The sequence below is a fragment of the Perna viridis genome, chromosome 14 (genome assembly GCF_037379345.1).
Source record: "Perna viridis isolate PV_CMFRI_1.1 ecotype Kerala chromosome 14, ASM3737934v1, whole genome shotgun sequence".
Taxonomy (NCBI): Eukaryota; Metazoa; Mollusca; class Bivalvia; order Mytilida; family Mytilidae; genus Perna; species Perna viridis.
The window spans coordinates 6,606,233-6,668,224 of NC_142458.1; the positions used below are offsets into that span (position 1 = coordinate 6,606,233).

At 33.0% G+C, this 61,992-nt stretch overlaps 2 protein-coding genes and 2 pseudogenes across 6 annotated transcripts; 1 reads left to right on the top strand and 3 right to left on the bottom strand.

Annotated features, from left to right (window-relative positions):
• Positions 1 to 15,717: 15,717 nt before the first annotated feature.
• Positions 15,718 to 41,392, bottom strand: LOC148597947 (uncharacterized). Of its 5 annotated transcripts, none has more exons than XM_088560476.1 (6): positions 41,372 to 41,392; positions 25,482 to 25,600; positions 24,875 to 24,942; positions 21,930 to 23,441; positions 21,345 to 21,502; positions 15,718 to 17,191 (listed from the first exon to the last, which is right to left on the bottom strand). In XM_088560476.1, exons 2-6 carry the CDS (start codon positions 25,511 to 25,513, stop codon positions 15,899 to 15,901), a joined length of 3,063 nt encoding a protein of 1,020 aa, XP_088416602.1. In that variant the 5' UTR covers positions 25,514 to 25,600; positions 41,372 to 41,392; the 3' UTR covers positions 15,718 to 15,898. The 5 variants fall into 5 exon arrangements, with proteins under 5 accessions (XP_088416602.1, XP_088416600.1, XP_088416603.1 ...); XM_088560474.1 differs by lacking the exon at positions 41,372 to 41,392 and adding an exon at positions 28,130 to 28,287; XM_088560477.1 differs by lacking the exon at positions 41,372 to 41,392 and adding an exon at positions 28,130 to 28,284 and having other exon boundaries at positions 25,482 to 25,567.
• LOC148597948 (perlucin-like) lies at positions 39,320 to 57,588 on the top strand. The gene is made up of 4 exons (XM_088560479.1): positions 39,320 to 39,602; positions 54,768 to 54,853; positions 56,253 to 56,346; positions 57,163 to 57,588. Exons 1-4 carry the CDS (start codon positions 39,320 to 39,322, stop codon positions 57,381 to 57,383), a joined length of 684 nt encoding a protein of 227 aa, XP_088416605.1. The 3' UTR covers positions 57,384 to 57,588.
• On the bottom strand, positions 49,127 to 52,103 carry LOC148597949 (uncharacterized; annotated as a pseudogene).
• On the bottom strand, positions 53,160 to 53,964 carry LOC148597950 (uncharacterized; annotated as a pseudogene).
• Positions 57,589 to 61,992: the final 4,404 nt, after the last annotated feature.

The window sequence follows — 61,992 nt, forward strand, 5'->3', positions numbered from 1 at the left end:
CGGTCGGGTCCATAGATTCCTAACTGATGGGTGATCTTTCGAAGGAAAAAATCGATATTATACAAGACTGGAAAAAATTTATGACTCTTATACATTCTATAGATTTTTGCATGCACACGTTGTTTCTAATGTTTTTATTTACTAGTATTCGACAGCTACCTACTGCATTACATTTCTCCACGGGTAGTGCCGTAGACCTATAGTTATTGGTCTATGATTGTGCAGTACTAAAAAAAATAATATTCAACCAAACTGTAAAAAGGAAATCTGGATGACTTATAATTACAATTTAACGTCTGAAATTAACTTAAAATAATGGTGCAGTTCAACTATAATTTTAGAATAGGACTTGACAAACTCTATTTGCAATTGAATATTCACACAATAAAGATATTTATTTTTGGCTTAATATAACAAAAGCATCTGTATATAAAAAAAGATATCTCCTGATAGCAAGTAATAATGATTTTTACTAGAACCTAACATCTAGCTAGAGCTTGTTTATCTTTTCTCAGACATAGTTGGTTTAATATTTGATTTTGCAAGTTCTTTATGCGTCACTCACCTTTTACGAGTCATTACTAAGAATCCTTTCATGCATCCTCTAATCTCTCTTGAGCAACATAGAGCACCTTCAAAACAAAATTATACTTATTATGCATTATTTCAAAATTAGATAACTTTCAGATTCTGTATATAGACAGTAAAATGGAGTTATAAATATGTAACTGAAACAGGGGCTGCACTGGCTTCCAAAATTCTGTCACCAATTTTTTTAATCAATGTTCAGAAATAAGAGCAAAAAGTGGTACCAAAAAAATATTCCAATTTTTTAAAATATGACAGTACTAAGTCTACTGATGAAAGTCCATGGGAAGAAAAAATGAAATCAGTAAAACTTATATGCCATATATATACAATTTCCAAATCGTAACACAATTTCTCTTCAAACACAATAAATCTTGCACCCCAATTCCCACTAATGAAAACTTGCATCCAATCTTCACTGTGTGATGGACAGGTTGAAAAACTAAACTAGTATTTTTATATTTAAAATGCGATCATAAAGTTATCCGGGCGGAGTTAATGTTCATTTAAAAGATTTTTTCAATACTAGATCCAATACAAGGTAAATCTATTTAAGTGTAGATTACATCTTTTTTGGCATTTTTTGGATGTATATATTCTTAACTTCTATTTTATTTTCATATTTTTATGAAATATTTGATTTCACTACCTTTTACAGGTAAACTGACACAATTAGTGCCAGTCTTTTTAAGCGCAATTCAACCACGGGGAAATATGCTGGTACAATTAAACTAGTTTTTATCCAATTGCCGCAAAAGTTGAATCGAAATACGCGCAATCTACACTTTCATTGAACTTCAACGTGTAGACACTTGGTAACCAATATGAACTGTACAAAATAGTATGTTCATTGTACACCAGGTATAGATTGTACATATAGATTCCATCGTATAATGTTTCGAAAAGTAGAATGGGTGAATCTTATTACACGTATGTACAATACAGTTTAATGCATATCATATAAATTGTAGCTATAACCAGAAGTATGACAAACTTTAGAGCTTCAGTTTCCCTACATGTATGTAGGCGATTTTGAAATTATACAATTAAGGATTTTTTCTGTAATGTTGGAATATACTAGTATACCCTTTGTCTTCATCTCATCTGTAAAAGCTTCTTGTATATAACAGGAACGCACTTTTGTACACTATATACACACGGATCATCAGAACTGTAAGGGAACGAACATCTTCTACTGCAATATTGGACAGGTAAATCCTGTCACCTGTTGAGTCACCTGTTCTGTCTGAGCCATAAAACATTTTTTTTTAAAATTACCTCAGGGCGATTCTATTCGTCACCTGGCCTGTGTAGTGTCGTACGTAAACTTAACCGAGATTTTGAAAGTGGGTTCTAAAAGGGGTGGGGGTATAGAAAAAAGGGTTGTGTCATAGTATAATTTTTCCTCATTTTCACTAAAATTTTACATATAATTATCCACATTACTCAAAATATATCATTTTTAATACTTCTTTTTTGAATATAACAACCAAAGGATTTTGATAGGCTAGTATAAAAGTCCTTGTATAAAATTATATTTACTGAAAGGATCTGCTTACTAGTGAATGAGTTTTTTTTTCTTTTAATCTATATAAGGTTTTTATAATTTTACTAGCGAATTAAAACCGTACATGTAACAGGGAGTTATAATTAATTACAGGTCTATGCGTGTAACTGTCACCAATGTTTTTACAGTCCATGCTTTAATTTACATTACAAAACCGAATTACTGCAGCGCGTGAAAGAGGTTCGCTTGCATGGAAGTTATTTTCTGATTTGCCACCATCCTATGGACGAACGGAAATGCCAACATCTTACGTTAGATCTGGGTATTAAAATGTACACGTACTATGTTTAATCAAAACAAAGTCCCGAGAAAGTGCAGTTTCATTCGTTAGCCCAAGGATTTATATCATATATAGCATTTACCTAAATTTAACTCCTTCGCTAGCTATGAAATAACTTTTTGTACAACTATTTACTACGTTACTGGAATGTTCATCTTATGCGTTCCTGCACCGATAAAACAACAAGTGTTATACGAAAGGATAATTACAGAGAAAACCTCTGATATGTATTGTCAATTAGTGGCGAAACGGGGTGGCGAAATCACGCATGACACAAGACGCTTTTGTATACGGTTCATTCCGCGCTATGACCTCGTCCCAGCAGCGAGATAAGTGTTGATGCTGCAGTCGTTCAGAAACTAACGAATTCAATACAGCAATGAATGCATACGTCAAGTTCCGACTACAGTAAGTTAGGATTTGTACTGCTCCAGAAAATCTGCATGATTTGCTCTGCCTACTCTGCTCCTGAAACAGTCTCCTCCTTCCACAGTCACAGGTTGGGAACTACAGCTGAATTCTCGTGCGGTGTTTACCCATTATAAAATTAGAATTTTTTTTTAGTATTTTTTTGAAGGGGGAAATTTATTGTATCTGAAGAATCTTTTTTTGAATTAGGTTCACTGTAATTGTAATATTTAATGATTAAATTTTATATATAGGGAATTTATATTGTAGGGACTTGTAACTCCTTACCAAATTGATAATATGGGGTAGGCATTGCCTAAATCAGCGAGCACCGTGGGAATTTATATTGTAGGGACTTGTAACTCCTTACCAAATTGATAATATGGGGTAGGCATTGCCTAAATCAGCGAGCACCGTGAGCTTTACTATGTATGTACCGTCTCTGCAAGACTCTTAAAATAATAATGGACATTACAACGCAGGGGGGGGGACCCGGATGAAAATTTTTGCTTTCCAAGTGCAATATTTTTATTTCTATTTAACAAGCAAGCAAAATCAATATTTCTATTTGAAGATATGTCTTTAATTAATGAAGAGTTTTTTTCAGCTATACTTGTTTAGTGAAAAAATGAACACCCAGCCCTTTTTACAAGTTTTCAGTCAGTAGAATAGACTTACAATTTGTTTACTTATAGTACAAAACAGGCACTACCTGACAATCCTGCAAAAAGTTTTAACTGGATTTGTTACTTAGTATGTGTTCCTAATTCATATTAGTTTTTAAAAGTTCTTAAATCGAACTTGAAATAAGATATGCTGTGTCCAAAGATTGAAATATGTTGATTGGCATTTGTTTGTTTTTTTGGAGGGGGAGGGTTCAATACCAACAGAAATTTTTCAACAGAACCATATTTAACTCAATCTTTACACATGTGGCTGGCATTTTAATACTTGTACAACTAAATTTGTCAAGCTGTATTTTTTTCAGATAATTAAACTGATTGTTTTTTAATGTGAAAACCTTGTTAGCACAGCTCCTCCAAGGTATTTTAAAAAAAATATGTGAAGAAATACATCAGTAGAGATTCAATGCAGTACTTCTAGCTTTGTATATTGTAGGGACAACCTGATAATACCAGATGACTATTAATACATTGACCAACCTGACGGATTGGGTATTGGATCCTGTAGTGAGAGCAACATGTGATGACTTGTATTTACAAGTATTCCTATATATGCATGGTAAAGCATTACTTGTATATGATTTTGATGTGTTTTTTTTTAGGTAATCAGTTTACTTCAAATTGTTATTAATGTTGTGCACTCTGTTAGTTAATTGAGCACAAGAAGCATATTACTTGTAGTTAGGTTCTCAACTTAGCACATTAAGTTCTGTCTTTATACATGAATGAGTGCCATATAAATCAGAATACATTAATAAGTTATAAATATTTGTAAGAAACCTTTAAGAGTTGAAGACCTACAGATTATGCTTTGCATGGCTTTGAAAAGTGAGGGGGTGGTTGTTGCCTGCTGAAACTGACCAATCACCCTCATAGTAATTAGTCAGCCAGTAACACAAATCATGTTTACATTAGGTTGTTACTTTATTATCTTTCAAGGTAGGTTTTTGATAATTGGCATGTTGTTAAGCATTTTTAAGATGTATAGCCTTCTAAATGCTCTGGGGTTAATTACTATTGCCCTTGACATCACATTTTTGTGCTTTGTTTGCATTTTTTTTAATTAAAAATCTACCCAATACTATGACATTTTTAGTTCTTAACTATTTTTTATGTATCATTATTGGTTGGGATTCTATGGTCAGAATAGCTACTGGTATACAGCAAGAAATTCCTGCAAAATTTTAGGAGGATTTTCACATTATATTTAAGAGCAACACTATCATGATCAGATCATCACTACACAGTACAGAACATGAGCTTTTACTATTATTACCATCAAATGAGAAATTGAGAATCTTCTTTTGGTGAGTACAGTTGTAAAGAAATCATCATTGCTACCTAAATATGATATATGTACATACATGTACTTGTGACTGCTAATATTATTCCCACTGAAGCTAAAGTGTTGGCATTCAAGAAATAGTTTAGATGTATCAGCCTCATTCACAGAAGGGTAAAAATTGGGGGAAACTGTAGGGGTTTAGACATAAGCAATAAACATGTAAATTTTGAAATAGGAATTTAGTTACACGTTTATTCATCAGAAGAAATCAATTCATTTTATTCAAAACCCCACCATTGCAAAAAAGGTTTTAATTTTTTTAAATAATCATTAATAAATGTCTGCCGATTCAGGAAAAACTTAGAACATACATTATTATACCTTACTGTGATTTGATTTGCTGTAATGTGTATCAAGCATTCATTTTCTGTTAAAGTAATTTTATATCTGTTTACATTCATGACAATATTAGGTGTTTTTATTATGTCTATGTTAGCCAGATTGGAATAGCTTATATGAACTGTGGTTCTTGCCCATGATATGAGGTTCAAAATGATAAGTTAGACTTTGATTCAGACATTTAATTCCTGTCAAATTGCATGGGCATCTATTTCATATCCTTAGAAATTATGAAAGAAGGTTTAGGCGATAATTTGCTCATTTTTGCCAAAATTTTGCACAAAATCAACCCAATTTTTACACAAAGGGGTGTATTAAATAAAGTTGATTTTGCATTTTAACACTTTTTGTTTAAGAATGGACATAAAATGCCAAAAAATACAGATACTTTTGTGTTGAATGTGGATATGGTTATGAAATGTTATGAAAGACTAACCTTTTTGTAGTTTATCAACAATATCAGTACTTTTGCAATGCAAAAAAAAAAGAACTATATTTTGTTATAAAGCATGTTCAAGAAATAACACTTATCAAGATAATTTAGCTTCAATTCTTTTTTAAGTTGAATAATTTAATACATAAAAACATGCATATTCCTTATAAAATTTAATAAAGTAATAAATATACTTACTAAAAGTGAGAACGCATTGGTTATTACTTGCTTATAAATAAAAGAGATGTAAAATTATTTAAATTCTATAGCTTCATTCAATCTACACACACATTTGTACTTTCTGGTATCTTATCATAATACCTCTTCATACACATGTACCCATTTTTACATGTTTCTAACTGTATTGATTTACAAACAAAAAATCCTATGGGACAAACATAATTCCATGGGAGAAAAAAATCCCATGGGACACAAAAAAATCCCATGATTTTTTAAATTGAAACTATAAGTTTATTTTATCAAAAATTGTAAAATAAAATGCATTTCATTAAATCCCATGCGAATCTGCATCCAATGGTTACTCACATGACATGGTAGGTTGAAGAAAAAGCGGCGCAAGATTTGCAATTCAGTGTTTTGCAAATTTAAATCGTCTTGTGTTCTCTTATATAATGATAATATCACTTGCTAGATTTTAAAATACTGCTGTCATTGCTTAATTGTCTCGGGCCAGTAGAAAGAAAGGTTGATGCTGTATTTTTGGATGTGTATTGTTTTTTTTGTTTTTGTTTTTGTTTTTGTTTTTACAGTAAGACAACCATATGGAATTCCAATTTCCTGTATGTCATATTTTTAAGCAGATTCGAACAGATTCGGCTGTACACTAGTACTGTACGTGGGATTTTTTGCATATATATCTATTACGAATACATTGTGCACATTAAAAGTGTGTCAATGGCGGTCGGGTCCATAGATTCCTAACTGATGGGTGATCTTTCGAAGGAAAAAATCGATATTATACAAGACTGGAAAAAATTTATGACTCTTATACATTCTATAGATTTTTGCATGCACACGTTGTTTCTAATGTTTTTATTTACTAGTATTCGACAGCTACCTACTGCATTACATTTCTCCACGGGTAGTGCCGTAGACCTATAGTTATTGGTCTATGATTGTGCAGTACTAAAAAAAATAATATTCAACCAAACTGTAAAAAGGAAATCTGGATGACTTATAATTACAATTTAACGTCTGAAATTAACTTTACAAAGTATATTCTCAAACAAATATTTCAGTTTTACTTAAAAAATAATTTTGTAAACACGTACTTCAGTAACCGCAATACCTTTTCATCTTACAGGACTGTATCAAGGACTGTGTCAAGGACTGTATATAATACATTGTATAGCTTTACTACTTGAGGTCACCACTCTGTGGTCAGTACGTACATTGTACATGCATATATTCTCAAGCGAATACTTTGTAATGATTTTAAATCCTAGCTTTTCACAACGACAAATTTCATTTTAAGAATAAAAGGGGAAATTAGATGAGTGACACAACATACATGTATGATGGTATCCATCAAAATTGTGGTGTTTACGGAAATATTTTGGTCGGTAACTATTAATATCTAAGTGTTTTGTTAGTATCCATTGCTTTCTACAAAAACAGGAGCAAACATTATAGGAGTTATTAATCAATTACAAGTTATTTCAAGTTTTATAATTATAAAATAAAAAAAAACAAAACAAAACAACAACAACAACAACAAAAAAAAGTAAAATAAAATAAATAAAATAAAATAAATAAATAAAAAAAATAACAAATTCGATTTAACAGAAGCTCATAATCGTCCCCACTGTGGTAGCAGTTTACAGCGTCCATCAGTTTCTTACCCTGCAGTGCAACCACATGTGCTGTGTACAGCTATGTTAGTGTCTCAGCAAACTTCTTCGGCGAGCTGTGGAGGAAAAGCATTGTTACGCACGACTCAAACAGCATTCTTCACTATGTATACCTATATATTATGTTTATTGACAGACTCGACAGGTGAGCTGTAAACGTTCAAATACAAACACACCGCGAGCACACACTACGTGCCGATTGATTGACGCTCCATGGCACTACCTGTTAATTATATAAATGAAATAAACATCCTGATCCTAATCACGTATGGCTTGTTGAAAAATCGGAGTCTTCAACCTCGAGGTTTTCTTTGGGGAGTAACTTCCGATGTGATAGGGATGAGACGCTGTCCTGTTCTACCCAACTGTCAACGATCTTGGAAAAAATGTTAAAAGGCAATTCAAATTATGCGTTGTATGTGTGATATGCACAAACACACCACAAGTTTGGGGAGCTACAACTTCTTTACAAAAACAATGCATGTTTTTGTTAGTATTTTCCGTTGCTCAACAAAACTTTATTTTATGGCAGTAAAAGTTTCTCATTCAGCAAAGGAACAACTCATACATGCATCTCGTGGATTTTATCATTTTTTTAAATCGCTATAAAGTATATAATATAATAACATATACACGTATGTTATTTTATTTCTATTTTCAGATGGACGGAATATGTAATGATTTTGATAGTTAGCCACTTTAGTTAAAGTGTGTAAACTACACGTTTAGATTTAATTGATGCTAGTATAAACTGTCGGTGCTCGGAAACGATTAACCCTTTCTAAATCCTCTCATAGTAATATCTTATAAAATTTTCAAAGAACACGTTAAGTTGATTTCGAACAATTCGTTTTCAGATAATCTGGTGTCATTTAAAGATGTGCAATTAAATATAAACTTTAAGAATACACAAGCGATGAACATAAAATGAATGATACGATTGAAATGGAATTTTATGAAATGAAAACAAAAAAACGGGGTGGCATACAAGGATAATAGGGTTAATAAATTTTGATTGCCACTGGATGGTGGTGGTGGGTAGGGTCGGGTAATTTAGCATCTTGTGGCCGAGCACAAAGATTCTTAGTAGTTTCCAAATATGAACAATTTACTCACAGGCTTCATAGTAAAACGAAAGTAGAATGCATCGTTATATGTGCCATCAAGCCGAGGCGAATGGCAAACGTTAAAATTTCGAGTACTTAAATTCGAGGTGAAGCTCAATTTTGTGTTAGTTGTTAACATAATAATTCGAATGTTTGTTTAGATAATAAAATTATTTCCCTAGATGTATTTATATAACAATGACACAAAAAAGGAATATCTTAATCATTAATTAATGACTTCGCCCCTGGGCCTGATTACCTACTTACGGTCGGCTATGCAATACACACGACTGTCAAACGAATTCACAAGGGGTCTGTGGATACGGTTTTGTAAAATAAATGTAAACACCCTGCACTGACAGTGTGATATACATGTAATTAACGGCCCAATGCACTTCGCATTGTTTCGTATATTCTGCGTACGTGCATAAATCTATGTTATATCTCGAAAATTTAAACAGTCGTTATGCCTTTGTTTTCCGTGGTTCGTTTAACATACTTCAAGTAATCAAAAAACAATTTTTTGTACTAAAACGGGTCAGATTAATGCTGTGGTCATATATGTTTGTCCATGGCCAGACTGAAATCGACACTACGCGTTTATATCAACTTTAAATAAATTAATAACTATTCTAGCTGTACATGTATCTAACCTTGGATTGTAATTAATATTTGACACAGAATATAATATAATATTTTTTCACCAATTTCTGAATGGTTTCAATAACAGTTATCAAAGCCAATCCCTTAATTACTTTTTGATGAGTTTAATACTATGGTACAAATTATTAGAGGAGTTCTATCCACTTAAATATTATGACATTAACTGTCTGGATTGCAGGAAAACAACTGGTGTACCCCTTCCCCAATTGCCGAAAAAATCTATTCAAGCCTATTTGTTTGTTGTACATGTATGCTATTTTATTCCATTTTTAGTACTTTATTCTCTTATTCATACTTCTAATAATATATACATGAGACAAAGGTCATTAAGGCCTTAATTGATCATAGTTTCATTTCGCGTTAACGTTTTTCAAATTATATTATTTTTGTACTTCTAGTTTGTATAAACCCAATATCTGGAGGTAATATATATATGAAAAATAGAAATATGATATACAAACAAAAAAAAACTTTTAAATTTAGGTGGAGGGGCGTACACATTTTTTTCCGACTTGTAAGTATTAGTATTATTTGCGTGTACACATTTGAATGATAGTTTATTGTATACCTATATACATAGGGGTGTGGCTTAGCACTCAAACCTCGATTGTACAGCCAAAAAGAGCATACACACAGCGTGCGGTTCAAACAAAAAATATTGGACCGATACCAACCGTTCCTGCTGCTGCGTTCCTGCTTATTCCAATACAAAGACTTGATGCTACTTCAACCGCTAATCATTTGCATACCTGCATGTACCTTTATCTCAATTGCATGAAGATTTATCGGTGTCTTCGGGAATATGCATCAACTCCTAAAAAATGGAACTGAATTGATTGCATATTGAACTTACCCTGTATTGCATGGAACTTAAAATACTATGCATACTTTCAAAGCAGTTATCTGATTCACATAATACCTCGCTACTTCGCCTGGCGGGATATACAAAACCCAAGATAAGAAAAAAAAATTCATAAAACACTTGAGATATGAACACAAATAATAATCGAGAATGGCCCTTGTTATGGTTTTATGGATGATATAAACAGCGCACAATCCGATTACATCTACATGTCCGTAAATACAGTACATGTTTACAGACAAATTGGTTCAGTTTTCACGTAGTATATATACATTTAAAATATTGTATAGGTTTCAAAATGTAATACCCAATAAGCGGGTCTAGGTTAATAATGATATGGGGATGCACTTATTTTTATCCCCATTTAAATAAATATTCAAACTTAAGATTATTAAAACCATGTCACATATGTTACATAATTTTGTTATTACATGTATACACATGTAGGTACTGTTAATGTTTATTTAAGTGTGTTTATCCCCTTTATAATTGAGAATTTAATCTATTTTAAGCAAAATGATGGGCATTTGGCAAGAATCGTCTTTTAAAATAAAACAAGCTGTTAATACCATATGTTTTTATAGACTTGACGTTTATACATTTTTTGGTCTGTAATGAGCGCCCCGTATGGAGATCTTGATTAGTAGACATTGGCAGAGCCAGCTTCCGTGAAACCTTACCGAAGAACTCCGGCAAATATGTCCTACTACATGTAACAGCCAAGCGGCTGTGTTGATTTTCTGGCTCACTCTCATACAAATGTACCCTTTGTGAGTTTGAGAGTATTAGACACGCTAAAGTAAGTCAACGTACTGAAGAGTGAAACAAATCTGAATCGGACACTCCCCTTTTTAATGTAAAATGACCCTCCCCCTGATTTTACAATGCTTTAAATAAATGAGGTCTTACACATATGACTGGTTTATTAGGTATACAGTATATTATAACAACTCTTAGAGAAAAGTAGATCAATATTCTTACTAATAAGTGTGTGATACTTTTATTCTTTTAGTGGTTTCCATGTACCATGGTTTTTTGTTCTGCATGCTCGTCAAGGGAACGCTCTTCTAACACTTTAGAATGTATTTTATAGTGCGTGAAACATGTGCGTGTTTAGGATAAACAAAGCCGATGTAATTAAACGCGATTAATAGAATTAATTTGGAAATTGAGAGTTTAATAAACATCTTGCATTTATCGCGAAAGTGACTCGATTGGTGTGGTAGCACGTGCGACTTCTTTTATTTTTGCACAGTATCAGCTAGCAACTGCATTATCTGCAAACGCATTTCGCAGTTTGCACTCTTTTATTTGATGACTTTATAAAAAAAAACTGTATCAAAAACAAGCATACGACATTATAGAATACGGGCATGGTTAATGGGTGTTTACTGGAGCTTTTAATTCTACGTAACTTTTCTTTTGGAATTAGGAAGAATATAACTTTTATGGATATATACAATGTGCATGTACTTCAGTCAGTTTAGATTGCAATGAAACAGAATTCGGAAGTAGTTCATCCATCTTGTCAGTTTTTTCCTACAATTACCCGATAAATTGATTACATGTATTCAATAAGATCTGTTACGTTATATTTTTTTTTAATCAAACGAAGGTATACTGAATTCACAAAATATGAATGAAAATTTATTATAACAACAAAATGTTTATTTAATATATATTTTTTAAATAAATGTAAATAATTTTAAGAATCAAAATGAAAAAAATAATTTTGATAAACATATTTTTTAAAATAAACACAATAACATTATCTGTTGTCATACCTGCTTGCATGGATAGAAATCAATTCAATTGTAAACGACCGTTTGTGCAACTTGTAACCTTATTTAACAAGTGGACGCCTCGTCTGTCCGTCTGTCATTTCGGCAGGCCGAATATCGTCGGCTCCCAATATGGTTTGAATGATTTTTAATTTGAATTGATTGATTGATTGTTGGGGTTTAACGTCCAAGCAGCAATATTTCAGCTATATTCAGACGATGAACATGAAATGGAAGATAAAATGAACATGAAATGATGATGAAATAAAAAATAGATGGGACACAAGGGCAGCAGGGTCGACAAATTTAGATTGCCACTAAAAAAGGGAGGGATGGGTAGGGTCGGGCAATTTAGCCTCCTGTGGCGGAGCGCAAAGGTTCCTACTCTTATCGAATACCACAGCAGGGTTCTTTAAAGTGCGATGAACGTGGCATCTTTCCCAACACGGTGCACACAATGGTTTGCGGTCAGGTTTTCCGTACTATAGCCTGACAACCCCAGCATGTAACACGTCAGGGGTACCCCATTCCACCACCTGGGCACACATCCCAGTTGCTGTATAGGCAGAGCGCGTAGCCCCCGGCTAGGTTTCTGAGCACTATTTTGTCGCCTTTTACGACAAGCTTAGCGCTGCTGTATGCCTATTCTTTTGACACCCGGACCTGCACGGGGCTTTTAAATTTGGTGTTAGGCTTTACATACAAAGGGCATACATTGTTAATGATTTTGGATTCTCTCCGGTATCCTGTTCTGTGAGCCTTTTTCACTTTTCACCTTATTAAATTTTCACTTCAAGGGCTCACAATTGATGGATTGGTTTTAAATTTGGAGGGTGTCTTTATATAGATGGCGCATACATACGAATTTTGGGGTGATGTGTGATATTAACTTCCTGTACAAGTGGCGATATACCTAGTGCGACAACGCATGTAATCTTCATGTTCGAAATGTAATTTAGATCCGACCATCAAATGATATATTTATTTATAAATATTTATTATTTCGTTTACATGCAAACACGTCACATTTTGTTGCGACCACTGACTTTAAATAGAGCATTTTTTTTTGTTTTTTGTTTTTCGTTTTTTTATTATTGCGACTGAAGTCCTGAATTAATACATTATTCCTTATAGCCAGATTATTATGGTTTTGTTGAGCATTTTCGTAAAGATGGTTAAATATTTGTTTACAATCGTACAATTTTTTACTCATTACTTTTTTATTTATTTTCAATAATCAATTAATATATTTTTATTGTACGCCAATTTATTACTCACGGCAGCCTGTTCACGTTCAAATTTTACAAATTACCGCGTCCTTAAAGCATTTACTCCGGGCACTAGCATTTTCTCTTTACGAAGGGCGCCACCTACACTCGTGAAAAATTTAGGTTTCAAAAGAAATTAATGACCCATTTTAAACAAAATTAGTGAAAGTTTAATTGGAACATCACCGACTTTAACCGAGAACAACGTCGAATTTAATTAGGAACAAATTCGAATTTAAATGGGAACAACCTCGAATTTAAATACGCTGTGTATTCTAATTTTATCGTACACACCGAATTTTATCGGGAATATCCGAATTTTAAATTGATAGCCAAATTTAATTATTTTATATTTAACTTTAACGGCACAAGTCCGAATTTAACTCGGAACATCGAATTTAATAAGTAAATCCGAAAAATTAGGAATTTCTCTTTTAAATTCGGTAAAACGTGGGGAAATTAGGCATTTTTAATGATCAGTAATAGCATTTTAATAAACAAAAATCAGACATATATCGACCCCAAAAAGTTTTTTGTTGGGTGGGTTTTTTGTTTTTATCATGAATCACCTCGAAATAGTCACTGTCTGATTATATAAAATGATTGTATACACGAAATTATTTTCAAGAACACAAAAAGCTATAACTACCTATATCTTAGTATAAGTATATGTAGCATACAAGATCACACTAAGCATATAGCAATTTAAACCTACATACATGTAGGTAAATGAGGTACCAGTCCAGTCAATGTAACTTCAAATCAGGTCTTACAGCATTGAAAATAAATATCACTTTCTTTCTTTCCCTCGTCAATTTCTGAAGCCAACCTTCTTTATTTCAAGAATGGATTTACAAAGAATTTGCGATACTTATGAATGCTACATGTATGCGTTAGTGACCCTTGAAAAAAATAATAAAATGACTTTCCACTTTGCTGACTTTGCATTTCGCAGTTTACAAGTGCCATACATTGTGACAGGATTACTCTACAGGCCATGCAAACATGAAATTACGATCATGCTTCAATGGATGAGTAAACTGAAGAACGAAATTAAAATATGAATGCGACAGAAAAGCATTCATGATCAGATTAACAGATAAAAACTAAAACAAAAATGGAGGTCAATAGATCAACATGATGTCTGATTCTAATGTAAACAAATACTTACCTTTTTATTCCCTAATTCTCAGACCAATTGTCCAAGTCGAACTCATTGTAGCTACTAAATAATAGTTAAACATTCAAAAGGGCATGGTAAGACCACTTACATAATGCCGACATTGAACAGAATTTTATGATCAAAATGGCAGAGAATTGTTTTATCTTGGCGGAGATCGATTTGATTGGTCTACGGTATTTCTAGAAGAAAATCGGAAAAAAATATACAAATTAGATGTTGCTAGACGATGAAGACGGCCATGATAGAAACAAGTTTACAATGGAAATCCACTTAAGGAATTTTAAGAAGACGGAGTTGCAAATTCAACGGACCGAAAATGATATCAACCGCAAAAAAGCAATGGTCGAGGCATATGCTTTATATTTCAGTCATTCATTTGGCGAAAAATGAAACATACTTTTTATCACAATTCCTTTTCCCAAGGTGGGCGGATGACTCAGAGTATATCCACTGGCATTTATGATGGTTTGTTCCCATATCACAATTAGCTTTCATTTGCTGAATTATGTCATAATTAGGCAAAATTGAAAAATTATAAAATTAAGCTCAGGAAAACAAATTGCGATGTGGTAAAAAATTATGGCACTTGGAACACAAATTGATAATTTAATTCCCTTAGAATTGTCAGAAGATGCAGAAAAGCGAGTTCAAATTTGCAATAGAAAAGTGAGTTATCTCCTTTTGCTGATAAAATTCCAATGCATTTTATACAATTTAAGCCACAAAGTAAAGACACTAATGTATTATTTTCCACCATGTTTCATCCACTGCCGAATTCTTACAAAGAATATCACTAAAGTGGTTATTATAGAAGTTAAGGAGGTAGACCTAGGGTAAGGGACATAAATCATGAAATCAGTGATATGTTAGTATTATATTCAATTTCACCAAAGCCTCTCAAGCTTTCGTTTGAAACAAAATAAAATGAATCCAAGTTAATTAGATGCTTACATAAGATTGATTTAAAATGCTGAATACAAACGTTCCAATGATTTTTAACAGTTGTGTTCCTTACCCAAGTTCTACCTCCTTAAGTGAACAACAAAGGATGAAAGTATAGTCAACAACGATTTGTTTTCTTTTATATATATTCTTCTAATTTAAATGATTTCTACGTGTTAATAAAGGGTTATTTTATACTCTTAATATTTACTGTCTTTTTTATAGTTTAGTAAGCTCGAAAGTAGCTTTTTCTAACAGTTAAATTGTCTTTTCCCTATCTTATTTATGATGACATCAATATAAATAAAATCATTTTGTTTGATCTCGTGGAAAAATGCGAGATAATTTTCTTTCACGATTTTTGTATTTGAAAGTGGTACGATTAATTACAACGTGCATCTCTCGCATGTATTTTATGCATGTCTAAGCATATATCGGCTGTAATTTCTACAAAGCATTAACATATTTATAAACTGGACAGTCATTGAAGTCCGAAGTCTAGTTAGAAAATTGACAGATACAATCAAAATTCATTATTTCAAAGTTCACCCACGAAAGATGCAAATCTTTAAATGTATTTTAATCAATTTCACCAACGATTTCGAAATCATCCCAAGGATTAAAACTATCATTTGCTGTTTCAGCCGTTAGCATAGATTGTTTTCTCATTCCTTGGAAAAGTTTTACACGCTGTTCCCAGCCATATTTTCTCTCATTCTTTTCGCTTTCGATCAACATGTCAATATAATCGAGATCGCTTAAAGAATTAGGGCGGAGAGCAATTTCATTCAATTGCTTTAATTTTTCTTGTACCTCTTTTACTATAGCCATAACCCTGTTATGATGTGATCTAAATTCTGCTTTAACACTTGCAAGAACCGATTCCTGCTTTTTCTCGTTGTGTTGTGCAGTTTCGTATTTAGCTTTTAGATTTTTGTAGGTCTTTGTGACTTTCACTGGATCTGTTTGAAAACGGAAGCTGTTGTTTTTATGCTTACCCCAATGGCACTTTTTCGGACAAACGGTACAATTACCTTGCAACATAGCTGCGCAATTTACTTTACTTTCATTATCTGGAATTGCACATGGAAAGTGACAAGTTCTGTTGCATTCTATGCAGTTGGTGACATATGTACCAGGATCTAAGTCAATTTGTCTCACGTGGACTTCATCAGCTTCATATGTAAAATGACTGTTCGCCTCAATTTCATTTTTATGCCGTTTCAAGATATCTTGTTCCTGTCTTAACGTATTAAGCTTGTTCATTCCTTCTATAATCTGTGGCTGAAGCCCTTGGATCGTTGCTTCTAACGACTTTCTAATCTTTAAAACGTCATTTGTAAGCTGAAGACTTTTCGGTTCAACCAATACCAGTTGTCTAAAAAACGCTTTAAAACTATCATATCCCATTTTCCAAAAGAGTTTCCCGAAGTGATCTCCTTCACTTTTTCTTAATGACGAATATATTGTAGAATTGTTGAACTTAAAAGGCTGTTTATATGGAACCCCTACCTCTGTAAGGGCAGCTAGCACAGGGGGTACAGTATCATCAGCAAATGATATAAGAGCAAAAATATTATCTTTAATATCTTGTCCAAATATTGACAAAATGGAATCAAAAATGTATTTCTGAGATGGCGATATACATTGTGGTGCTTGTGTGACGAGGCAAACGGCATCAAGACATGCGATTCCTTGTTCCCCAGTGGAGGTAAAAAACTGTCGAATGTGATCAACGATATCTTTATCTCTAGCTATTCCACGCGCATCCCCCAATCCAGGAGTGTCTATAATATTTAAATCATAGTCAATTGCACTACCTTTCATACTATTTATGGTATAGCAGGTTATAAATTCTATTTGTTGATAGTCCTGGGATTGAATTAAAAGCACATATTAAAACTGATACTGAATATTCTTAAAAAAAAAGAGGAAATGACTTCTTGAAATTTAAATGATTATAAATTGATTGCATTGTGCATGTATTACTTTATCTTTACATAAGACTTTGTTATCTTTAAAAAGCATAAGGGGTTGAATAAGTACTGACAACATGTCTTTTTTTCACGCATTTTTGAATATTTAACGCCATAGCCAGTATTCATGAATTGAAGTACAAAAATTATATCTTTGTTGTATTTTTCTAAGTAATGATAATTAATAACTAATTGTTAATCATGAAATTGAAATTAAAACCTACACTGGCAACATTGTTTCACATTATTTCCACACCAGTTGTACATAATTTAACCTGCATTGATCTAATAAACTTTTTGACAGGATTCTTGTAAAATTCGAATTAAATATAGCCTTTACATGAAATCCGTGCTAACTTTATACTGGAGGTATACATTAATGTTAAAGGAGATTGATATGAATTTCATGTGAACCTCGATTCCCTTGAATTTGACATGAACAATATTTGCCGGTGTATTGTATTGTTTGTTTGGTTTTCAATTCATATCGAATCACTCAATATTGATTGCAGATATCCATCGATGTTGATGAAAAATGGATAAAAATGTCAAATGTAGAAAAGTTCACTGAAATAATGACAAAAAGACAATACTTGACCTTCAGTTTATATACAAAAGTGTAGAAATTAAATACACATACTTGAATGAAAAAAGTAATTTAAAAATAAGTTTACCGATTATAGTCTTTATAGGAAAAACACACAATATACTATATTTTCAATAGGTAAAGGAAGTCATTAATATATATATGTTTAACATTTAACATCACCAAAAGATGGTACAATTTACATTAAATATTTTGGATAACCGATATCCTTCTTTGGCATAAAGCTAATAAAGTTCAAGATCAAAACATAGATTCAGAAGCTGAATCACGTACTCTGTGGGTGATTGTACCTTTATCAAAAGTACACGTAAGCAAATGATAAAGAATCTGAATGAAAATAACAAAGGAGGTGTTTTTATCAAAAATAAGAATTAACTGTAGAAAACAAAATAAAGAAAAGTCAAATATAGTAGTACTACGTATTGATGTATAGCATGCAGAGCTGTACAAGCCTTAGACCAAAACCTAAAAATGAATCAACAATCACTCTTACGGGGTGAATGATCGTTAAAAACGATATGAAACATAACAATAAATTAAATAAACGTCTAAATATGTTTAACATCACCAAAAGATGGTAAAATTTACATTGAATATTTCGGATAACCGATATCCTTCTTCAGCATAAAACTAATAAGTTTAAGATCAAAACATAGATTCAGAAGATGAATCACGTACGCTGTTGGGGATTGTACCTTTATCAAAGGTACACATAAGCAAATGATAAGGAATCTGAATGAAAATAACAAAGAGGGTGTTTTTATCAAAATTAAGAAATGAATTAACTGTGGAAAACAATGAAGAAAAGTCAAAACACAGTAGTACGGCGTATTAATTTAAAGAATGCAGAGCAGAACCAGCATTAAACCAAGACCTAAAAATGAATTATTTTTTATCGTTTATTTCATCTGGAGAATTGTTTGTATTTTTTTTTCATCCAAAAGCTTTCCCGAGGCTCTCTTTTACATTTTGATCAGTTTTCATTATGTTCCATAACCGTAAGAACAATGTTATAGAGATCCTTCTTGGTGTGTCTGGCAGATCTTAGATGGCGACTTAAAGGGAGGTGTGGTTTGCATTTGTAGTTATTGTGATGACCATTCATAAGCAAATGTGCCGAATTCGAAGTGCCCAGCTGTATGGTATGCTTTTAGTACAATGTTTTGCATGACCACTATTGGGAGATAAGTATTGATGACTATCAGTTGGTTTACTGTAAAGATCCATTGACATTTCCCCGTCTGGAAATTTCATGATTATTTGATTGAAGGATGAGCATTGTTGGCATGTGTGATAAAATTGTCTAAATTTTGTTTCGACTCAATCCATTTCATGTCAACATCATCGATGAATCGAAACCAGGAGAGGGATTTCGATAAAGATGAAAGATTTTGTAAAAAGCTACCCGGTGAACCTACTAAATCTTTTAGTGAAGAAATCACTTCAGAATTGAACAAAATGTGCAAGAACGTTAGAATACCTTAAACCAGAGGATCGATCCAAGACCCGGACGTTTTTACCTTCTGCATAAAATTCACAAAAAAGATATCCTTGGACGTCCCATATTTTTTGCTAATAGTCATCCGACCGAAAAAACTTCTGAATTTGTTGATTACCATCTCCGATCCCTTGTTCAATAGCTCCCGTCATATTTAAAAGACACCACGGAATATCTGAGGAATCTATGAATCCTTTACCTCCCCAAAACCTTCTAGTGTCCCTTGATGTCACTTCACTCTACACTAATGTCCACACGATGACGGTATAGGAGCTTGTAGAGAAGGTTGGGAATCAAGAGATATTTTGGACCACCCTACTGACTGCCTAGTAAATTTACTTACTTTTGTTTTGAAGTGCAACAACTTCACTTTCAATGATGAACACTGCCTACAATCCAATTGTACAGCTATGGGAACAAAAATGGCACGTTCGTATGCTAACATCTTCATGGGTAAATTAGAAAATCAAATAATTTCAACATCTTTATCGAAACTCCTCTTCTGGTTTCGATTCATCGATGATGTTGACATGAAATGTACTGAGTCTAAACACAATTTACACAATTTTATCACACATGCCAACAATGCTCATCCATCAATCAAATCCACCCATGAAATTTCTGAAACTAAAATCACATTTTTGGATACTACTTATTCTGTAAGAGACGGGGAAATATCAATGGTTCTTCAAAGCAAACCAACTGTTAGTCATCAATACTTATCTCCCAATAGTTGTCATCCAAAACATTGCACTAAAAGCATACCATACAGCCGGGCACTTCGAATTCGGCGCATTTGCTCATCTAACGAAACTACCAGCAAACGTTTAGATGAACTTCGTGGTCATTTGTTATCGCGTGGCTACAAATCAACAGATATAGATCTGGGATTTGCACGTGCTAACAACATCAGCCGTAATTATATCCTTGAGTGCAAACCCAACAAACAGAATAAAAGGGTTCCTTTTGTGCTTACGTAATTACCATCCAGCCTTTAGGAAACTCTCCCAGCTACTCTATTCGAATTGGGAAGATATTCAAAAACATCCTAAGCTCTCCAAGCTCTTCCCTGGGGCCCGGTCCTGGCATTCCGTAGACCTACGAGTTTAAGAGATGCCCTAGTAAGAGCAGAGATTTCATCTCAGCCCAAATAAAATACAACGGGCCAGTGTCGATAATATGGAGATAAAAGATGTAAGGCCTGTACTCAGATATTGCACACCAAAATTTTTAAAAGCTACTGCACTGGAAAGGAATTTGCCATTTTTTGCGACGTGACTTACAAAACCGAAAATACCATATACTTTCTCCAGTGCCGATCTTGTATGCAGTACGTTGAAGAAACAGAACAACCTTTCAACAGGCGAATGAATGGTCATCGCAGTGACTACAAATGCAAACCAGACCTCACTTTAAAGTCGCAAACTAAGATCTGCCGGACTCACCCAGGAGGATCTCCACAACATTGTTGTTAAGATCATAGAATATAATAAAACTGGTCAAAATGTAAAAGAGTATCTCGGGAAAGCTTTTGGATGAAAAAAAGTACAAAAAACTTCTACAGATGAAATAAACGAGAAAAAATAATTCATTTTTAGGTCTTGGTCTAAGGCTGGTACAGCACTACATACTATACATCAATACGCCGTACTGCTATATTTTGACTTTTCTTAATTGTTTTCCACAGTTAATTCATTTCTTAATTTTGATAGAAATGCCCCCTTTGTTATTTTCATTCAGATTCCTTATCATTTGTTTATGTGTACCTTTGATAAAGGTACAATCACCATCAGCGTACGGGATTCAGATTCTGAATCTATTTTTGATCTTGAACTTTATTAGTTTTTTGCTAAAGAAGGATATCGGTTATCCGAAGTATTCACTGTACATTTTACCATCTTTTTGTGATGTTAAACATTTTTAGACGTGTATTTATTATATTACTTGATTTTCGGTAAGATCAACTATTGAAAATCTGAAGTCATCTTCCCAGGAAACACCAGTAATGTAGTTCATCATTGCATCTATCATTGTACTTTTTCCAGATCCGGCAGCTCCAATAAGCAATATTGTCTTTACTTTTACATTCGATAATCCGGAACCTGTTAAAGACTGGCAGTAACGTCAAAACTGTGTACATGTTTGTGCCCAAGTGTAAAAAATAAACATATCGATCTCCCAACCAATAAACCGGAAGAAAATATAAAAACAATACAGGGCAATTTCAAGAATAAACAGAAAAATTACAATAGCTACTGCCGGTATGTTTTAAGGTGAAGATGAAAATATTTGATTGTTTCCATAATTTTGAGACAATATCAATCTAAATCCATAGATCATGACACATTTAAGTAAAATTTGTCAAATAAACTAATGAGAAGCTAATGATTTATACATGCTTTGTAACAAGTTGTTTTTATTAAATGCATAATATATATATTCATATTAAGTAAATGATAAAAAATATTACTTGCAACGGAATTATAGTTCGAGTATTATTCAAATTAACTTTTACGATAAGCACATTACCAAAAGTACACTTCCTTGTTTTTTCCGTTGTGTTAACCGAAGCCAGTTTAACAGGTAACTTGTAGAGAGCAGGGAATCCATCTTTTAACTTTGTTGAGTCATCTTTAACCGAAATTGCAAGTGACAGGCTGGTTGATAACTTAACACTGTTGCTAAATGGGCCGTCCTCCCCATCTTCATTTACGCCTCTTACTTTAAACTCGTACTCAGTGGCGCATTTCAAGTCAGGTATAATTAAATTTGTTTGATCTGTTTCAGTTGTAACTGATAGCCATTTTACACCTCTTTTGTTGCATTCTTTATACTTAATTTCGTAGACGTCAATGTGTCTGCACCCCGTTTCAGGTTTACACCAGGCCAAGGAGATACTGCTAGATGTAGTTTCTTGTCCAAAAAGTTCTTTCGGTTTTGATGGTAGATTTGAATTATCTGAATCTATATCGTTTTCGTCAGTCAAAGAGATACTTCTAGATGTAGTTTCATGTCCAGAAAAGGTTTTTTGTTCCGAGGGTAGATTTGAATTATCTGAACTTCTATACTTTTCTTCAGTAAAAGAGATACTGCTAATTGAAGTTTTATGACCAAAAAGGGGCTTTGTTTCTGATGGTAGATTTGACTCATCTGAAATTTTATCTATATCTTCAGTCAAGGAGATACTGCTAGATGTAGTTTCAGGTCCAGAAAAGGTTTTTGATTCCGAGGGTAGATTTGAATTATCTGAACTTTTATACTTTTCTGCAGTAAAAAAGATACTGCTGGATGAAGTTTTATGACCAAAAGGGGGCTTTGTTTCTGATGGTAGATTTGACTCATCTGAAATTTTATCTATATCTTCAGTCAAAGAGATACTGCTAGATGTAGTTTCATGTCCAGAAAAGGTTTTTGATTCCGAGGGTAGATTTGAATTATCTGAACTTTTATACTTTTCTGCAGTAAAAGAGATACTGCTGGATGAAGTTTTATGACCAAAAAGGGGCTTTGTTTCTGATGGTAGATTTGACTCATCTGAAATTTTATCTATATCTTCAGTCAAAGAGATACTGCTAGATGTAGTTTCATGTCCAGAAAAGGTTTTTGATTCCGAGGATAGATTTGAATTATCTGAACTTTTATACTTTTCTGCAGTAAAAGAGATACTGCTGGATGAAGTTTTATGACCAAAAAGGGGCTTTGTTTCTGATGGTAGATTTGACTCATCTGAAATTTTATCTATATCTTCAGTCAAGGAGATACCGCTGGAAGTAGTTTCATATCCAAAACGCGTTTTTGGTTCTGAGGGTAGATTTGAATTATCTGAACCTCTATCGATATTTTCAGTCAAAGATATAGTGCTAGAGAAAATTTCAAGTCCAAGAAGGCTTTTTGATTCTGAGGGTAGACTTGAATCATCAGATCCGTTATCTATGTCTTCAGTTAAAGAGATACTATTAGGTGTAATTGCTTTTCCAAGTGTCTTTGGTTCTGATAGTTGACTTGATTCAACCAATCCGTTATCTATTTCTTCCGAAAAATCTAATCAATTAAAAAAATCCTGGAATATATTTCATTAATAACATTACAACTTTGAACACCTGTGGTACTGTGGTATTAAATTTAAGATCGTGCATATATTAAAATGTTTACATTAAATTGGTTCATTACCTGTTAGCTCAGTTAAATATGTATGTATATACTATGTTATTTTCTGCTAGTGTAAAAATGAATGTTAACCCGGGCATTTTTATTTAAATTAGGGACAACTGTTGAATATAAAATGTTCTGCAATCCACCTTTATTCAGCACATTTGAGGAGACCAGGTTTCCTTGATTGTAGTTTTGTTAGCTTTTAACTGGTCAGTTATACTAAAATGTTAACTTATACCACGTATTCTTTTTTTATTGTCAGCCCTACCTAACTCACTATGACACATTTTTTTGGAAAAAAACCCCAAAAAACTGTATCTTTGAGATTGAAAAAAAATATTGCTGTATTTACATTCTGTATAATTTTGACCATTGAATCATAGGAAACAATATATGTATGAATTTCGTAGCATATTGTTATGTGAAACAATTATTTTTGACAGTGACGAACACAATGAGAGTTTATTAATGATTTCGATATTTACATGTATACTGGTTTACATTTAAGCCAATTAATGTATTTTGTTGCAAAAAAAGTATGTTACCGGTAAATTTGCTTGCTACATGTTTTTATGCTTTATTAAGAATGAATACTGTGTATTGTCAGTTTTTTCTTTTATTCTAGTATTTGTCTACAGATCGTGAATTCTTGAATATCCTGTTCTACATTCTATTAACAGTTGCGTTGCGCGCACAATATATCAAGTATTTTTCATTATTATCAATTTTTTAAAGATCTAAAGCTACACTTATTCCCTCCATAAAAATAAAGGATATTTAGATTTAGTAGATGCATTCGCTTTATGAAATAATAGACCTGTCATATATATTCAGTTATTTCCAGTTTATGTCTTTATTATTGAAAAGAATACATTGTTTTTGAAACCTGACTAGCGCATCAAGATATTTACTGTAGCTCGAATGTTTTACCTTTTTCAAAGATGTTATTGTCTTATTGTTTGTCATAGAAATGTTGCAACATGTACAAATTTATACAATGTATTTGGAAATACAACATGTACAAATTTATACAATGCATTAAATGTTTTATGTCAAATAGACATGAATGACAGTTTTTCGGTTGAAAGTTACTTTGAAATTGTGCCTTACAATAATAGAAGAACATTGAAACAACTTAATGTAAACTTATGTAACAATGACTGATTTGGTTGGTAGGTTGGTAGGTCATTCCGAGTTACAACTTTTACGTTACATAGTAGAACTTTACGACTTAATTATAAAATAAGTATGAGTTTTAAAAATCTGTAGTCAAAAAACAAAGTACAAAATTTAAGCAGTCGCGTTTAATTAGCGCAAATTACCAGATAAACAGTCATGGAAACTTTCATCGTCATCCGATTGACAGAAGTCAGATTCTCTCACTTCGTCCCTGCAAGGTCATTATATATCTATTACATGAAAGTTACACATATATCTTGTGTTTGTTTTGTTTACATGGATAGCATTTATCATCAATTTTTTTTGGTTTAATTATTTAAACTTAATATAAATTTCCGGCTTTCTCCTAACAAACGTCACAACACGAACATCATTCTGCCGATAACAAAATTTAAAAATTCATGTGAAAAAGATTAACAAATATTGAGAAAGTCTATTTCTGAATAAGGATAATAAATTAGTAATCGTGAACAACCAAAATATTAAAACTCGTGCCAATCATGCTTGAAGATTTAACTTATTTGTCAATTTGTCATCAAGATATACTGCGTATGTAATTTTAATGAGTCATTTAAATTCAATTGGTTGATACATGTATGTCAATTAAACAATTTTTTTAATCTTAAGCACACCTCTTAAGTATCAATTTAACTAATTATGACAAGTTTGACAATAGATCCATGTTATGTTTAACTAAGACATGTGTTATCTCATTGGACAAATGTAATATATACTAGTATTTGAATTTACCTGCTATTCTCAAGTTCCTGAGGGATATCCATCCTGTGTTAATAGTCCTTTGTTGAACCCATACCCATGTATGATTTCAAGTAGAACTACAATAACAAATGTTTTGTTCCAATCTAAAACTAAAAATTACATAACATATTTACAATTTCGGTACACCTCTGTTTAAAGTTATTAGTGGAGTTATAGTTGCTCACTTACTTTTGTTTCTTTGTACATGTTAGTTTGATTATTTCATGTTATTTGCTGTGTGTGTCTATTTTTCATATCTAATTGTTATCCTTGGAATATATTTTTATGATATACGTTTGAATTATGGTTCGTTTGATTGCTGTTTAAACTATCTTTTTCACTATTCAATGGGTATATGAACTGTATGAAACACTCGAACGCCTTAACACTTAGAATGGATTGATGAAAAGTTCAAAGGAAATCATTTACGAGTAGATTGGGTTATAATTATTAATTGATTGGTTACATGTAATTAAACACCTAAAGTCAGATATTTAAAGCATTTTAGGGCAAGATCAGTTGATCAAAACCTAGCTTTTGTTAGTCAAAATTCCTTTGTAAAAGTATGTCAAAGGTATGTATGGCATGAAAAAGGATAGAGACCATTATTATTATCGATTTACGGAACAATTGAGATTGGTTATGGAGAAATTCAGATGAGGGATTTCAAACACAAGGTTGCCTATAAAAACACATTTTAGGATGGGTTAACAAGGTCGGTCAGATAGATCTACAGACATACCAATGTTTGTAAGAGTTTTGTTCCTTAATATTGGTATCTTCAATAAAACGTCGTTTATTGTCAATTAAAAGGAAAAACGTACTACGTTAAAATATTCTTGTAAATATATTAGAAATATTTCGAAAACATAGAGAAGACCGTTGGAAAGCTTCCCACGCTGAAAGGTTATTACATTTGTATAGTTATAGAGATGCATGAAGAAATTGGCAACTCCTAAGTTTTTAAAAATACGTGTTGATCATACTTTACACTCAATTTCTGACATTAGAAAGGGTGAACGTTTCTTACTTGACGGTTGATCTGTTGATCTTGATAGATGTAAATTGATGTATCTTTGTAAATTGCGAATATAAAGTCTTACAAAATGAAACTATATTTATAAAAGTCACCAATGGATAATTGTCCGGATGTTGGAATTAAAGCGAACTCGTGAAGTCCCGAAACTAAATAAATATTGAAAAAATATAACCTAACCTTAACGTGAATATCATCATCCAACAAATATTCATGTAGTTTTCAAGCACTTAGTTCTCAATAGCAAAATGTCTGTTCAATTGTTGAAGTTAATACAACGTTGGAAGCCAATGGATGACATAGTATTACCATTTTAAATTATGTTAATCAAGATAAGATGTGACACGCTACATGAGGTAATAAAATTATCTTCAGCGCTTTTCAAGTTGATCATATATACGAGTTAATATCGTCATTTAGAGATAGAAGTTTTTTTTATATAATTAAACACATCGTGTGTTATTCAAACAATACTCAGCATGTTTAAATTATGATTCATACATGCAGTACATTGCCAAAATATCATTTCATCTAACTATTATTAACATACATGTACAATATTACATTATAATTGAAAATGATAATTTTATAATTAAAAATAATAACAATTCAATAATTAAAAAAAACAATAACAATTAGCTGCTGTACTTCAATTAAAAGTTCCTCTTTGAAATTGTACAATTTTCAGACACACATACGGTTATGAAAGATATCAGCACGGGAACACATAGGTAACATTTTATAGCGAGCACTGCGAAGCAGTGTGAGCTCTACGGTTATTACATGTACTATCTAAATTTCCCTTAAGATTCCCCAATATACTAATAAAAAAATCATGTCACGGAGTAACAAAAAGTGACTGTCTTTACGGAGAAAATTCATCGCTTCCTTATAAAAATAAAAATATATAGGTTAGATTACGTTTCAGTAAAAATAAATTTATCTTTTCTGATTGTTTTCTAGTCTTTCTCTGTTTTTTTTACTTAAAAAGAAGTGAATATGTTTTTATTTTATTGCCAACGAACACGCCACATTTACGTCGCTTCATTTTGGCCCTACTATCGGGAATAAATTCGCTACATACGTTCATGTCGTCCGTAGATATAGAGATTGTTTACTCCCTCAGTACCCTGTAAACCCTTTGGCTACTTTGGAACTTATATGTTAAAATTACTTCATATAATGATATAGTAATCAAGGGAACCAAGATTATAGCGGTAATCAAAAGAATGTAATCCAGGGAAAAAGACCAGACATGGAAAACAGACACACACAACAAAGATCATAAAGTAACTAGAATCATACATACAAAGTAACAAAAGCAAATAAGCAATCGGACTCCACTGAAAACTGGGAGCATGGACCAGGTGAACCGGTAGGATATGAACGTAAGTAAATTTCAATACTGTTATTTTTTAGACGAAGTCTCGATCATCCATATTTACGATGTACCCTAATTAACACATTATTACATAAATACATTTAAAAAAAAAACTTTAAAATTGCATACGCGGCCATTTTGATTGTTTGTACTTTGACTAAGTGAGGTAATCGTTAGATTATCTTAGTAATTAAACTTTAAAAAATAATTCTATGGTCCTACCTTATAGAAATCGTGGGCCAGTATCAGCTATTTTTGCAGAGGAATCGTATTTATATACAACCATTTTTTGATCTGCGAAAAATCGCCCTTTTAAAAAAGATTTCTGCGAACGCTAGGCTAATTTTGGTGAAGTTAAATATAGTACCCTGCCCAAGTATAACTTTGATCTTTTACAGGTACGGATTGCTGTTAGTGATAATGAATTACGTACTTGTTATCAATACAGGCTTATACTCAAGATCATGTTCATGCTAGCCTTGTTAATATTTCAATAACTCACTCGAACATATACCGAATAATTGATTAAGGTCTCGTCTTTTCTAACGACACATGCAATTAAATACAACCTTTAAATTAACTACGGTTCAAGTACGACTTTGATGTTTTGTGTTTTTCAACGAATATAAATAAGATTTCAGGCCGCTTTTTTTCAATACACAAGAATCGAAAAAGAAAACACAATACATACCAAATGCTACGGTTAAACAGATTTCTAGTGTTTTGAACATGATATTAAAATTATACTGTACACGGAAGTAAAACAACTCCTTTGGCAACCACTTTCTGTATCTGTATTTAGTTCACATTCACCATTTTAAAATTACACTTTATGTTCCCTTTATACTGCCTATATATATTTAGTACTTAGTTACAACCCTAGATTAATCCTTCAAGGAGGAATGACCTGGCCAGCAGTAGCTGTAGACATATGTAGCGTAGTTGGCAGAGTGGTCTATGGCACTTGACTTGGTGCAGAAGATGTCACAGCACTCCACTCCGAGTTTAAATCCCGCTGATGGAACGACCAAATATTCTGACATTTCTAACATCGTTGGAAACTTGTCATATCCTTACTTACTTATTTCATCATTCCTGTATCTATCATGATTCGATGGAGAATAGAGGAGACATCATTTTAGACGTTAATTTATATATAAATATTAGTAATAATGCACATCGACCAGCCAACAATAATAAATTAAATCACCATTTTACCATTTTAAATAGTTAAATTGTGTCTAAGAGCTTATACCCCAAAAACCAACAACGTTACAAGTCAAACCTCGATATGTCGAACTCGGATTTCCGGTTTATCCTCGACCTCGGATTACTCAAACCTCGGATAACTCAAACATTTTTGCATGGTCCCTTCGACTTCGACTTAACTACATGCTAAAAAGGCTTTCTGCGTACATTGAAAAATATCAGCTATGTTATAATAGATGTTGTAGTACGTTAAAACACTAAAAAGACTTTCTTCGTACATTTGAAAATATCAGCTATGTTATAATAGATGTTGTAGTACGTTAAAAGCTCAAAAAGACTTTCTTCGTACATTTAAAAATATCATCTATGTTATTAGATATTGTAGTACGTTAAAACACACTAAAAAGACTTTCTTCGAACATTTGAAAATATCAGCTATGTTATAATAGATGTTGTAGTACGTTAAAAGCTCAAAAAGGCTTTCTTCGTACATTTAAAAATATCAGCTATGCTATAATAGATGTTGTAGTACGTTAAAACTCTTAAAAGACTTTCTTCGTACATTTACAAATATCAGCTATGTTTAAATAGATATTGTAGTACGTTAAAACACTAAAAAGACTTTCTTCGTACATTTGAAAATATCACCTATGTTATACTAGATATTGTAGTACGTTAAAACACTTTTCACTTTTATTAATTTTTTTGGGGGGCAAAAACACGATAAAGAGAAACATAGAATTGATTTGCATTATTGCACAATACAATGTTTACAACGACAACTGCATGTAAATAGGAGGTAATTCATGTTAGGGGATAGGAGAAATCGTAAAAGTGGTACATCACTATTTTTAACCAACACTTTTTATAGCTTTATATGCCCATGCAATTGTGCAGATTTAACAGTTTAATGATAAATCTAATACTACAGTGACTTTCCTACAACCATGACAGTCTTTTGTTACCAATCTGGTTAACAAATCAATGGATTGACAAAACTATTGGGACATTTAAACTGACCAGTTGATATTATAAGAGTTGATGAATAGGTAGCCACTCACCCATGACAATTTCCCTGGTCAGGTGTAAGGCAGCCAATACTGGCTATGTTTCACATCATATGGAATTTTCTCAGCTTGTGAATATTACACACAATGTGTTTTGAGGGAATTTAATGTGTTTTTTTACATAATTTGTATTTTTTGTACTTGCTAACACAGGAAAAGTACTAATGAAAACTATTGGTTGTGAAAATGGTTTATATTTTTTCAAGAAAAAAAAAGCTTTAAACCCACAGATCCCCAGGTGGATAGCAAATATCAAATGGCAAATTAAAGTAAAATAGTAACACTTTCATGGAATGAACAATAACTTAAAGTTACAAAGTTATGCTACTATTTATTTATTTGTCCCATCTCAGAGCTGAATCCATTGAATACTGGTTTTTAAATATATGAATTGAAATATACTCCTTCGAAGTATCTACTTTAACAACAGTTTAGATTCTTATAAATTTCTTGCACACATTTTTATATTATTTAAAATATACAGGCACAAAATCTATATATAGTTCTGATGAAATTTAATGCATTTCAGCCATAAGTATAATTCCAATAAAATCATTTTCAGACATAACACTAAAATCAGACCTGTAAATCATAGCACTTAATCCAGAATGAAAATGTTACTAAGAAATATTCTCCATATAATTCCAGTTACATGTATATCATTGCACGTAATTCCAAACTACATTTTACGGTAATGTAAATCATTGCATTTTAAAAAAACATCACTAAAACTATTACATTTGAATGAAAATCAAATAATAATCCACAAAAGTTTCAAGGAAAATAGCATTTAAATCCAAAGCTATACATTCAATGAACTGCACTTAATCCAAAGAAGTTCCAATGTAAATAACACTTATTCCAAATATTAAATTTCATTGAAAGCGTAACCAAGGGAACCAAGTCTATAGCGGTAATCAAAAGAATGTAAAAAAGCAAATGAGCAACCCGGACTCCACTAAAAACTGGGAGTATGGACCAGGTGCACCGGTAGGGTAAGCGTCCTCTGCTGTTCTAGAAACACCCGTCGAGTTTCTCATAAAAAGTCAAGTCCGGGGTAGACAAACGAGGAAAGGAAAACTATGACCCGTTGAATAAATCAGTTTTCATGGTGCTGATGGATACATCATAACGATCCACGAGTTCATGATGACGACCATAAAACTTCTATAGTGATGACTTCAATCTTGTAGCAACATAACCCTGTTTCAGAAGCCTATTTTGAATGAAAAGTCATCACGTTTGTCGTAAAGTTTGGTCAATAGTTTTCCTTTACCATCGATTTCTAACTGTAGGTCAAGATATGAGGCTGACTTCACAATGTCTGTAGTATCCTTTATCTCAAGTTCTTTTGGGTAGATAAGATGTATCAAATCCCCGAAATTTGGGTTGTTTAAAGATAATACGTCATCTATATAGCGGAAACTGAGATTGAAGGATCTAGCCAAACAATACTCTTTCTTTCTGATCAAATCAGCTATAAAGCCAGCCTCATAAGAGTGAAGAAATAGGTCAGCAAGTAAAGGAGCACAATTTGTTCCCATTGGAATGCCGACCGTTTGTTGAAAAAACACGTCCACCACACTGGACAAATATGTCGTCGATTAAAAATTCCAGCATTTTGTAAACATCTTCCTCTGTATATTTGGAAGATGATTTGGAATTATTTCTTACAAAGTATGAGAAATCTCTACCAAGAACTATATATTTGTATCTAGGTGTACAATCTTTTTTTTTGGAAAAACAACGATATATAATGTTTTTAAGTCGGGATTTTAACTGAGTATGGGGAGTAGAAGTATACAGTGTTAAAAAAATCATAGGTTTTAATGCTATTATATTCAGATAATAGTCTTGAACTGATTGTTTCCAAAATATCTTTCGAATTTTTCAGGATCCACATTGAATTAATACCACTATGGGAGTAACAAGTGTTGTGGTAGGACTGCAGACTTCTTTGACAGTTGTGAGTATAGAAGTTAAAAGTTTTGAAAGAGGTTTGGTGGTACATTTTGCAGATCCAGCTATGAAACGTTGTTTGTATGGATTCTTGTGAAGTTTAGGAATCCAGTACATAAACGGTAAATCACAATCATCGTCCTTGGTAGAGAGACCAAAAGAGGATAGCACAGATTTATGGTTTTCCACAATCTCTTCTTTGGAGAGAGTGGTAGCAGTATAAGTCTTACAACTGCTATTTTTTTCTTCGTCTACCTCTGATAATAAACATTGGATATAAAACATTTTGCAGACAAAAACAATGTTGTTTTGGGCTTGTCTACTGGTACGACAACATATCTGTCATGTATGGTAGACAATGTTTTTGTACATCGGGGTCTTTGAAAACTGATGTAGCCTTGGCACTCATTGACTTACTTAAAAATTTCATTCGTTTCAAAATTAAAGACCTCACGGCCTTTAACCACTCTGACAGAGAATCAATGTCTTCTTGTTCTCGTTTTATCCATTTTCTTGCATAGTCCTCGACGGCATCCATAAGAACTTTAAAATTATAATTCCAATTTATGGAGCGTGGTTCACGGTACTTGGGATCTTTAGAAAGGATATTACGTAGAGATTCGTTTTCGATAATGGTTAAATATCCCGTAATGACGTGACCAGAAGGACCATATTTGAATGGAAAGGTTTTGCAAGAACAGTCAGTCCATTTAGCCTTGAAGTCCTCAATCTAGAAGTTCTGCAATAGCCTTTTATAAGTGAAAATTTTGGATGCAATGGTTGAAGTATAGGAATATGAAATAATTGGTATGGATTTGTCTTTGAAATATGGGGAAATTTTGTTGGTAACGTTTTTGTGATGGAGGATGTTAGCCAAATTAATTGCATCTATACCTTTGTTGACAAACGGTAGTGGAAGAAATAATAGTTTTTCTTCATCTTGACTTTTCACACAAACTGGTTTAAAGAGTCTGTGGAAACCAATATCCAAAATGATGGCAACAAGTCTGTATAATGATGAGGTGGGGTCAGAAACAGGAGTGTCAAGACTTGTTTTGTAAAGGTAGTGTAGTAGAGTGAGAGGTGTAGAATAAAGTTTGGTTCTAATGTGATGAAGTCCAAGAGGAATTTGTATGAAAGGAGAGACCTTCTATGGAGACATCATTTAACTTAGGTGACGTATAGTGGCGATGGCCGTGACTCCTTTCCCGTCTTAGATTTTTGTCAAATAAATTCATCATATTGTCATATTGGCTTGAAAGGTTTCCTATACTTTTGATATTGTCATTGCATCCGTAAGGTATTGCAGTACCTAGTCTGCGTATCCAGTACTCCTCTCTTTCCCTACGATAGTTTTTACTTAGAACGGGACTGTTCGTAGGATGGTCATTTTTTTTTCTAAAATACGCACCTTCATGGAGAGGATTGAATGGTCTTGTTGATTAAAGTGTTGATAAAAGGGCACATTGCCTATTCCAGTTTCATGAAGGAGGGAATGAATACTGATTGGGGTCTCATTTTTTATAATATTTAAGACTTCTGAGAAATGTAGTTAAGATAAAATAAGTACTTTAATATACTATTCTAAATCATGGTTTTCAACCTTGTCAACAAAATGCAAAACAAAATATAATTTATTAAATTTTAACTCCCCTCACCAATGATAAATAGAATAACACAGGTAGCTGCTTCAGATTCAAATAACTAGGAACTAACTATTCATAAGTGAGTATTCATCAACTCTTTCAATGGCAACTGGTCAGTTTAAATGCCCCAACAGCTTTGTCAATCCATTGAATTGTTAACCAGATTGGTAAAAAAAGACAGTCATGGTTGTAGGAAAGTCATTGTAATAAAACAGAAAAACTGAACACCTGCCATCAGACCGTACTGTTTCTGCAGATGGTATAAATAAATCATGTTTTCAAGCAATGAGCATGAAATATATACGTTTATGTTTTTTTTTTACAGAGATAAGAATTTACTTACATTGTACAATTGCAACAGTTGTTATAAATGTTAAAGTTATAGTGAAAAAGCCTATGCATGCATGTTTTATCAAAAAATTAATGAACATAATAACAGGAATTTTACAAATACAGGAATGTCCTTAGTCACAGTCCTATAACTCAGAACCTAACATAGTAATTTCTAAAAGAAATAAGTTATAGGGAGACCAAATCAATATAAAGAAATAAGTTATAGGGAGACCAAATCAATATAAAGAAATAAGTTATAGGGAGACCAAATCAATATAAAGAAATAAGTTATAGGGAGACCAAATCAATATAAAGAAATCATTCAGTTAATTGCTTTAAGCCTTTTTTGAGTTCACATGAAATTTCAATGTCAAACTATGTCTGGATAAATTTAAATTATTTTAGATTAAACATATCAATTGTTAGGACCCACTGTCTTGTTAATCATACATGTAACGAGATCACGACCAAATTGAGAATGTAAACATTACGTTGCTGTATTACAATGTCGTCTCACTTGAGTGATTTGAATATAAGGAAAATAGTGTTGTTGCTTACACTGATTACTTTAATGTAAGACGCGATAACCATATATATATATTTTTTCTTGTGATTTCAATGCAAGGGTTATGACATCATACAGATAAGAGATAGATACAATTAGATTTGAAATGACCCTCACCTTATGTACATATTAGTCTGATATGACGATATGGAGTCGATATAAGTTATAAGACCTAGTTTACATTCCATTGCTTTAAATCATGACTAAACATAACTATATTGATCAATTAATCTGTATAAGGACCTCTGTAATATACGAACAAAAAAAATACTGTAAAAGCAGACATTTCTGATGGGGATTTAATGTCTTTTTTCTCGTGGATAGAACAAATCAAAGTAAAACAAATCCCCACGAAAATTTATCTGCAAATAACATAAATCTGAATTGAACTCATTTTACTTACCAAATATATAAAACCAATAATTCTTATAATTTCTCAAAACACACCGACTTACTTTACCTTACCTATTTGTGCGGTACAGTAGTACACAATAGCGAGATCCCTTTGTCATTTTATCCACAAATAATAAGAGTATTTTTTACAAAGTGTTAAGTCCATTGAACACTACCCCCTCTTTTTCCTGGTTTCGTGACTAATATGGGGAGTTTTGTCAGTACAAAATAACTTTTTCACATTGCTATTTAAGCTTATTTCAATGTCATTTTTGACAAATGATTTGTTGGATACGAAAGTGTAGGTATTTATTCTGAAAACTAAATGTATAAAAAACATAAATCCAATGTTTATTTGTGTCATTCTGATAACTTTTGTGTATTTTTACTAATAGATAATTATTTACAAGTATGAATGACTATTAAAAAGCAAAGTCTCTATATGCAATTACATGTTTTGCAATGATAAAATAAGGAATAAAGTTGCAAAATAGCATTAGGTGGTTTAAAACTGGGAAAACAATTAAAGAAATTACGGGAAATTACCCATTTGACTGGTTGAAGTCTTTCATTTGAGGTACATATAGTATAAACAAAAGAAGAGGGAAATCAACGAAAAATTGACTAAGTTTGATTAAGTTTTTTTTTAACTTTAATCAAAGGAAAGTAAGTCTCCAACCTGACAGACCGGTTAACTGTCCGGTTGGGGCAATGGACACTAGCATACTTATTGGCCTAAATGATAATATTCTGGCTGCCGGATACATGTCAAGATCTTCATGCATAAATTCTATGGAACTTGTTACTAAAACCTTTCAAACGTATAAATCGCAACAAACAAAAATTCCATCTTCGATCAGTTTCTCTTAATGAAATTGACTGCTATATTTAAGAATATTGGGTGACATAATCTTCTATGTAAACTTTTTTCTATTCCATTTATAACACTATATAGTTTAAAATGGATGTTAATCAATTTCACATTCCAGTCTTCGATATGAAATGATTCTTTTTATCACTTTTTACTATTATTTTAAGCTTTTACCTTAAATTGACAAACCTAAAAATGTTAAAAGACGTTTCTCAAACTGTCATTTATTAACAAAAGTATTGTTGGACTAAACTTAACTAGTATATTCAGGGCCGCTAATGTAATTGAATACTGGTTATTTTGAAATATAGAACCCACAATTATATCTTATTCCTACATGTATAATTCGCCAACTAGAAATATTGTTTTAATTACACTTCTATTTCTACTGATACGGACATGAATGCAAATTTTTGGTCGTTATAGTGTTTCTGTATTGTTGCATTACTTTTTAGTTTGATTTTTAAGAATTTCTGGCCTCTGTATGTTTTGTTTCGTTTCACTTATATTTTACTTTATGTTGCTGGCAATTTTTATGTTATACCTGTGTATAATATTATTTTGAGACCAGCTGCAGCCTGCCCTGTGGTGCGAGGGTTTCCTCATCGTTCATTGAGGACCAATGGGTGCATTAAGCTGACATTTTTCATCCAGGTTGGACTGTCGTCTGTTTGACGTATTTACCATATTCTTGCTCTTTATATAGCATTCTTTAATTTTTCATGTTCCGGTTTTGAAACAGTTGTACAGTAAATTGCAAATATGCATCTACTTTATAGCTCTTCATCTTATTTTGAAGTTTTCAAATTATAAAAAAAAAACAAACAAAAAAAAAAAAAACACTTTTTAAATAAATATATGATCTAAATAATTTAGCATTACCATATCTTCCAGAACTGATTAGAAGCGAACAGTTCAAGCAGAACCGGCTCTTCTGACAATTCTTGCGGAGCTGGATCTCGTAGAAAAGCTAACGAAGAGCTGGCTCTAAAAACGATCTACAACACTTAATTTTGTTAGACATAACGATTCTGAAACTAAGATTAATTTTCACACCGACAAATCGCTTGAATATAGCTGAAATATTGCTGCTCGGGCGTTAAACCCCAACAATCAATCAATCACACCGATATTAAATGGAAGAGAATGTTACGAATCTAAAAGGCGCAAAACTTATATGACAAAAGCGGAGAGCTATAAGGTAACATGCACGTGCGAATTAGTGGGTTGCAGAATGATGAGAACAAATAATCATCGCCCGAAAATGATATATGGCGGAGAGAATGTAAAATTACAATAAGTGTCCCCAATAACTATTTAAAAATATAGGTGAATGGACAAATGCAAATGCTGTTCAAAACACACATTTAAATTTTATTTGATATTGATGATAAAATTATATTGAATAAATATGAATAATCGATGTTCTCTGTTGACGAAGTACTGCTCATGAATGTGCCTACAACTATTTGTCATTTACAGTGAAATCTCATATTGATCAATAACAAATGCCGTGCATGCTTATAGGCAATATCTACTCCATATTAATCGACACAGATAAAAAGTTGTAACCACTTAATTTCTAATCCAACCGGGAAAAATATTGTAACTGACATTAAACAACCCAACCAGTTTGATATACTTCCTATAGTTCCTCTAAATAGAAAAAAAAATGGCAAAACAATGATTTTAACCTACAACATGAAAGTCTTGTATTCACTCTTACATCAGTTTTCTTCTTTTACCCCGATCTTATGACGAAAATTTTCATACGTTAGCCAATTTGCGCATGTGCAAATTTACCCGAAACTTGCACATATGTGTGTTACAGTAAATTTGCTTAGCGTTCATATTTACTTTTCAAAACTGCGCATCAATCTATGAAAACTTATGTATTTGGCTTTGGTTTTCTCAGGTTTGGGTTGGTAAGGATAGGTTGACTATTTGGACAATATTTAATAAGGCGGGACTTTAATTTTGTCATATAAGTATAATATTATATTATATTAGGTTACTATTCAGTATTGTGGTTACTGTTTAAAAATCCGTAACCGTAGCGTGGATATGAATATTAATTTACTGATAAACATACTAAAAAGAGCCCCTATCCCAAAGAAAATCATCTTATATCTTATCATCTTATAATTGAAATGAAAAGACCACAATTTCGACCTAGAACCACACGACTGTAAACTAGGGTGCAAAATTGTCGTTTGTTAATTGTTCTCCAAAATTTGCCAATCATTTATATTCTACCAAGGACTTGACCTTTTATGAGTAACCCAGCGGGTGTTTCTAGAAAATCAGAGGGCGCTTACCCTACCGATGCGCCTGGTCCATGCTCCTAGTTTTTAGTGGAGTCCGAGTTGCTCATTTGCTTTTGTTGCTTTGTATGCATCATTTTAGTTACTTTATGTTCTTTGTTGTGTATGTCTGTTTTCCATGTCTGGTCTTTGTCCCTGGATTGCATTCTTTTGATTACCGCTATAACCTTGGTTCCCTTGACTACTCTTTCAATGTCCATAGGCAGTTCAAGTGTTTAAAGGAGTAACCTTTCATTACCAAAGGAGAGACCATTCTACATTTAACAACTTATACAATGTACTCTTAGCTACAGCTATGATAAAACTTCCAAATACGCCATTACTTGTATAAGTATTGAGTATCTAGATAATTCCAGAGTTTTGAACCCTTTCGTTTTTGTTGGACAATATCGTTAATTTCTATTAATATTTTTGCAGAAATTAGTAGTCTGGACCCCCACTCACCCACACACACACCTTTACAAAATTTCCGGATCGGACACCTCTTCCCCTTATTGGTCAGTCCCTGAGTGTCTACAATTGTAAGTTTTTTTTTTATTGTGTACATACCCTCTTTTAATGAGTTCAAAAATTTGTATTGAATAATAATATCATTATTGTACATGTAAGAACCGAAGAAGCGCGACATATACATGATATATGCACCCTCTGCCTGTCTGGAGAGGAAATATGTCCACTATAACCTAGGATTTCAAAAATACGCATTCTGATCTGTTATTACCAATGAAAAAGACTAAGCATGAATGACAGGTCACCTAGAACAGGTTATCTAATTGATTACATTTTACCGAAACATCAAATTAGTCTGGCTTTCGCTGTAAGACAATATATAAACTGCGATCTCCGGTATCATGGAAGATTGTCAATACATCTATTTTAACATGCCTAATGCATGATTGACTGGGAATATATATTACATATTTTGTTAAAATCTTCGTTTAACTTTCTTTGAATGATTTAAACAAAATGTATAATTCATATTTTCAGTCTAGCATATTGCTTTCGATATGCAACGTAGATAAGTTCATTATCTACAAAGGAATGAATGATGTCGGACGTGTTTAATTTCATTATTTTGTGCCGGACTTTTTCCTTTGTATTTGCGAAGCATTTCTCTATCGATATAAATACTAACATTTTTTCAAGTAAAAGTCATTTGGTAACTTTATCAACCAATTCTGCTGTCAAATGCGCTTATTTATGCAATGCTCATTCGGCATGTTGTGCAGCTGAATTGAATAATTCTTGTTCATTGTACTCCGTGTCTCCCTCAATTGAGACAGGACAATTTATTGGGATACATTTACTACTACCCGTCAAAAAGAATGGTAAGATATTATACCATAGGGTAATTCTCTGTCTAAGAATCAGGCAAAGTAAATATAATGTGTTGCATATGAAATAGAAAAAAATGCAGGTATTTTATTTCATTATCCAATTATTTTTACCTCCAAAGTGTTTGCTAAAACTGCCTTTTTAAGATGTCGACAGGTCAAATTTAGTTGAAATGCACCGTAGAAAAATAGCGGGAACTTTTTTCCCGCACATTTACCCAATATAAGCAATAAAAAAATGTCTAAGTCACAGATGCTTTATGATAAATTTAAATTGCTTTTCTATTGTTTTCAAGATGTATTGAATATGTTTGAGGCAAAAAAATATGTACCACTTATTGCCCAATTTGTACACAGAATGGTACTTTATGACTTTGAAATGAATCGCTATCAGGATTTATCAACCCGAGAAAATGCTAAACACATTCAGTTGTATGTGAATGTAACAATTTTATGCTGGTAAATCGTGATAGCGTCTAATACCAGTCATTAATTGTGTGATTATATGAATCATTCGTATTCTGTTTTTTATTAAGTCAAAACCATACGATATATTCCGCACGACCGCTATTGATCTACTTTAAGCATAACCGTGCAAGCGGAAAGAATTTATTGTGTTTGAGCGGGTTTGAACCACTACCTAGACTTAGAGTTTTTATACCAATCAGAAAACAGAAAAGAATTTATTCGTGTAATAAAATGTTAAACGACGGTATTTGACCCAACCTTTATAGGAGAAATACGAGTTTAAACATGTATTAATGCACGACACTCTTATATGTTTCATATTAAATGCAATTTGAAGATATCAATTCCAGTTATATTTAGCATCATAACAAACAACTGTCGGTGAACTAGTTATATAATTAGATAATACGAGACAAAGTTTTGCAAAATTCTAATTTCAAAAGTAACCTTTTTCTCAGTGGTTTCTCTAGAATATTCGGTCACTTGTCATTTAGCATCACAAATTGCAGAAAAAAGAGATCGTCCGTCTATGGCGTCATAACTTTATGTAAGAACAAAGAATAAATAGTCGAAGCTTTCGAACAGACAGATTTTACAGATTATGCACCCAACATCTGTCTATTTTGGCAATATTTAATAAGGCGGGACTTCAATTTTGTCATATAAGTGTAATATTATATTTTATTAGGTTACTATTCAGTATTGTGGTTACTGTTTAAAAACATCTGTCTGTTCGAAAGCTTCGACTACTTTTTCTTTGTTCTTACATAAAGTTGTGACGTCATATAGAATTTAGAAAACAGGTTACAGTAACGATGAGGGCGAACACGCTATAATTTTCCTTATAAAAATGAACCTCGGTTCATACCTGTTTTCTGAAATTCGTCTACTAAAGAAACTGTATATATTTACCAAATTTCAATGTACAGAAACATTTACTAAAGTGGTATGTGAACCCTGACTCAGCAAAACCATGTTCTGTCATTTCCTAGTTTTTTTATGCTTTATATACTACAAGGGCGGACTTCGTAAGAGATTAGCGGAATTATTGTCTTTTTGTAAGTTAAACGTAAGGTAGAAGATGTATTGCTTTCAAATGATGATAAACATACATATATTCAAATTGTTTCTTGATAGAGATCAATTAATAGCACTATCCACTGCTATCATTCACTTTTTACTGAGTATTAACTAAGGAAATATGAAGTTTTTCCGTATCTATGATAAACATTTCCTTTGTTACCCTAAGTAAAGACCGAACTACATAGATCGGGATATTTAAAATGTTTACAAACCTAATTCTTGGAGATGTTATAAGCCATTTTTGTCGCATACCCACGCCTCCGATTACACGCGGCCTCGCATGAGCCGTAATGCAAACTTTAAACAAACTTTTACGAAACCGTCCACTTTGACACAGTTCCTGGCAATATCGTATCGAATCATAGGACACATTAAATGAACCAGACGCACATATACTTGCTTATCAGAGATGTTCCAACTTCCCACACGCAAAACAGAGGAGATAGTAAGGAACTGTTTCTAAATACATTAAATGTAAATAGATCAGATAACCTTTGTATATTTATATATATATCAATACGTTCAACAACGTTGTAATTAATTGATTATAAAATATACAAGCAACGTTGTTCCACAAATTTCAAAAACAAGATTCATATGAACCGAAAGAAAAACATATCTCATTTGTACAAAAAAATTAAGCGTTTTATATTACATATCATAATCAGCGAATCGCGCTGAAGGTTTCACATTTTTTCTTGGACAAATCGGTTCCTCTGCAAGTTCGACTAGATCTCAAAACGGAAGGCATTAAAATACACGAGGTCCACAGGTGTGGTAGCGTCAGAACACAGAACGAGCATTTTCGGACTTAGTTCAGTCGTTTTGTGCTCAGTGGTCCGAGCAGCCATCAAGATATACGGGTGTGGTTTATCCCAGTCACTCAAGGGCTTTTAGGGGTGCTTTCTCTTCCAACACTTCTCACACCCAGCTATATATTGACAAAGTCATTTGACACGTCAGGCAAAAAGATATGCTGTTTTACTCTTTGCTTTGTGTTTTCTTAACACCTCTTTATCTTTACTATGATATAACCCAAGTTGAACGATGGTATACAGAAAAACAAATTACTTAATAAACCAATTCATTTTACAATTGTCGAGGAAGCATGATAAGGGAAACAGTTAATATAAATATCGCAAACAACGGTCAGAGAGACTGAGAGAGTCTATTTTATAATTTATGATTGTATTAAATTTGCGCAGTTTTCACAATTTTGGCTGCTGATTTGCTGTCTGATACTAACCATTCTTTAGCTTTTGAAAATTTGTGGTCATTATCAAAAACAGATATGTCTTTTCTGAACAGGTTTTGTCAAAACTGATAACGACAAATTGCACTGTCACTGTTTAGTACAGAAACTTCTCTAGCCACCTTGACGTTTGCCTTTCTGGATTCTTAAGAGTTGTGGTCAGTCCTAACTAAAACAAATTCTGCCTAAAAGATAGTGTTTAAAAAACAACAGCCAAAAGTTTCTTTCTGATAATACAGTATTTTGTTTCAGTTTTTTGTATGAGAAATTACTCTTTCCTGACTATTGAATAAACATTTGTAGAATCACCTCACCTATACTATGACTTCTTGCTACTGAATCAAGTAAAACAGGCTTTTAAAAATCGGGATGTACCAGAATTGGGACATTGATTAAGTAGTTTTAACTTGTCGCACGAATGTTACCACTCATGAAAAGTTTTGACCCTTCGGTGTTAGTTTATGAAGTGGTTTGGCTATGTTGGCGAAGTTTACAATGAATGATATGTGATAAGAAGCCAGCAATGATCTTACCACTGTTTCAGAAGTTGGTTCAGGCAAGTCTCGAAGATTTGTTTTTCTATGGGTCTGTAGATACACAGTGTTCTACCGTAAGCTTCATGACCCTAATATTCAACCTTTCTAACAAACAGGTAAAAAGTTTCTTGGTTGCTGTTTTAGCCATGCATTGGAGAGTTTCTCAAAGACACTTGTTAAGTTCATCACCATCTCATAAAGAAGATGCTATCGATGAAAACATTATCTAAATAAAACAAATACTCCTTTGGAGTTATGCCAGCGCACTTTCCATCAGCCGTTCGAATGTAGCCGGTGAGTTGCAAAAGTCACACACATAACTTGAAATTGAAATGACCCCTTCTTGTAACAAAATTTGTTTTCGGGCAGATCTTTGGCTCAAGTTCTATCTGTCTAACTGGGTCGACAATTCTAGGGAGAGAGGTATACATCTTTGATTTTTGACCTTATTAAACCTGTTGTAGTCAATGAAAAATGGGGTTGATAAATCTTTATTTCTCTACTTAAATCACCTTTGTGATTTAGCCTTGTCATATTTAGACTGCAGAATACGAGAAACTATGCAAGGTGATTCCCGCATTGCATTGCATTTTCCAAGTTAATGAAATATTATATCATATTATCAAGATGATTCGGACTGTTTGCTTTATCGTCATAAAGGTCTTGTAAGTGGTCTGTAACCATTTCCTTTTCTTTGTGTCAACCGGTTCTGAAATTTCCTTAATAGGATTTTTTTTTGTTAAAGGATTTCTTGTTTTATTAAATTTTATTCTTCAAATTAACCATGGCTTCTTCCATATTCTTTAAAAGTGCAGCCGTACTGACCCATAGACCATCTGTATTCTCCGATGCAGAGATTCTACCTATGCTACGTAAATTACTCTGTAATTCTGCCCGTTTGCTCTCGGCTTTAATGAACGCTTCGAGCTTTGTCGCATGTCAGAGTCAACAAACTGTTCCTCGGTAAGAGTTTCGGGAACGCCAGAACGTATGCATTACCCTAACTCAGGTAGGGTCTCGGTTTCCCTTTGCCTTCTTTCGCGTAGCAGTGTTCTATATAGCTATTTTTGTTTGGCTAGATGAAAACCCTTTTATCAGAGATCGAACAATCTCATGAAAATGTCTTGAAGCATGGAGTAGACTTCCCAAAAAATTCCTGAGCCTGTCCTAACAAAGAAAATGCAAGGTATAACCCTTTGATCAAAAAGATCAAAATTTGATCTCAGCACATGCGTCCAAATGACTCTTTTAATCCAATCATGGGCTTTTACTCTTACATGTGGCAGGCTTCACTGTATTTTGTGCCTTGGGTGCCAGATTGTGTGCGGCTGATGAAAATCTGTGTCAAAATTGTTTGTCACAATTGACTGTCTAAAGTCAGAATTATTGTCAGTACGTCTTTGTATGACATATCATATTTGATGGGTGTGCATTTTGTACCGGAACACAAATAGATGCAGAAAATATGCGTTGATTTAGCAAGCTTTGGTTTAGTTCCCAACCTTCCTTACAGACTGACCTGCCTGACAGCTTTCTCACAAACCGTAACGTCTGTAAGTTGTTTACATTCAAAGCGGCTGTTAATATCAATGCCCAAGTCCATGACGAGTTATTTGTGGCGTTAAGAATTTTAACATGATAATTTCCCTATACAACTGGTCCGCACTGAGTTTACCACCTTGTGCGGGGTCATACAAAAAAAAAACAAACAAACAAAAACAAACAAACAAACAAACAAACTATTACGCCTTTTTCACTAATAGTACTTATTTGATATAGTTCAATAAATGACATATCCCAACGCTGAGCCACCATTTATCTGAGCTAGGCGTACGTGCCATATTTTTTCCTTGGTTCATATCACTTTTCCGAATTCGTCTATCTTAAATATATCTAAATTTGGTTTTATATATATGCAGTTTCTTACTGTATACAAAATACCAAATTTAAATGTACAGATTTATTACAACTTTTAAATAGACCTTACAAGTTCATATTACATCATATAAAACGTATATCAAATAGTTTATAAAGCTAAGCGTAAAGTCAATGACTGTGGTTAAGTTATGGTATGACCGGAAACACTCACTTCAGTAGTGTGTGAACGCTGACACATTATCAAACTGTCCCCGGATAGAAACCTATTGATAACAGTATCCACTGCAATCATTCACTTTCTAGTGTATATATGTAAGACTCGGAACAGCGATGGATCGCGGAGGTACGATGGTCGAGCGGAAGTGCGATGGTAGTACGCCGAAGTGCGTTTATGATCACGCTGAACTACGATGGTTAGACATGATTTTTGACTGTCAATAGCAACGCGGAAATGCGTTGGCTATTACACGGAGGTGCGTTTTTTTGTGCTTCGCTGAAATACTTGGACTATCATGTAGATTTTTTCCGTTGAAACTGTAAAGATACGATTATCTTAAAAATTCGACAGATATGATATTAGTATACATGCAATCAGAAACAACCTTTGCTTTCATTTCGTTCATACTTCCAACTACTGAGGAAATTAAAAAAAAACAAAATTAATAATTTTTTTCCTACATCCAGTGGAAATTTGAACGACAATACTGGTAGTCTCTCTTAGAAGGACAAGTACTCTTTAACATGAACAAATTTTTGACAAGCTTAGCTCTAGAACGTTTGTGGATAGCTCTAAGACTTCTGTTTTAGCATATGAACTACATGTGCTACATAAAACACATATGATCGATAGTACCTGTAGAATTTGCTAATACAAATGTAATGTAGTATAAGACGGCGTTTTTTTTTCTCTGCGCGTGTGTCGTCCTATACACTGTGGCTAAGGTTATCAAAGACTGATTGATGCTACAGAGGTCTAGATTTGATGGATGAACGGACTGTACGTAATATGAAGAGAAACGTGCTAGTCTGGTCCACTGGAACTAAATTTGTGTCTTCGACATTCTAATATTTTCCTTGAACTCGTATATTGCAGTTTCTATTTCGCCTTTCAACTATAGAATACCTCCATGATTCGTTGTGAAGGCATGTCTTACTTTTTTCTAAAGGTAAAAATCCATGATATCATATTTATAAAAAAGCAGCATTTTTCAGATTTGTAATACAATAATAAAGTTGTCCCGGTAAATCTTTTATTTATCTCTATTATAGTTTTCATGATGCATGGAATACGACTTTCAGTATCCACTTTTTTTTTGGAACCCATAGCAGTTTATGTTTCTCGAATTACCTCGAGTATCGTAACGTATCTTTTAAGTTTTGATACTGCATTAAATACATGAAATATCAACACTTAAATTAGTAATGAAGCATGCTACGTTTGTTTATACTGGCAACAATGTACTGGCTACTTTCATGGCTTTCCTTTCAGTTTTTTTGTTTTTCTCTATAACATCGTACGCGCTTATGCACGTAAAATTTCGTGGGGACCTTGAATGGGGTATACCAACGCACTTCCGCGCATTTGCGTTAGACATCCAACGTACTTCAGCGTTGACCATCGCACTTCGGCGTTCCCACTTACGAGTCTTACACATAAACCAAAGAAATCAAGTAAAGCTTTCCGTATCCACGATTTACATTTCCTTGGTTATCATCGTTTGGCGTGCAAAATATATTGGGATATATTTTGAATTATTACAAACCTTAACCTTATACATTTTTGGCACAATTCAACCATCAATCGCAACGGCAAATTTTACTTATCACTAGTTCTAATATCGCAAGAATTTTTAGCAATCCAAAATTAATAAAACGACAAAACTAGGATGGATGAACTTTTGTCTTTGTTAGCAACGCTGCGCTACATATTAACCAATCAGAAACGTCATGAGCAATATCAATCCCAGAATACCTTACAGATTTGGAATCCGTCCATTTTTTTATCATTGCGTAAAACAACGAATTTTACTATAATATTTATTCTCTGAACATTTGTTGTTTTATGTCATCCAATATAACAACTTTATAATGTTCTTATATAGAATTTTTGTGCTAACATCTGCCGAAAACAGATGGAACGAGGAAAATAATTTATTAACAGTTTTCTTAGAAGTTATAGCAACATGATATTTGGTGTGCAACTTCAGTATGGGGTCCCATATCATTGGATGCGATTTCAGGTTCCCGCATTTCTATTTTGTGTCTACGGTTAACGGGCCATTTTTGTTTTTGACCCATTTCCTAGTTACATTGTAAAGGATGCCAATGCTTTTCAGAGCAAAGTAGAGACTCTAATATTGTTTTCATGACAAGTTAACTGCAATTTTTAATACTTAGTGATACAATTGGCGCGCCGAAATCAGGGGGCGGGAAGGGTTTGAGTTACGCCGGCCGTCATGTAGCCTATATTTGCTATATCCCCTTTTCATTTGCTTTAACATTATTTGACTATCAAATTTAAAATATTATAAAGGTATAAGGATGCAAATACACTGGATGACTATTACTAGTACATTTTTTACTTCGAATGCTAAATGCACATGAAAGTCAGATATATTACGGCAACATTTTGTTATTCATAATGCTCAGCACCCCGTGTGAAATCCTCAATTAAAAAAAAATGAAATTAATTCTCTTACATACGATGATGACTTGTTGCTGGTACCCCTTACTTACTACTGACCCTTCCCGTCTTCAAAACACCTGAGTTATAGTCCCTGTATGGGATAAACTTTCCACTTGCCCCATACCCCATTCCCCATAGCCCAATTCCCCATTGCTCCATCCCCATTGCCCCATACCTCATTCCCAATAGCCCCATTCCCATTGCATCGACTTATTTCAAAAAAAAAATCAATAAATGTTTTATCAAACATATATAATGAATTAGGATGCAAAAGGTTTTGTGCAATCAATATTGATTATAGAATCCCGCCGCCGAGTTAAAGATTTACCGAAATCACGCCATATTTGCATTGTTTACATGTATTACTGCCACTCCGAGCTGCATGAGAAAAAAATCATCGAAAATGTTCTCAAAAATATAGATAAATGTATATGAAATGTGATTGAATTTAATTTCTAAAATAATTCTTAAAAATGAATATTCTTGTTTTATTTCAAATTCAAAATAAGGAACACTTTTCCAAATGTATACATATTCAGTCTCAGTTCCACAAAATAACATATTTCTGTAAATTGTATGGGTACAAACAAATTCAATTTCAACGATGGACTGATATTATTGTTTCAAATGTAAAAATTGTCAAAACACGCATCACATGTGACAAAATTTGCAAAAAAAAAAATATCTCATTTTTAAGAATTTTATCTGAAATATATATATCATAGCCATCGACATAATACTGATATAGACAATATGAACATCTTTGAATATAATTGTAGAATAATAGGTATATTAAAAGTGTGTGCAAACATACACTTTGCTAAAATATGTCATTTTGAAGATTTTTGACTGAAATATGAGTGTCGCAATCATCAACCGGATACTACTATTGCTTCCTCAGGACCAAATTAGTAGTGTGTGAGGTCTTTGTTTTTACATTAGTCCTAGTTAAACAGTTCTATAGCAAAGGAGAATAAAACTGCATAATGGAAAAAAAATTCCCACTTGCAGGTACTTAACAGATAACATTCGACATAAAATTACAATACCGGTATATGAAGGACTTTAAGACTAAGTCCATCGATACTGACTCACAGTTAACACTTTAAAATCAATATTCCAACTAAATCTTGTATCAAACAATTTGTATCAACTTCTGAATAGTTATATACATTTGTAGCCTGCAAAATGTTTCCTTGGACAAAAACTGTATACTATAGTACTTGTTTTGCAGTTGTATAAAATATATCAAGAGGCAGTGACAGTATCGTATGGTTTCAGAACCAACACAACATGCATGTACATTCAGCATTTCAAAACACTGTCATTTACTTTTCTTTAGAATCTCTGTTTCATTAAATCCTATAAATCTTCACAATTTAATAAATTTTAGTTGTTTTTACGTTTGTAGTATTAATGTCTTAAATTTGTCAATATTAAAATCATGCGAGTGTCTCCGACACAAAATTATTTCGATCCAAATTTAAAAAAAGGCATATGTTTAGAAATTATATAATCATATAATATGATAGGAAAAAATTCTTTAAATTGCTGTCACAAATTTATGATAGGTACGTTGCTTGTGGAAAAAGGCAGAACAATTATTTTTGATTAATCAATCAGAATTATTCCCTCGCCCCATTCCTATTGCCCCATTCCCCTTTGTCCCATTCCCCATTGCCCTCCCTATCCTTTCCTCATTCCCCATGCCCCATACCCTATAAAATGGAAAGTTTATCCCATACAGGTACTGTAACCGCTGAAATTTGTGAAGTAGTGTTGTTCATTCATCTGTGTGTAATTTCAGTTCCTTTGTTGTTTTATATTGTGAGTTCATCTGGTGTTGACTCTTACATTGTAATTGTTGTTGGTGTGCTTTGAGTTTGGTGCTCCTGGTGTTCAAAGCTTGGTTTAATTTTTATACACATAATATCAGGTAATTAATGTTTGATACTGGCTTTGTAACGGGGTACCTCAGGTGAGTCCGGTAGAAAAAAACGGATATGGCGAAATGCAGCAGTGAAAAACATCAATCCAAAATAATAAATACTTTCAAAGATAACAAAGGATCTTAAACAAGAGTAAACACGCCTTTGCTTAAACAAACCTGAACATCAATATGTTTTACTTTTGCAAATAGGTAGATGGCAATATAAAATGAAGGAAAGGGCGAATTAAGTAGAACGATGTTAGATATGAAAATATTTGTTTGCATTAGAAGGCCAAAGTGTTCACTTATGAACAGGTACAATGTTTCATTCATTGACGATTGTTATTGTTTGTTTTCATACACGATGGCGCACGTGGCTCGGGACGATTACTACCATGTACGTGTGTCAGTGATTTTTACGGAATATAACGTTTCTAAAACATAATGTTCAAGGTATAAGCACAGGGATTGGTTATACCATCCCCCCCTTTTTGACATATTTTGGAGGGTAGGGGGTACCAGAAGTGTTCAAATGACAGTTACCACTTTAATTTAATATACTACTATATACCTCAAGAGAAACCATAAGGATGTTCTTATCAATTGAAACTAATAAAATTTTCATAGCTATAGGTTGTTTTATTTTTAGACATATATGGTTGTTACTAAAAAAAGGAGTAGAAGAAAAGGCTAAATAGGCAAAACCTCCGAAATTAAAGGGTCCAGAAATACAACATTTTTTTAGGCACTCAACATTTGCATTAAAAATAACTTTAGTTATTGGTTATGTTGTAAAAAAATTTAGAGACTTTTACCGTGCCAATTTCTATGAATTAAGATTCGTAATGATAAGGTCATTGTCGTGAGGTGTAGACTGGCAATCAATTATACATTTCTTTTTTTTGGTGTCTAGTTTCAGTTTATCTGTTTTGTTTTTTCACAATACTTTAAGTATGCATAGTGTGTCATTAAAAGGACATTTAGCAACCAAAAGGTTAAAGGTTAAGATCACCTTAAAGGCTAAAATCTTATAACAATTTCCCTTTTTTGTGTGTATTTTTTAAATAATTTTATCAACTGATCCTTGCTATTGACAGTTTTACACCTGAGAAATATTATGACATGTATATACCTTATCCAAATGATAGGGGAAAATACTGTATACTAAATAACAAACAATGTACAAATACTGGTAGTGACAAGTCATTAGGTAATGGTCAAAGTCTAACCTCCAACACAAGGCATTTTGGAATTCATATTCTTGCAAGTATGCATTTACATGTATCACTATTTCAAACTATAGATATAGAAAGAGTAATCAAGGGAACCAAGGTTATAGCGGTAATCAAAAGAATGTAATCCAGGGACAAAGACCAGACATGGAAAACAGACACACACAACAAAGAACATAAAGTAATTAAAATCATACATACAAAGCAACAAAAGTAAATGAGCAACTCGGACTCCACTAAAACCTGGGAGCATGGACCATGTGCACCGATAGGGTAAGCGTTCTCTGCTTTTCTAGAAACACCCGCCGAGTTGCTCATAAAAAGTCAAGTCCAGGGTAGACAAACGAGGGAAGGAAAACTATGACCCGTTGAATAAATCAGTTTTCATGGTGCTGATGGATACACCATAACGATCCACGAGTTCATGATAACGACCATAAAGCTTCTGTAGTGATGACTTCAATCCTGTAGCAACATAACCCTGTTCCAGAAGCCTATTTGTTAGAGTTCTAGCGCGATACAAAAAGTCTGCGTAGTTTCGGCAAGCTCTGGCACAACGTATGAGTTGTGTTATGAACACTCCATACGCAGGAGCCGAAGGGATGTTGCCAAAGAATGGGATATATAAGTCCTAAATGACATGTACAGAACTCTATGGTTCAAATGAGCCAATGAACATTTTAAAAAAAAAAACTTGCATAATTTTTTAGCACAGACAACATTATTTTTTTGATCATATGAAACCCTTGGTTTTCCAAAAATGTTCTTTGACATCAGAACATCAAGAAGACCATCCTCTCCTTTACGAACATATATAAGTTTTAAATGTACACAGCTTAAACCTGACCCAGCAATGTTCTCTGCTGTTGCCATTTGCATTACACCACTAGCAATAATGGGATGAAAACTTGGCAAGTTCTTAGATTTTGCCTTGATGACGTTTTCCTGTATCAGATGACTATTTGTTTGATATTAGTACTTAAACAGTTGTTCAGAGGTTATATTTGCTGCAATAAGTATTTTGTCAAGCATATTTACATCATTTTCTGCATTATGTGCATAATAGATTTCCTTACAAAAATGTTGTGCTAGATAAGGTTGACTGTATTTTCCTATTTTTTTAAAATTGTGATCAAAATAAAGCTAACGAGTCTACAAGATCTACCACAGTTTCTGTAAAATTATCAAACATTCTACAATTATAAACAGCTGTTGACAAATCTCGAAAATCAAAACTTTTCCCATTATGTGCTACAAGTAAAACATTATTGAACTTTTTAACCAAAGAAAAAAAATCTGATATGGCAGCCCTAATATTAAAAAAATCACGTTCTACCCATTTAAAAAAAAAGGTTACTTGTTCAGCTTCATCTGACATTGGCATTTCAGGAGACACATATCGACTGAAATTAATCTGTGTCCTGTGTTCTTTTGCTGCTATCTGCACAATGTGTGGGAAGATATTTGCTCTGACCGTCAGAAAATAAATGGGAATAAATTTTGAATAATTTCATGCATATTCTCCTTGCCCAACGTCTTGCATATATATAAATGACCTTTATTGATTGTTCTTTAACAGATCTGTTAAGAATGTATGTTTGAACAAACAGACTGTACTTTGAAATAGTATAACATGCCGAATCAGATCTTTGTTGTGCTAGCTTTGACTTGTAACCAACAAATCTTTATTCTTTCTCCTGCATGCATTGTTTTTGACTAACATGTAGATAGCAGTATCTACTAACTTTAAAGTCTTTAGTGTGATCAATCTCACAAAATGTACACTTATGGTGAGCATGATACCACCGAAGCGGTCCCATATGCATGGTATGAATAGTTTAGATATTTGGTATATATATGTATAATATGATTCAAAATGTAAAAAAATCTAGCTTAATGTAGGCATTTCAGTAAGTAAATATCCTCATATTTCAAGACCTCTTATTTCTTTGAAAACAGAAATAAAGCTAATTTCATCAAACATAGCATCAGTCATTGATTATTGTAAATGTTAGCATATAGGAACGCAGATTTTACAAATTGCATAATTGTATAACTTATTTTATTCTCTGTAGACCTGTAGTACATGACAGTGACGTAAAATTGCAACAAAGCACGAAACGGAATTTTGGCAAAGGACCAGTGATTTCAATGCATTTCGATTTAAAAGTTATGGTGTGACATAATTTAAAAAAAAACATTGCAAAATTCATGTCATCGAAAAAAATCAAACGATTTAAGATAATTATTTTTTACATGTAAGTTGAAATACATGTAATAGATATTGTTAAAAAAGACGTCTTTCATTAGGTCTACATTTGTACAAAAAGTATGCAGAATTATAGTTTGAACTGGAACATAAATATAAATCAATTTAACAATATTATATATATTATTATAAAATAATAATGTTTTCTCTTAATCATGCTCTCTATTGAAACCACAATAGGTAATAACATGCTTGAAAAAAAAACTAGCATAGAAGTTTATATCTTCTTAACCTCAGATAAGTACTTTCTCCCTTTATGAATGCAAGCAGCTGAGGCTTTGACACGGAAATCCACGCTTTCACTCTCTCCATAGTGAAGATGTTTGGGAGCATGTAAAGATGTTGCTCTGTTAGCATGTTCACATGCTTGGCTGGACCCTAAATTTGAATAAACAACTGCTTTGGCAATCACTGGCTCAAAAATCTTTGAAGCTTTTCCTTTAGTACTGTATTACTAAGGGGGGCTTTGTATGGTAAACTTCTGTGCAGATATTTTATACCAGGTTTTCTTTTATAGCCACATAATCGGGGTTTACAGAGGTCAACATCTCCAAATTGGTGAGATGTCAAGGCTTCTAGGTTTTCTTTCAGGTCATCTGGGCAACCCTGGTTTTTGGCAAAGACATATTTGTGTGATTTGGTCAAATGTCTTATTACCAAGCTGCAGAGTTTAACATCTTTGTCAGTTTTCTGAAGACTATACAATTTAGCAGATATATTTTTAACTGTATGGTTCTAATCCAATTTTTTTTTGCAACTGATAAACCAAGTTCTGCTTTCAGCCTTGCTACAAAAGTGTTATCCCCATCTCCCTGAAATGTCTTCACAGGTGTTCCTTGCTCCATCATCTCATTGATAGCCTGCATTCCGGCCTGACTCTCCATCAGCCTTGCTGATCCTTTATGGTTCCATACACATCTGTGTGGTTTTGGCTTTCTGTCAGGCCTATTTCTTTTCCACCATTTACATATTCCACATGTGCGATTTTTAATAACAGTTTTAACGACTTAACTACCATACTCACGTTTGCTCATAAAAAGGTTTGACCTACAGACAGTCATGAATATTATTCCATTATTATCACGATAAGGCCTACAAAATTTTCTAGTCAATTGTTTTATTTTATTAGTGAAAGCCCCCTCCATTTTATATAAAATTATGATTTTACAATTTTCGCAAAAGATTGCTAAACATATCCACAAGTTCCCAACCGCTGCATTAAATTAATCGATTGGGACTACAAAAAAGTTCTCTATTTGTAATTAATGGTTACGTTCGGGTAACGGAATTTCCAATTGTAGATTGATCAAAACAATGTGTACTTTCCTTATGATACACCTAAGATTCTAAGAAATCATGGGTTGCAAAGCTTAATGATATCGATGTTTGCATTGATATAATACTTAACACAAAACGAACATACTTAGCTTAATTAAAGCTGGATATTTTGTTACATGCAATTTTAGTTACTTATTTGAGTTTGAAATAGTAGACCATTTATTAAAAAAAGTAATCAAGGGAACCAAGGTTATAGCGGTAATTAAAAGAACGTAATTTAGGGAAAAAGACCAGACATTGAAAACAGACACACACAACAAAAAACACAAAGTAAAATTATACATACAAAGTAACAAAAGCAAATGTGCAACTCGGACTCCACTAAAAACTGGGAGCATATACCAGGTGCACCGGTAGGGTAAGCGTCCTCTGCTTTTCTAGAAACACATGCCGAGTTGCTCATAAAAAGTCAAGTCCGGGGTAGACGAAAGACGAAAGGAAAACAATATGAAAACACAACGGTGCATTCAACTTTTATGTTTTGTAGCTCCAATATGTCCAAGTGGTTGGTTACAAAATGGCGATTTTTGTTTTTACTTCAGTCTCGTCTGGAAATCGTGGTCAGGTGCTAAGGTAAGACATGGTCAGATGTTAAGGTAAGATATGGTCATGTGATACGGTAAGACATGGTCAGCTACTAAAATGGAGAGTAAAACTTCAATAATTAAAAGATGAGGTCGTTGAATTCATTCTTTCAGTCAAAGGTCTAAATCTACATGTAGACTATTCAGATTTCTAGATACACTTTGCGTGTCATATGCTATAGTAGAAGCTCGATAAGGTGTTAAAGTAAACGTGGTTAGACAGAAAGGTAACATTTGTACAGTTGATAAGTTATAAGTGGTAAGGTGCTATGGTAAAACCAAGTCAGGTGCTTAGGTAAGATGAGGTCAGATGATAAGATAAAACGAGGTCAGATGCTAAGATAAATAGTAACAGAATTTTTTTTTTAAATTTAAGATGAGGTCAGATGATAAGATAAAACGAGGTCAAATGCTAAGATAAATAGTAACAGAATTTTTTTTTTAAATTAAAAGGAGAGAAGTGGATTTTTTTCTAAGTAAAAGATTAACCTCAATATGTCGACAAGTACAGTTTGCTTGTCATAAGTTTCTAATTTCAGAAGACATCAGATGGTTTCATCCTTTTGGTTTTTAAAATCAAATATGATCAAAAAGGCCCTTTAAAAACTTTGAAAACGTACCATCGGGCCTCTTTATTGACTTCTGATAATTTAATTCTCCCACTTCCTATGAGTATAATTTTGAAATGCAGATCACTGTCAATTGTTCATATTCAACAGATTTTTATAGTTCGTTTTATTGTTGTATTTTCCCACCACTCTCCAAGATAAGGGGGGAGGTTGAGCGCTCACAAGCATGCTTAATTACGCCACATGTTTTATAAGCCTCTCATAAGGCAAGATCTTGTAGTCCAGTGGTTGTCGTTGTTTTTTTTTTGTTTTTTTTTTTTAAAGTTCATAGTCATTCCTTTTACTTTTTATTCTATAGATTATGTTTCGAATTTCGTCCTTTATGAATAGTTTCACTTCATTTATTTTGGGACCTTTTACAGCTTGTTCTATGGTATGGGTTTTACCCATCATTAAAGACTTAAACACCTGTAGAAGATTTAATGTTGTTGTTTGGCATTCGATGGATGTCTTTGTCATTGGCAATTATTTCATATCTCTTATTTTTATATATCAAATACATAATATTTTAGCTTTTATGTAGTTTTTACCAGTTTGGAAACTATAAATGTTGGGAACCGCCTTTTGTTCATTTCAATTTTATCTTTTGATTCCTATAGACATTTTCAAGTGATGTCTATTGTCCGTTTTATTAAAAAAAAAAAGAAAGATATCGTCAAATGAAAAATCTGCTAAAAATATCTATTTACTTAATAAATCATTTTCTATATATAATTTGACAATTTGGGAAAATATATGATGCTGTTTCTTTATCCGTAGAAATACTGTGAAGGACAGAATAGTATCCTTGCAGAACCTATGACTGAAGATGACATAGAGTTCATTAAGACAACAGCACGGGATAAAGCTAACAGTAGGTCAAATGTTTGTAACATGATAGTCCTCAAACTGTAGTAACTTGTTCAATGCAATTTATGAAGTAATAGGGGTATCCATCCTTTCTTCCATTCCAACTTTCTTTCTTCCTTCCTCCCATCCATATCTCATGATAAACCACTGTATGGAATTTAATGAAACTTTAACAGAATCTTTATTGTATATTCCCATTGTGTATTTTATCATATAAGATCTGTATCTGAATCAATTTTGGCTTTCATGTAACAATGAATTTATGAATATGGGGACGCAGAGGTAGGTACCTATCTGTTATCCGTTACTACCCCTTCATCGCTGAGTGGACGAAGTTTATTTTGATGTTACACAAAACCTTTAGTAAATATTTATGTATATAAATAGTATTGTCTATTTTAAGACCATAGGTTCGATGTACGGCTGATGGACTTAAAGCCCTGCAATTAGAGTTCGCTTACCAAGTTTTTGTCAAATATTTTTACTAAAGCATTTTGTGTATTGCACTTGATGGACTGTCTTGATTCAGATTTCTTATATTGATACATTTTGTAGTGAGGTTTTCGTGCGCAGTTTTTATATTTGGATTCAGATCTTCTTATACACTTGGTTGTAATTCTGCTGATAAAAGTTTAAACTTGAAAAACGTGTTCAGCATATTGACATTAGCAATATTTACAGGATTGGCATTATTGTAAAATGATCGACTTTTTAATTATGTTTTTTTTATTTCAGTGACATTGTCCTTTATTCGTTTCTGTAAAACTGTTCACATACAGTTTCCACCAATATCATTATCACTTTGCACTTTCTTTTTAAGCATATTGGTTAGGAGCAACTGATCAAGAACAGGAGTCTGTTTGGATTTGGGCAAGCACTAAATCATCCTTGAATCTGACAGATTGGCATAGCAAAGAACCAAGCAACACTTTAGGAAAGGAACATTGTTTGACTGTTAATAAAATATTGGCGTATGAGTGGAATGACGCTGCTTGTGATATCGAATTAGGATTCGTTTGTCAAATGGTTATTTATGTCTAGTTCTACACAAAACTTGCAAAGTGGGCTAACGAAGTAATAATTGTGTATATCTATCCTTCATCCATTCCTAATTTATTTCGTCCTTTCTTCCATCCATAACTCATCGTAAACCATTGAATGGAATTCGATAATCTTTAATAAAATGTTTTTTTACAAATTCCTATTGTGTATTTCTCATATCAGATATGTATCTGAATCAACTTTGGGTTTTCACGTAACAATACATAGACTTTATCTTTTATGAATATGGGGACACAGAGGTAGGTACCTATCGGTTTTCCGTTACTACTCCTACACCACCGAGTGGAAGTTTATTTGAACTTACACAGAACCTATAGTAAATATTGTATTTGACCTTTTACTTCAGTCCTTATTTGAAGTTTTTTTAATTCTCACATTAGCAAACATAGTCATAATATTTTCCTGACACTGGCATAGGGGTACCCATATTTTATCCCGCAACTTGTCCATATGATAATTTGCTTGTTTATTACATATTTCAGATATTGATCAAAATAAATCTGGAAGTCAAAAGGGGCATACATGCACTATCAAATAGGGACAGTGTTTAGGGCATTTTAATTAAATATCAATGGTATTGAACTGCAATTAAACACAGTTCAATACTTAAAGTTAAGTACTGATATAGTTTGAACTCATGTTGAACAAAAGGATGATCGTTCAGTGTAGTTATTGTATATATTACTCTCTAACTCATAAACTCATAAGTCCGGGGTAGACGAAAGAGGAAAGGAAAACTATGACACGTTGAACAAATCAGTTTCATGGCGCAGATGGATACACCGTAACGATCCACGAGTTCATAATGACGGCCATAAAACTTGTAGTGATGACTTCAATCTTGTAGCAACATAAGCCTGCTCCAGAAGCCTATTTGTTAGAATTCTAGCGCTATACAAAAGGTCCTGCGTAGTCTCGTCAAGCTCTGGCATAACGTATGAGTTGTGATATGAATACTCCATACGCAGGTGCTGAAGGGATGTTGCCACAGATGAAAGGAAAGTTGACAATTTTGAATGAAAAGTCGTCACATTTGTTGTAAAGTTTGGTCAATAATTTTTCTTTACCATCGATTTCTAAGTGTAGGGTAAGACAGGAATCTGACTTTACAGTGTCTGTAGTATCCTACATCTCAAGTTCTTCGGGTTAGATGCGATGTATCAAATACACAAAATTAGGATTGTTTAAAGATAATACGTCATCTATATAGCGGAAACTGAGATTAAAGGATCTAGCTAAACGATATTCTTTCTTTCGGATCAGGTCAGCTATAAAGTCAGCCTCATAACAGTGAATGAATAGGTCAGCAAATAGAGGAGCACAATTTGTTCCTATTGGAATGCCTACTGTTTGTTGAAAAATGCGTCTGCGTTCTCCACACTAGAAAAATATGTTGTTGATTAAAAATTCCATCATTTTGTAAACATCTTCTTCTGTATATTTGGAAGATGATTTGGAATTTTTTCCTACTAAGTATGAGGAATCTCTACCAAGAACTATATATTTGCATCTAAGTGTACAATTTTTTTTTGGAAAAACAACGATGTATAATGTTTTTAAGTCGGGGTTTTAACTGAGTATGTGGAATAGAAGTATACAGTGTTGAAAAATCATAGGTTTCAATGGTATTATATTCTGATAATAGTCTTGGACTGATTGTCTCCAAAAGATCTTTCGAATTTTTCAGGATCCACAATACCACTATGGTCTACATTATACAATTGATCTTGATAATCAGAAATGCAAATTCTACAGTCTTAAATTGTATGTAATACAGGCAATCATGTACTTGATAGTTTAAACGGTATTTTTTTTATCGTTATCTAGGATCTCTACATTTATGTTAACAAAATGGAACTTGAAGCAAATTTAGTAAGAACAACATGAGTAAACATGTAAAAGGTCCACGATTCATATTCAGCTGGACGTGTCAGTTACGACGTCAAAAAGAATTAATACTTGGTTCAGAGTTTCGAAGAGAAAATGTTGTTTTTTCTTATTATTGTATTTTATTTTACATTTCTCTCTAAGGTTGGATACTTCTTACTCTGAAAAAAAAAAAAAAAAAACACTGGGATTAAGAAATATTCACTGGAAAGACCTTTAATTGTATAACTTTTTTTTAATTTTTGTTTATTTTTCAATTTGTTTCGGCATCCAGGAAATGATATTTTGGTATCAGATCATTTCAAAACTTAATATTACTATGAAATATAAATAAATCTTAAACAAAATTTAATTTATTTCTTTTTATGAAAATGCATTTTCAGCTGGTTGACAGTACTAATAACAAATGCCTTACTCAGACCGTTAAAAAGTACACCTGTTAACTTCCCTTGATCATTTTTTAACCAGATATCAATTAAGCTGTTTCTCAGAAATGTCTAGGTCTAAAACAAATCTGAATGACAACTAATAATTAGATTGTTTTTCAGACAGATATTTATTAAATGAACACATATTTTGCAATTATTTTGCCGACCATAGGCACAACTGACACAGGTCAATAGTTGATTACCATGTGCTCACCACCAGACTTTAAACAGGTAATACTTTAGCATTTTGTCGTCATTTTCAATAATAAACAGACATTTAAGGTATTGTTAAAGAACTTCCTGGCCTAATTTGTTCAACATATGGTAGATAATCATAAAAGGCTAACTTTTGCATGATGTGTTATAATATTACTACATTTGGAAGGTAAAAACTGTCCACATGTCTTTTTGCCTCTCTGTATTAATAATTTATTGATTATAGTTATTAAAAATATGATAAATTAATATATATATATATATATATATATATATATATATATATGAATCGATTCTAGGTTGCAAATTGTGCGATGCGAATTTGGTCGCTCCGTCAGTGGGATTCGAACACCTTCTCTTCTCTGACATCTATGGCAACACCGCCTGCACTAACTCCAACGCTCTACACCACACGGCCAGCTTGGCTATATAAAAATATAGCTTTCGTTTACCGAGTGATACTTCCTCGTAAGTAAATCTAGATTACGAACATTAGCACATATGTAACTGAATAGGACAACCTCTGATGGTATCAAGCAAGACAATAGAGGATCTGTGACAGTATACACGTACAGCCACACCAAGTATATAACACATATAAGAAGTCTAATGGGGTGAGGCAACTCTACCATCTTACTTACAAGTACATTACTACGTAGATATTTTGTTGTGATTTTCACGATAGGAGCAATTCTTCCATATGTAAAAGGTTCTTTTAAGTTAATGATAAACAGAACATATTATTATTTACAAATCTGATGTTAAATCATGGAGTACTTGAATGGGGTTGATAATTCATTTTCATGGAAAATAAATTAGGGACATTCAGGAATGAGTCAATTGGGAATGGAATATGTGACGCAATGGAGAGACTGGTATTAGGTACTTGGGAATGGAATATGGTGAGATGTGAAATCGAACATATAAATTTGGAAATGGAATTATGTTCCAGAAAAGGTGTCGATAACGCCAATGCTCTCATCGACTGCCACATAAACTATTAAGAACGAGATATGTCCCATATAGTTTATAATTATTTAAACGACCGTCACAATCACGGTAGTGTCCGTATCCGTATTCTTTACATTATTAAATTGCGCACGGGGTCGGAATAATTGGGGCAAGGATATAATGTCAATAGTCCACGGGTCACCATCATGACCTGACAAAAATGTATATTTTTTTCTCTCTTTACATAGTTCCCAACCTTAAAATGATACATGTATGTGTGAATCCAACTATATTACGGGTTTATTAAGTGACATTCGCTGTCAAATTTGAATCCATTTGTAAAGTTATCATTTCTACAAGAATGCCTTTTTAGAAACGTACTAAGTGATGCAACTGTGACACGAACATGCAGGATGAATTAAACGTTTACTGACAATTAGAGTCACTTCAGATTAAAACTCTTTTAAAAGTTGGCTTACCTATTTTGTAGCAAATTAATCCAGTAAATTCATAGGCTTTGATAAAGTTAATAAGTATCAAAGCAAAGCATAACTTTTTTAACAGATCACATTTTGAACACTTGGTTTATGATGTGAACTTCAGATGCAGGGGAGTACGTATGTACAGCCACCAATGAGCCTGGACATTCCAAGTAGTCCCAAATACCTTCAAAAACCTTATATTTAGTAGCTAAAAGTGGAATTTTCCCCTTTTTCCATTTTTGGTTTTCAATAGTCCACTAATGTCAAATATCATGTTCTACAGTTACTTAAAATCGTCGCTTACCTTGTCCTTTAATTTACCCATCACATTTCCGTTAATGACTCTTGCAAATCATCGGAATCAGGGAGAAAATAAACAAGAATTTATATGATATTAGAGATATTTTAGCCGAAAAGTCATGAGTGTGTCTACAAACAGCTTACGGGATCCCTATCTGTTTGTGAAATATTATACAGTGCATACTTGGACAATTTTAAAGAGTAATAGTTACATAAACATAGTTGCGTTGTACGGTAAAAAAAGTAATTTGGTCTCTGCACAGTTATATGGCAGTATGTTAATAACTCGGTGATGTTTTGGGCATATCTTATTTCATTATTCTA

Bases quoted from the DNA above. Each gene is read 5' to 3' on its own strand.
- LOC148597947 (XM_088560476.1), bottom strand. From the start codon at position 25,513: ATGGATATCCCTCAGGAACTTGAGAATAGCAG. The intron at 23,442-24,874 runs GTAATTTGCGCT...TTAATTGATTAG, and splicing joins TTTCCATGACTGTTTATCTG to ATTTTTCGGAAGAAATAGAT. The intron at 17,192-21,344 runs GTAATATAATAA...ATTCAATCCCAG, and splicing joins TTGATCTTACCGAAAATCAA to GACTATCAACAAATAGAATT.
- LOC148597948 (XM_088560479.1), top strand. From the start codon at position 39,320: ATGATGTCGGACGTGTTTAATTTCATTATTTTGTGCCGGACTTTTTCC. The intron at 39,603-54,767 runs GTAAGATATTAT...TATGTTTTGTAG, and splicing joins ACTACCCGTCAAAAAGAATG to CTCCAATATGTCCAAGTGGT. The intron at 54,854-56,252 runs GTAAGACATGGT...CTTTATCCGTAG, and splicing joins AATCGTGGTCAGGTGCTAAG to AAATACTGTGAAGGACAGAA.